The 72,089-nt window shown below is 35.4% G+C and overlaps 2 protein-coding genes across 4 annotated transcripts; one reads left to right on the forward strand and one right to left on the reverse strand.

Moving 5' to 3' along the window:
* The first annotated feature begins 7,309 nt into the window (after window positions 1-7,309).
* On the forward strand, window positions 7,310-11,506 carry LOC131159221 (protein SCARECROW). Its single transcript, XM_058113948.1, has 2 exons — window positions 7,310-10,020; window positions 10,740-11,506. The coding sequence occupies exons 1-2, from the start codon at window positions 8,213-8,215 to the stop codon at window positions 11,197-11,199; spliced, it is 2,268 nt and encodes a 755-aa protein (XP_057969931.1). The 5' UTR covers window positions 7,310-8,212; the 3' UTR covers window positions 11,200-11,506.
* Window positions 11,507-32,396: 20,890 nt separating this feature from the next.
* Window positions 32,397-54,509, reverse strand: LOC131159222 (probable galacturonosyltransferase 7). Of its 3 annotated transcripts, none has more exons than XM_058113949.1 (9): window positions 54,024-54,509; window positions 53,482-53,513; window positions 53,300-53,356; window positions 43,214-43,292; window positions 43,053-43,102; window positions 42,652-42,953; window positions 39,268-39,625; window positions 38,623-39,168; window positions 32,397-33,218 (listed from the first exon to the last, which is right to left on the reverse strand). In XM_058113949.1, exons 1-9 carry the CDS (start codon window positions 54,175-54,177, stop codon window positions 32,937-32,939), a joined length of 1,860 nt encoding a protein of 619 aa, XP_057969932.1. In that variant the 5' UTR covers window positions 54,178-54,509; the 3' UTR covers window positions 32,397-32,936. The 3 variants fall into 3 exon arrangements, with proteins under 3 accessions (XP_057969932.1, XP_057969933.1, XP_057969934.1); XM_058113950.1 differs by having other exon boundaries at window positions 32,397-33,215; window positions 54,024-54,484; XM_058113951.1 differs by lacking the exon at window positions 54,024-54,509 and having other exon boundaries at window positions 53,277-53,356; window positions 53,482-53,502.
* Between the last annotated feature and the right edge of the window lie 17,580 nt (window positions 54,510-72,089).

A 72,089-nucleotide genomic window follows, 5' to 3' on the forward strand; every position in this document is an offset into this window, starting at 1 on the left:
TAATGGAGTTGTCACTAACCTTTTTGTATAGTTAGAACACTTAATTACTACCCAATTAAGGTTAGAATTAATTTACGCTGTCAGAGTCAAACTCGAGAATACGGTTACGCAAGGGGAATGTATTAGTACCCCCTACACGTCCGTTCTTATGAACGGTACCAGATTTAAAAGAAAATTATCCCTTAAACCAAACTTAATAAGCCTTTAAGATTACTCCTTTTTATGAATTTATGAAATGCATAAAAACGAACAAAAATGCAAATAAATGAATCATACAAATATACAATATGTATATAGCCCCCTCAGAACCAGAGTATTCACATTAACTTTAAAGTGATTAGTTGGCCGAGGTAATTTTTACTATTTAGATTCCTCCCTTTGTGAATTTACAAAATGCAAACAAAGGAATAAATAGTACAATATACATATTCCCTCATGACTAAAGCATGGGAAGCTTTAAAAGCTCATACCCATTTGTAGCAATCATAGGGATCGAAAAATCGAAAAAATAGTTTACAAAAATACACTCCCAAGGTTTTGAAATCTTTATAGAATTTTCTAAATGAAAAGTAATATTGCGGGAGGTTTTTGGAATTTGTTCGAGATGGAAACAATTTTTTAGGCCTAAGAAAATATTTTTGCGATTTTTTTTCTAAGTGTTAATACATTTTTTGTGATTTTTGTGATTCTCTCAATATTTTTCCCGAACTTCAAAATAGTACAAATAAAATTAAGATAAAAACCATGGAAGTCAAAGTTTGAAAATATTTTTGGGATTTTCTAAAAATTTTGTGATTTTTCTGACATTTTTTGTGGACTTTTGTGAACTTTTCAAACATTGAAATGATACTAAATAAATAAAATGTCGACGAGACACGTCATCTCATTGATGAGTCCTGTAGAAAGTTCATCGACAAACCACAAACCCTCTCTAGGTATCTTCTCATTGACGAGACGTACCCTCGTCGACGAGCCCAAAGTGCCACGTTGTCGACGAAGTCTGCTGCCTCTTTTTTTTATTTACATTTCCCTCTCTCTTTATTATTTAAATACCATTATTTTTCGAATCATTACAGAGTTCTTATGGGAAGACTTCTAAAAAGAAATGTGCACCTTGTTGATATGAGTAGTAACATCTAATCCTTTTAAGTCTTTCTTCCTTGGGGTATCATATTCTCCCTCACTTACAGAACGCAACGTCCTTCTTCCGAACCCACATTTTCAAACCCAGGCAATGTAAATCTCATCACACTTTCGACTGGGTAATTGCTCTAATACCATTTTGTAACGCCCCAACCTAGGTCTATCAAGGAGCACTGCGTATCTCCTCCTCCACTTGGACCAAACAACAGAGGGCGGGCGGGCCTTATCAGACTAATGACTGGCCCCATAGACCAACTCAAATAACATTCTGCTTCGGTTAAGCTGTAGAGAATCTCCCTATGATCACCGTGGTAACTTTTGATGGTCGAACCAAGGAGAAACAGAGCCAGAAATCTAAAGAAGTCAGAGCAACCATTTATAAAGAGAGAAAAAGAAGGAAAAATTGATTCTCTCGTTCAAATCATGATTTTTGCGTATTTATAGGTGTCTTGACACGTGGCTTCGACCACAAGGCGAAGAAGTGAATTTAGCGACGAAGGCACGAATCTCGTCGATGAACCAATGGATCTAAAACATCCCCTATCGGTATCTCTTCGTCAACGAGTACTAAACTTCGTCCACGAATCCTCCAGCGAATTCGTTGACAAAACCAGGGTATTCATCGACGAACCATGTTTTGACCCCTTTTCAATTCTCCTTTTTCTCTATTATTTAATAATTATAATTTTTGGGTCGCTACATTACCCATCCCAATATTGCTCCAAGCCAAGCATATTTAACCGTGAAGTTCTTATGGGAAGACTCCTAAAAAGAAAGGTGCACCTTGTTGATATGAGTAGTAACATCTAATCCTTTTCAGTCTTTCTTCCACAAGGTATCACATTTTCCCTCACTTATAGAATGCAACGTCCTCATTGTGAACCCACATTTTCAAACCCAGGCAATGTGAATCTCATCACACTTCTTGCTGGGAAATTGCTCTAATACCATTTTGTAACGCCCCAACTTGGGTTTGTTAAGGAGCACTGTGTCTTTCCTCCTCCACTTGGACTAGACAACAGAGGGGGGGGGTGGGCTTTATCGAACTAATGACTGACCCCGCAGACCAATACGTGTCCTTTTCAGTGTGTTTTGTTTTCACTCACACACTTCTTGAGACAACTTCCCAGGAGGTCACCCATTTTAAGATTGCTCCAAGTCAAGCATGCTTAATCGTGAAGTCCTTATAGATAGACTCCCGAAAAGAAATGTGCCCCTTACTGATATGGGTAGTAACATCTAACCCTTTTAAGTCATTCTTCCATGGGGTATCACATCGGTGGAGTCTGAAAATACACCAGTTTGAGGGAGGCTATTACGAAATTTGTGCGCATCCTTAATTCTAGAAATAACAAATCCCAAATTGAATGAGATTCTCAAATTATTGGAACACCAAATCTCCAATTGAATAAGATCTTTAAATTATTGTAACAAGAAAATCCCAAATTAGATGGGATCTTTAAATTATTGTAACAAGAAAATCGCCTTAAATTCTCCACAATTTCCTGTAAATAGAATTTTAAAATTTTTTAGGAATTTTGATTGTAGATGTAAACATCACAGGATGTACAAATTGTATATATACCTTCATTTTCTTAATGAAAGATGTATAGTTTTCTTTCTTATAAGAAAAAAAAATTGTTATATTATTTTTCACTATGATTGCGAAGTCATAATAAGAAATAATAAAAAATTAACAAACATGTAAATATAACAATAACAATATATTTTCTATAAGTAGTAGAGAATAGTATGTCAACACACACACACACACACACACACATATATATATATATATATATATATATATATATATAAAAGTGTATAGTTAGAAGGTAATTATTATAATATCTCTATGTATAATTATATATGCTTGTAATAATATATACATGTAGTTGAAAATTATTATTGTAGTTAAGAATCGGCAGTTAATAACATTTAAGGGTCCACATAGACATTGAATCTTGTGTACATTCTTGAGAATCTTAAAATGCAAATCAAATAAAAATATTTCCTTAAGGAAGACATCTTTTAGAAATATTATTTCATGGCAATATCACTTATGTCACGAACCAAATTCTCTCTTAATAATTAAGAAGACAACTGCCCCCACGACATGGCACGGTAGAAATGCATCAGCAAGTAAGAGGGAGCATTAGGGGTGCAATTCCAGGTAGATACACTCACAGAGCCAACGGTACCCGTGGATGGTAAGAGTTTACTCTGTGAGCCAGTGGGGATTGTGGATGATGAGAGTTCACTTTGTGAGCCAGTGGGGACCGTGGATGATGAGAGTTCTTTGTGAGCCAGCGGGGACCGTGAATGGTAATGGAGATGTGTCTTGGGAGTCGGGTTGACCGAACGTTCAACTGATGCACAGAAACTGTATTCGCATCTGGACTTTACCCTAATTAGCAAGACCTGAGAGTGGAAGACACTGATTTGTAGGTTTGATGCCGCACCAGGGGGTCTGAAGAGCTCGTTGGTGGTTGAAGTTCCGATGTAAATAAAAAAAAAAATTAAGAATACAACAAGGTAAATGTGGGTACATCATTAAATGGTGTATTCTTTGCATGCCTGAGTTTTCAAGACATGGACCACTTAGTGTAGTTGACAACCCACTTGATGCAGCTAATGACCAACATTAATGTGGTGTTCGAGTTTTGGAAGCTCGAACAACTCTTGCGCTTATTGCCCCCATCGACTTGCTTTGTTTTTGGGATTCGCTCCTTGTTCATATCTTCAAGCTGCAAATTATCCTATATTTTAAAAATAATTTTAAAGATATCTATAACCCTATTTTAAAAAATCAATATTATATAATATAGACTCGTGACTATTGCAGGTCCAGTCCAGACGACAATAGAGTAGCGATGGATTTACAGATTTACTTATCTCTATCCTTCCCTTACCTAATGCCACATACACCCATGATTACACATCATTATCAAGTTAAAAATGAGTAAACGTCTTAAAAATTAAATATATAAAAGAGATCTTTAAAATTTTAGAACCCTAAAAAAAAAACCCAAAGAAGAAAAGAGAATTGCATGGTAAAAAATTTGAAAGACTAAAATTAGTTTGCCTCCTTTTTAAGAAACCTCTCGTTTGCCCTATAAAATTTTTGACCTTCGGCTTGGGCGGCAACCCGCCAAAGCATAGACCTAAGCTTTTAAAATGTAGGGTACGGTGTTAGGTGGGAAAGAGAAGGCTAGCACTGGAGAATGGTAAGAGTGGCCAAAAAGAAAGAGAAAAAAAAAAAAAGAGTTGCAGAAAAGGACCTAACAGTGGTAACGTGTGAACAGAGACAAAGCCCGTACGCCCTGGTTCATGAGCCTGCGTACCTCGGCCCCAAATAACACAGCGTGGAAAGGGATGGCAGCATGTCCGAGACAATACGAAAATTATTTGAATAAGATATATGAAGACTTAGTGATTTGGAATTTGAATTTAAATAAAAATTTAATATAATTTAATATTTATTTTTATTCAGATTTTATATAAATTTAAATTTAAAATCTTTGAAGGTACAGAATTAGAGATTTTGAATGATTATGAAAAAAATAATAGACTTTTTAGAATTTACGTCCATCTTTTTTTGAAAATATTTAGAAAATGAGTCTTATTTACATGGATTCTAGAAGCAGTTTCTATTTTGTATATTTTTTTTTTATGATTTTTTTGAGAGATTGCTTGAATCTTATATATAAAAAAAAGGTTCATCTCTAGAGTTTCGTTTGATGTATTTTGTTTTAATTTTGGTTATATTTATATTCTTATTTTTTTGTTAATTATGTTTAGTTTTATTGACTTAATTTGGTTGGTTGCTGGTATTGGTTTTTTGGGAAGGTTTTTCTATACTCTCCATTTTGTTTTATCTTGTAACCACGGTATTCCTCTATCAAAAGTGAATGTATATTAATAAATAAATGGAGGTTCTACATTTTTTTCTTAAAAAAAATAAAAGTAAATAAATATATATATAAAGGGACAAAATTGATGTCATGGTTCGAGTGTGGAAGCTCTTGACAGGTGAGCAAACATTCTCAATATCTTTAAGGGTAAATATTTAACGACACCCTTGTTGTGGCTGTTTCGCCTCTCAAGTTGTTACCAAGGCTTTGTCACAATGTCATATTTTGACTTTTGATTAGTTATCTTTTTCTGAGAAGTATGATGCAGTTTTGAGATTTATGCCATTTTTTGAGTTTTTGATTTGTTGAGATTCCTTTGTTCACATAATTTATGAGAGATAGTTGTGTTAGACCTATTAGTTGTGATGATATTTTATTTCTAGATGCCTTAATATTTGCAATTTAGTTTAGGTAAATTTAGCTAATTGAATTAATCGAAAATTCGATTCAGTCGAGTAATGGTCAATTAATAGGGTTAATTCTGTCGGTTCGGTTATGAAAATTCTTAATTGAAAAAATTCAGTTAATTTGATTAGTTGTCTGAATTGCCCAAACCGTTCGAATGCTTACCCCTATCTCAATTTTTTTTTTTTTTGTAAATATAAGATAAAATTTGTGTTTTTATAACAAATACCATATTTAAAACTCTTGAAATTAAAAAGAAAATCTATAAAAGTCGAGACCTTTTTGTAAAATCTTATGATGCATTAATATCTTTTATCTTAATTATAAATTTATTATTTACTAAGATTATTCAATTATTATAAGCTGGGACAGTATTTTCCCATTGGGAAGAAAAGGGGGAAAGGTGCCCCTCGTAAATGGGGACTGCATCTGCAATCCTAGAGATTTGAAAAGTAGGGGGGACCGAGTCAACGAAATTAGGGCGCGTTTGGCACTGTAATTAAAAAAAATATGTGTAACCAAATTAAGTAATTAATCACAGGTCAAAATTGATGGTCGGAAGTGGTCCTCCTAGGTCAACGACATAGATGCACCGGAATTGCGCCTTCTTTTATTCGCCACTTATTAAATATTTGTTTTCAACATTTTTCCATTTCCCATACTTTTTTCTTATTATATCATTTTGTTTTTTGTAATGATAAATTACAGTCTATGAATCAATCAATAGTTTGTTTTTTTATTCTTATAACGATGAATCACATTAGTAGTGATTTCTTTTTTCTTTTCACATTAATAAATATATTGGAAATATATTTTTTTATTTTTATCTTTTTTGTTTTCTAGTGTTGTTTAAATTTTTACAGTATAAAAATATTTTATTATGGATTTCGTAATATTTTATATTCTCTTTTTTTGATTAATACATTTTAAGAGTATATTGCATATATAGTACTTTTGGGTGATCACTATCTTGTGAAACATGCAACAATTATGATGAATAATATGAAAAAATACAGAGATAAAGAAAATAAGAAAAATACACAGATTTAATATGATTCGACAATATATCTACATTTACAGGAGCGAGCCAGATTGATTTTAAAGTTTAAAAATTATATATATATATATATATTATTTTGTTTGCTTGGATAGTTCAAGCTTCGACTAAATCAATTAGGGTTAGAAATGAGTCAAAATTGAGCTTAACTTTAGTCGAGGCGACAAGTAGGGTTATATAACCTTACTTGTCACGTCGACTAAAGCTCACCTAATATAAACAAATGAACAAAATTTGAGCATAATTTAATTTAATTTAAATTCATTCCAAATTAGTAAATAAGTTAAAGTACAGAAGTAATTAAATAATTGATAATTAATAAATATAATATGAGAAAAAAGAATAGATTTTAAAGTTTAAAAATTAAAAATTTAATAAAACTAATATCGAATTCGTTTATAAACTAATAACAAGTTGCGGGCTAATTCAAGCTTAATTTTGATTTCGGAGAATCATTACTGAGTAATAACTTACAAACAGTTTCACTTATTTGTGACCTAAAGCAATTAGTCCCTCAAACTTGAACTTTTGTCTTCACAATTTTTTTTTCTTTTGAATGAGCCTTGATTATCAGTGACACTCCAATTTGTTGTTTGTTTTTTTGGGAGAGGAAAAGGGTGCCATCATGAAATTGAAAATCTCAAAAATGTTCCCCACAAGTTGGATTTTGGGCGCTAAGTAACAAAAATCAGTGTCATTAAACTGACATGAACGCAGAGCCTTTTCCCTCCCCCTTTTCTCATCTACTCTGTAACCAATACCTAATACCCCATTTCATTTTACTGTAATAATTTTTAATCAATGCAATTAACAGGACTTAACAATGACCACTGCCCAATGCCCAGTTGGGTCTTTTCCATTCCAACTCCATCCATGAACACGTCAAATGCTCAACGACGAGGCACGGTCCAGAGGCCTACAGATGCCAAAGAGCTACCCCGAAAAAGGCAGCCCCCTCAACCGACCTCCACTCTACTCCACCGTGACTCTCTTTCCGCCGCCGCAGCCGCCGCCGTGTACCGCCTCTTCCGGCGTCTCACCTCCCCGGATTCCCCCCCCACCCACACTCCAACCATTTGTTCACTTGTGCTCAGCTCTTTCTTCCTCGTACGCATAATCCCAATTAGCCAACGTTAACAACAATCCATACATATTATTCCATTTTTGTTTTTGCCACTGGCATTTATTCCCTGCCACAAATTCTCCCCCAATAGAAGACACCCAACAAACCGCCACCGCCACCACCTCCTTCTCCGACGCCCCACCACCAGCCCCCATCTCCTTATGATTTTTTCCTCTGCTTGAGCTTCCTTCTGGGCTGTTACACAAGGAACAGAGCTGCGGAAACATCCAAAAGCCGAGCATATATATTATATTATATTATATTATATTATATGTTGATAGTATTTTAACCAAAAAGGCATAGGCGGTCGCGTCAGGTTGAGACTTGTGACTTTAGAGTTGGGAGAAAAAGGGAGATATAAATAAGAATCCCGAAGCCTTCTCTGTCTCAATCTTCATACCGTTATCTGCTTGGATGTCCATTCTCTCTCCGGTCCCCATTTCAAGATCTCCCATGCCCCCTACCCTGCTGTGATATATCCCCCATAGTCTCCCAATTCAATTGCTCTATGTCGAATCAGTACTGTTTCCGGAATACCCATATCCTTTTTCTTCAATCTGGTTGGCCGTCATGGCTGCTTCTGCTTTGCTCGGTGACAATGGCGCCGACGATGGCGATAAAAATAGCAGCGGCAGCCCTTTGAGCGCCTCCGATAAGACTAGCGGTGAATACCCACAGTTCGTATCCGACGGGAAGATGGTGAGGAAGAGGATGGCTTCTGAGATGGAGCAACTGCAAACCAGCGATTATAATAGGTTTCCTCGCCGGATTACGGACGCTTCACCAGCGGCGAATCATTTTTCCGGCGTCGATTGCCCGTCCCTGACCTTCGCGGCAGGCGGAGATGTTGCTTCACGAGACAACAACATCGGCAACCCTAACCACTCTAATTTGCTACCTTCTTCCACTAACTCCACCGTGACGTCAGGGGTTTGTGGGTTCTCCGGCCTGCCCTTGTTCCCGCCGGAGAGAAATCGAAACGCGACGGTCGCCGCAGGCGTTTTTGTCTCTTCTGCTGCGGCTACCGTTACCCCCATCGCAAGTGCTCCTTCTTCCATGGAGGACCCATCTGCGACGGCGTGGATTGACAGCGTCATAAGGGACCTAATCCACAGCTCCACCGCCGTCTCGGTTCCCCAAATCATTCAAAACGTGAGAGAGATCATCTACCCTTGTAACCCTCACCTGGCGTCGCTCCTTGAGTACCGGCTACGCTCGCTCACGGAGCCCATCCCAAATCAACCGGAAGCGAGGAGGAAGGAAGTGCACCCGGCGGATATTCCGAGGAATTATCCCCGGCAAGGACCGGTGCAAGAGTCCGCCGGACTTAAGCTCTATCTGGACTCCAGTGCTCTAGAGAACGACCCTTTTGCCCTTTCGAATTCCGTGGCTTCGCCGGCAATGAATCAGTATTCCAACTGGGGCGTAACGGTACCTACCACCACCGCCGTTGCCGCCACCATGGGCCGAGGCGGAGGAACCAACCAACAGTTTCAAGACCGTCAAGCCAGCGCTGCTTCTGTTAAGCCGGTACTCTCGTTGAAGCAAGTGCAACCGCCTCGGCCGCCTCCGCCCACGGAGGAACAACCGCAGGCGAGCTCTTCTCCTGCGGAAACAGAAGCAGCGACAGTGACCACCGCACCGCCGCCGCCGTCGACGGCGGTCCTAACCAGAGAGCAGAAAGAGGAAATGCGGCAGCAGCAGAGAGATGAAGAGGGTCTCCACCTACTGACCCTTCTGCTTCAGTGCGCGGAGGCGGTGTCGGCTGACAACTTCGAGGAAGCGAACCGGATGCTGCTGGAAATCTCGGAGCTATCGACGCCGTTTGGCACGTCGGCGCAGCGGGTGGCGGCGTACTTCTCGGAAGCGATGTCCGCGAGGCTCGTGAGCTCGTGCCTGGGGATCTATGCGTCGCCGCAGGCGGTTCCGCACAGCCAGAAGATCGTCGCCGCCTTCCAAGTTTTCAACGGCATAAGCCCCTTCGTCAAGTTCTCGCACTTCACGGCGAACCAGGCTATCCAAGAGGCCTTCGAGAGAGAGGCCCGAGTTCACATCATAGATCTGGACATCATGCAGGGGTTGCAGTGGCCGGGGCTGTTCCACGTTCTGGCGTCGCGGCCCGGGGGCCCGCCGTTCGTTAGGCTGACGGGGCTCGGAACCTCCATGGACGCTCTGGAGGCCACCGGAAAGCGGTTGTCGGATTTTGCAGAGAAATTAGGATTGCCGTTCGAGTTCTTTCCGGTGGCGGAGAAGGTGGGGAACCTGGACCCAGAAAGGCTGAATGTGAGCCAGAGGGAGGCCGTGGCAGTGCACTGGTTGCAGCATTCGCTCTACGACGTCACCGGCTCAGACAACAACACGCTTTGGCTCTTGCAGAGGTAAGCTCTAGTAATGGACCTGACGAGATCCAAATCTTTCTTTACAGTTTGATTCCAAAAAGCACTCACTATATTCGACTTTTTGTTCTAACCAAAATGATTTTGCTTTTGTTGTTTCTCAAAAACGTTTTGAAAAAAAAAAAATGAAAACCCAATTGAAGAATGAAGCGTAATTTTCATCTTTCTGATTTGTTTTTGAGGAGGTCGGGGAGTCACCATCATCATTTCAGAAGCTTTTCTTTTCCCCTCCACTTTATGTTGCTCTTTTTGTGCAATAGTGAAGGGAGGGGTGAGGGCTTCTGCTGATCATTCCTGTTTTCTAAACACTGACGTTCTGATCACCCAATTTCACCTTTTCCCATTCTAAAATCAGAAAGGCTGTTCTCACATATTCCTCAATTTTCAAGAAACCAAGAGGGTCTTCAAAAACAGATCGAAGAAGGGTCTTGCGTTTCATTCAAGAATAAAAAATGGGTCTCCATTAATTTCTGTTCCAAAAAATCAGAACTTCTTATTTTTAGTTAACTTCAAGTTATACTTTACTAAGGGGTCTTGCATTTCATTCAAGAATCAAAATGGGTCTCCATACATTTATGTTCAAAAATAAAAAATGGGTCTTCATGGGTACTTCTGATTTTCCCCTCAACTTCTACTTACTAACATGCACAAGCGTTGGTTTGGAACATGGGCTGTTCTTTTGGCCGGGGTGGCTTCTGCAGACTGGCTCCAAAGGTGGTGACTGTGGTGGAGCAGGACTTGAGCCACGCCGGGTCATTCCTGGGGAGGTTCGTGGAGGCCATACACTACTACTCGGCGCTGTTCGACTCGTTGGGGGCTAGCTATGGGGAGGAGAGCGAGGAACGGCACGTGGTGGAGCAGCAGCTGCTGTCGAGGGAGATCCGAAACGTGCTGGCGGTGGGTGGACCGTCTCGGAGCGGCCAGGTGAAGTTCCACAACTGGAGGGAGAAGCTGCAGGAGTCAGGCTTCCGGGGGATCTCTCTGGCTGGGAACGCCGCGTCGCTGGCCACGCTGCTTCTCGGGATGTTCCCGTCCGATGGGTACACCTTGGTGGAGGACAATGGCGCCCTCAAGCTGGGCTGGAAGGACCTCTGCTTGCTCACTGCTTCTGCCTGGAGGCCCTTTCATGCTACCACCACCCTTCACTATGCCGCCCGCTAGCTACTGTGCTTTAGCTGCCTCCAGCTAGTTTTTTACCCCAGTTCCCTCTTGGTTTCTAGCTAGGCGGATGCTTAATCGGAATATGCATATTGCATGCATGTGTTGTAGAGAATTGAAGCAGGCAGACTATTAACATTAATCTGATCTCCGTTGTATAATAATCTTCGAAACACCCATATATAAATAGTAGGCCGCAGCCTAGCCTAGCCTAGCCTAGCGTAGCCTAGCCTTTGACCAATTCTCAATTCAGTAGGCCAAATTGTTTTTGAATCATGGAACAAAATTCATTTTCTTTTTTCATCCAAAACTTGAATCGTCTTTGGTGCATTCTCACTCAAACTATGGTCTTGTATCTTGTGGGGGGAATTATTATTATTTTTAATCGAATTTGGTATACGAAATGAATTCATAAGTGACTTAATTGTTTCACTTAAATATTTAATACAAAAAATGCAAGAAAATAGGGAGAGAAATGAGGTTATACTTGGTTTGAGGAATACTTATTCTTAAGAATATGGTTTAATTAATGAACATAACAGGTCTCTCTTTTTAATTGAATGGGGAATGTGAAATGAATAAAATCTAAAATATAAATTAAGATAAGGTTAAGCAAAGATAGGCTACCATAAATTTAGCTTATTCTACTATTATTACCAATTATTATCTCTTGATCAGTCAAATCAAATCATCTTTTAAAAACATGTCGGTCGAAACATATCATTCTATAAAATCTATTTTTTTAAGACAATTAAAAATTTTAAAAAGTAAATATTAATAGTTTGTAGAATAAAATTTTTATTTATTAATTTTATATTTTTTAAAATTTTTTTCTTATATTTTTTGATATCTAAATATAAAAAAATTGAATTCTTTCTCATTTTCTTTTGGCTATGTTTCGGACCTTGAATTTAGATTTAAATGAATTTGGATAAATTTTAATATAACTTTATATAACATCTTATGCTGGTGTGAGCTATCATTATAAACAACTAAGAGAGATTTGAGGCATTTGAAATTTGTAACATCCCAAAATCAAGGGTGGTTAGCTTGAGTCTAGGAGATGAAAATTTGTATAGCAAAGTTAAGTTTTTTTTGTATATAAGAAAGGACAGATGGCTGAAAAAAAAAAAAAAAAGATGAAGAGGTTGAATACAAAAGACAAATTTTTTACATGGTATCAAAGCTAAACGAGTTCTGGCTTCCTGTATTGCATCCTAATCATACCTCTATTCATGGCGGACTCTGATGATCTGAACTCTTCTGGCGACACGTCCAATCTCTCTGATTCTATCCTTGAATTGACTACAAGGATGACCGAGGTTTTGAACAACACTCGGACCCCGACCATCACCACTGAAACATCCGCTGCTCCGATCGGCATTAAGTTGGATGGTTCCAACTATGCACTATGGTCCCAGGTTGTTGAGATGTATATCTCTGGCAAGGACAAACTGGGGTACATTAATGGCGACTTTCCCCAGCCGCTATCCACTAATCCCTCCTTTCGTAAGTGGCGCACCGATAACGCCATTGTTAAAGGTTGGTTAATTTCTTCCATGGATTCGTCCTTGATTGGCAATTTTATTTGGTTTTCTACGGCAAAGGCGGTTTGGGATTCCATTGCCACTACCTTCTTTGATGGTAATGATACATCACAAGTGTATGATCTTCGATGCCGTGTGACACGGCTAAAGCAAGCCACTGACTCGCTGGAAAAATATTATACTGAGTTGCAGGGTTTATGGCGTGAAATTGATTTTCGTCGGCTAAATCCTATGGAATGCTCTGTTGATATTCAGCATTATAATAGGATCATCCAGGAAGACCGTGTTTATGTGTTTTTGGAAGGTCTTGACGATCGGCTAGACAAAATACGGGCTGATGTTTTGTAGATGAAACCATTTCCTACTGTCGAACAAGCGTATGCGCGTGTTAGACGGGAGGCTATTCGACAGTAGGTTATGACTACCCATGACCCTGATGGGCTCCAGGGGACTGTCTTGGCCTCAAAATCACTTACCTTAAGCACATCTACCCCTGGTAAATCTTCCAAGCCCCGAAATTCCACTGATTCGAAAAAATGTTCTCATTGTGGAAACCAGAAGCACACACGTGAAACCTGTTTCAAATTGCATGGGTACCCTGATTGGTGGCATGAACTTCAAGCCCGTAAATGTCCTGTTGGAACCGGAACGAATGGAAATTTAGGCACAGCTGCTGCTGCAACATCCACGGACGCTTCTCCTAATTTGAACTCAGGTATCCCTAATCTTGCTCTTCCTACCTCCCACCGAGATGCAGACTGTAGTGCATGGCTTCTTGACTCGGGGGCCACTAACCATATGACTTTGGCTACCTCGGACTTCTCTCATAGCTCTCTTTCGCAACGCACCAGCATAGTCAATGCAAATGGTGTTATCTCACAAGTCACTGGCGCTGGTTCTGTGACTTTATCTCCATCCCTACATTTATCTAATACTTTACTTGTTCCGTCTTTATTCCATAAATTGTTGTCTGTGAGTCAGCTTACTGCAGACCTTGGGTGTGTTGTGCTTATTTATCCCAATTTTTGTCTTATTCAGGATATTCTCACCAAGGAGATAATTGGACGTGGTACTAAGAGGGAGGGATTATATTATGTGGAAGACATTAGTATCGGCCAGGCCAATCACATGAACCATCCGCATGCCGATAAAGAGACACTACTTTGGTTGTGGCATCGACGCTTGGGACACCCATCTTTTCCTTATTTGAAGCATGTTTTTCCTGATTTTTTTAAGCATTTACAGACTACTGATTTGAAATGTGACACTTGTATTTTGGCTAAAAGCCACCGCGCTACTTATCCTTTAAGTATGAATAAAAGTGACACTCAATTTACGTTAATTCACTCTGATGTATGGGATCCTCACCTGTTACTAATATGTCTGGCTTTCGTTGGTTTGTGATTTTTGTGGATGACTGTACTCGTATGACATGGCTTTATTTGATGAAACACAAAGATGAGGTTCTTAGTGTGTTTGAAACATTCCATGCTATGGTTGGTACTCAGTACGGTGCCACCATGAAGGTTCTCCGCTCTGATAATGGTGGTGAATATGTCAATAAGCACCTTAAAGCGTACTTTACTCAACATGGTTTAATTCATGAAACTTCATGCTCACAAACACCTCAACAGAACGGTGTTGCCGAGAGGAAAAGTAGACATGTTCTTGAGATTGCCCGTGCTTTGCTTCTCGGTGCTCATATGCCCAAACGTTTTTGGACCGATGCCGTCTCAACTGCTGTCCATCTTCTTAACAGAATGCCTTCCAAGGTTTTATCCTTTAAGACACCACTCCAATGTCTTTCTACTTATGTGTCACTACCTACTGCACTAATGCTTCCTCCTCGCGTCTTTGGGTGTCTTGTCTATCTGTATCTCCACAAGAATCAGCGCACTAAACTTGATCCATGTGCATGTCGGTGTTTGTTTTTGGGCTATGGCGTCCATCAAAAAGGGTACCGGTGCTATGATCCTACCACCCGTAGACTCTATGTGACTATGGATGTCCAATTCTTAGAGACTGATATGTTTTTTTTCCTCTTCGACACCTACTTCTAGTCTTCAGGGGGAGATACATAATGAAGAGTTGAATTGGTTCCAACATGAGGCGCCAAATGAGTTTGATTGATTGGCGCCAAATGAGGGGCCATGTGAACATGAGGGGCAGGATGGGTCGAATGATAACTTAGGCATTGTGAACTGTGAAGCTGAGATATATCCTACTGCAGAGCATGCAACACCTGAGACTGAACCTATATCCCCTCCCTCTGAAGTGCCAGCCAAATCATCTCCTGAGAATACTCCTGAGGTACGTAATGTTATTACACCCTTACATACAGATGATATAGATGCTTCTGTGGGTTATGTCTTACCTCACAGGTACAATCGTGGCAAGCCACCTAATAGATACTCTCCAGATATTGAGGAATGAAGGTCGAGATATCCTATTGCTAACTATGTATCCACCAAGGAACTCTCTGAACCTCTTAAGAAATTTGCACAAGAACTCTCCATATGTCAAATTCCTACTAGTGTTCATGAGGCATTGACAGATCCAAGATGGACCCAAGCTATTGAGGAAGAAATGGAGGCACTACTAAAAAAAGATACATGGACTCTTGTTCTATTACCTAAAGGAAAACGAACTGTGGGGTGCAAATGGGTGTTCTCCATTAAACACAAAGCAGATGGATCTATTGAACGGTACAAAGCACGACTGGTAGCGAAGGGATATACGCAGACATATGGTGTTGATTATCAGGAGACTTTCTCACCTGTAGCCAAGTTAAATACAGTCAGGGTATTATTGTCTCTTGCTGCAAATCTTGATTGGCCTTTGCATCAATTTGATGTAAAGAATGCTTTTCTCAACGGTGATCTCCAAAAAGAGGTTTATATGGATGTTCCTCCTGGTTATACAACATCTTCAAAGAATGGAGTGGTGTGCAAATTGCAGCGAGCGTTGTACGGACTGAAACAATCACCACGAGCATGGTTTGGAAGGTTTAGCTTGGCAATGAAGAAATATGGCTTCCAACAAAGTAACTCTGACCATACTTTGTTCTTAAAGCATCAGTTAGGTAAGGTAACTGCTTTGATAGTCTATGTAGATGACATTATTATTACAGGAGATGATGAAGATGAAATCTCTCTGCTTCAAAAGCAATTAGCAATTGAATTTGAGATGAAAATTTTGGGAGGACTCAAGTATTTCTTGGGAATTGAAGTTGTCAGGTCTAAGAAAGGCATATTTCTCTCCCAACGGAAATACATATTAGACTTGCTAACCGAAGTAGGGATGTTGGAGTGTAGGCCTGCAGACACCCCCATGGTTCAGAATTACAAGCTTGGAGAATACCCAGACCAAGTACCAACAGATAAGGGAAGATACTAAAGGTTAGTTGGTAAACTCATTTATCTCTCCCATACTCGCCCAGATATTGCCTATGCTGTAAGTGTCGTAAGTCAATTTATGCATAATCCAAGTAAGAGTCATATGGAAGCAGTAATTCGAATACTTCGATACTTGAAGTCATCCCCGGGCAAGGGACTTATGTTCTCAAAACATAATAGTCAGCCGATGGTTTATGGGTATACGGATGCGGATTGGGCAAGTAATATCACTGATAGAAAGTCCACATCAGGATATTTTACATTTGTTGGAGGAAATCTTGTAACCTGGAGAAGCAAGAAACAAAAAGGGGTAGCCTTGTCAAGTGCTGAAGCCGAGTTTAGGGGAATGGCTAAAGGTCTTTGTGAACTCCTTTGGCTAAGAAAGCTACTCAATGAAATTGGGTTTTGCACCCACTTCCGAGATGGATCTCTTGTGTGACAATAAATCTGCAATTGCCATTTCTCACAATCCTATTCAACATGATCGTACTAAACATGTAGAGGTAGATCGACACTTCATCAAAGAGAATCTTGAAGCAAAAACAATTAGGTTTTCGTTTGTGAAATCCGAAGATCAATTGGCAGACATCCTTACAAAAGCTGTATCTAGCAAGGACTTTTACAGCTCACTTGACAAGTTGGGTATGCGAGACCTCTATGCATCAACTTGAGGGGGAGTGTTGGTGTGAACTATCATTATAAACAACCAAGAGAGATTTGAGGCATTTGAAATTTGTAACATCCCATAAATCAATGGTAGTTAGCTTGAGTCTAGGAGATGAAAATTTGTATAGCAAAGTTTAGTTTTTTTGTATATAAGAAAGGACAGATGGCTAAAAAAAAAAAAAAGGATGAAGAGGTTGAATACAAAAGACAGATTTTGTACAATCCGAATCCAATATAAATTCAAATTTGAGACCTCCTCAAAAATAAGATTATTTTCACTAACATTTTTAACTTTTGAAAATGGAGATTAAAAGCTTTATGATTGATCAAAAGCTTGTCTACACTCATCCATGAAAGTTCAGCATGTCTTCAGGAATTTGAAGAGGATTTCATTCACTTCTCTAATCTATAAGTCTTCATTCCTTACGCTATGTTTGTAGACAAGAATTAAATGAAAAGGAATGTAATCAAATTCTTATGTTTAATTCGAGATATTAATGGTGAAACAATTACAATAATTGCAATATTAATAATATTTATTATTAAAAATAATAATAATAAAAATAATAACAACATTAATAAAAAATCAAAATAATGATAATTATTTTAAATATAATAAGTATTACAAAAATAAAAAAAAATAATACTATCTAATAATAATTACAAGCACAATAATATCAATCATCCTAAAATAATAATAATAATAATTATTTTAAGGATAAAAATTATTATAAATAAAATAAAAAGATTTAATAAAAATAAAAATAAAAATAATTACTATTATAAAAATAATAAATAATAATCAAACAAGAATGACAGGAATAATAATAATATTAATTATTATAATAATAAAAATAATAATTTCAATAGTAACAATATTTATTACTAGAAAATAATAATAAAAAGGAAAAAACAATAATAATTATTTTAAGGATACTAAATAATATAAAATAATTAAAAAAATAATAACTAACAATAATTACAATAAGGCCAAAAATAATAGTCATTATTATTTTAAGGATAATAATTATTACAAAACAATAAAAATAATAATAACACTAATAATTTTAATAAAATAAAAAAAATTTACAAATTTTAATGATTATGTATACTTATTAATAAAAATAGTCCAAAATAATTATATTTGCTTATTTGCATATAATAGGTGCTTCCTTTGAAAATTGGAGTTCACATTTGCTTAAGTATTAAAGAGAAATATAATAAACATGTGTTCTTTTCTTAAAAATAATTGAACTTATATTTCTTAAAATATTAATAAAAAAGACAATAAATGTATTTTTATATTTTATTGAAAGGCACCTTTTTATAACTCCCTAATTAATTGAGCGAGTTTGAGTTTATGTTTACCCACATTCGTGTATGAATGGATCAATCTGAACTCAATCTATTTAAGTTTCCCATATTAACCAGGCAAAGCCAATCCCTCACTTGATTTAGTCATCATGTTTGGGTTTGTCTAAACAATAAAGAGGCTTGCATGTTGCGGAAACCTTTAGGTTCTATATGGAATTTGGAAAACAATTGGGAATGAAAGGAAAATTTAAATGAATTCACCTTTTTATGTTTGGTCATTAAGGAAAGCAAGAAAAAAGTTTTAAAAAATATCAAATTAATAAATAAAAAATTAATTTTATACATCATTAACATTGACTTTTTCTTAAAATTTAATTATATTAGAATAAAATTTTATTTTTAATAGTATTTGAAATAAATATATGATGATGCCCATTTTGCCGGAACAATTTTCCACTAAGGAGCTTGAAGGGGGTCGAAACTCCAAATTGCCCTTTGGTCTTTCTTTTTTGACATTTTATCAAATTTGATTGCGCTAGGTGATCTGCAACGGTCTGAAATGATAAGATGTCTGATAGTGATTTTGACATCAGACACACAAGTTGAGACAAAATACTATTATTCCAGACTTTTTATTATTATTATTATTGATTTCTTGCCAAATCTAGCTGCATCGGGTGATTCGGAACAATCCAAAAAGGTAAGGTGGGATTTGATAATGATTTTGATTTTGTGCATGCAAATTGAAGCAAAATTTCTATCTTTTTCAGACCTTTTGCCCTCTTTTTACCAATTTTAATTGCACACAATGGTTCAAGGTAGATCCAAATTGTAAGAAAAAGGTCTAATAATGATTTTGACTTTAGACACGAATGTCGAGGCAATACCCTTGTCATTCCAAACTTTTTTGCTCTTTTTTGATCGATTCTGATCATACCAGATGATACGAAATAGTCCAATATGATAAAAAGAGGTTTGACAATGATTTTGACCTCGTCCCCTAGCCCAATGTTCATTTTTTAAAAGGGTTAGGACCCAATTTTAAAACCTAGGCCCAATTTTTTTTTTAAAGGGCCAAGGCCCAATTTTTCGTTTTTAAAACAAACGAGACGTAGGGTGTAACAACCTACCTATTTTACCATAATTTATTTTATTTAAATAATAATCCTGATAAAACATAATCAACCTGTGCCCCTGGGTACCAGAGATATACCTGAAATACAACAATAATACCTAAGCAGCGGGAAACGTAAAATCACATACATATCAAATCATCCATCCAACACAATACTAGAGTTTTACTATAACTGTCATATACATACACACATCCCAAAATATCCAAAAAGTGCCCTAGGGTCACCACCCGAAAATCCGCCAGACCCTAGCAAAATGACTTATCCTTCAAACAGGGTAGAACAATTGAACTCTAACGCTACAGAGCTCTATTCGGTTTTCTATCTAGGGCTCCTAAAATGTTTATATAGCTGAGGTGAGACACCTTTCAATAAGGGAAATAAACTGATATTAGTGTGTGGCAACATAAGTATTTTCGTGTTATACAGTACATAAATCATATTTGATAAAACTATCTGTATTATATCTTGGAAAACATGATTTATCATAACATGGTGTAACATACTGAATTTTTATACAAAAAAATCATCTCATATACAGTACATGAAATAACACCTTGGATGGATAGCTCGCTGATGTCATTTCTTACCCCCACATGATTAGGTTATGAGGCCTGAAGGTAGGACCTAGCAATGGCTGGCCGACCACGCTAGATCAACATAAGTCTGAAAGTACGATGGGTCTGCCTCTCCTGGTCCGGACACCAGAGGGACACCTGCACTACCATAAAACTACATCGACTGCCAATCTCTCATTGCCCCTTACGTCAAGTGGTAACACTAACACATACAAGGTAGTGATCATATAGCTACGTTATCGTGTTTCGTGAAAGCCTAAACCAAGTCATCTGGGTTCTGATAACATATAGTATATTTCCAAATAATGATACATGTCTATTTCATAATAATATCCGTTATATTAATATTTTCATAAAACTTTGCATAACATATCATATAAAATTTACAGCCCTTACGCCAGCATTTTGTATCTTATAAATCACGACCCTTGACCCTTACACCAGTATATCATATAAAACCTCGGCCCTTATGCCGACATATCATAACATACTAAATCATGAAATCTCTATACTGTTATAGAGTTTTTCCTGAAAATTGGTAATACATGAATATACTAGGAAAACATAATATTTCATCATCATAATTTCCATGGTCAATGTTACTCATGCCACACAAAAGGGATAATATTTAGAACATAAAATCTGTTCTAAAATCATATTTTTGATATTATACATAAAATCATATTTCTGACTAACAACATTATTTCTAACATAATTCTACAATATACATATTTACCTGAAATTAAATGTTGTAAAATAATAAATATATTTTCATAATAAAGTTGACTTAGTTTATCCCCTTACCTGACTTGTGAAAAAGCCTACAAATTACTCAAAAATCACATCCGTGTGGTCCCCAACTCAACACCCTAAAATTGATATTTTCCCAACAAAACTTCAGTATTGCCTTACTTAAGATTTTCTTCTCAGTCTAGAAATACCAAAAACCTAATAAAATTGAAATTAACTAACTTACCCAAATTTTGGGATGGTTCCCAAGTTAGCCTGACCCACAAATCACTCCAGCAGATGTGAAGAGAATCTTCCCAAGAGTGACGTGGCAGCTTTGGATCATCGAACCGGAGAAGAACCAGCCCAAAATCCTAGAGAGAAGGGGTAGAGGATGAAGTAGAGAGAGAAAAGAGGAGTTGCATGCGAAATTTCTTGTTGAAATTCGAATTTGAGCCATTTATACAACTGGCTTCGTCGATGAGACACGTCATTTCATCGACGAGGCCAAGAAGGGAGTTCGTCAACGAACTCATAACTTTTATCGACGAATTTCAGACCCTGAAATTACCCCTCTCGGTAATTTCTCGTCGACGAGACACGTGTCCCTGTCGACGATCCCAATAAGCAGTTTCGTCGACGAACTCTTTACTTTCGTCGACGAGATCCTACTGTGACCCCCTTTAAAATTTTCTTTTCTCCCTCTTTTATTATTTAAATACTATAATTTTTCGGGTTTCTACATAGGGCCTAATTTTCAAACCCTCACACCCAGGCACAATTTTTTTTAAAAACCCAAACAGAACCCACTTTTAGAAAAAAATAAATAAATAAAATAAGTTCAGGGTCTAAATAAAAAAATAAAAATAAAACTCAAACAATCCATATCTAAATATATAGCTTTAAGAGTTGGATATGATGTTTAGGGTTCTTAGAAGAGCCTCAATATTCAAAATTCAAAGCATGATGCAAATGAGTTCTTTTTTTATCTTTCCATAGGTATAGAGCTTAGCTCCTCTAAGTATGTGATGATTATGCAAGGATGAAAGTGTGATATTTCTATTTAAGTTTTCACTCATCCTTTCAAAAACTTTTTAACATTTTTATTATCCTAATCATCTTTGTACAAAGTTTTATTTTGGGAAAAATCTACCAAAATTTCGGCAGCATTCCGTCTGTAAATTGGACATTTTCTCATAAAACTTGTACCTGATAATGGGTTGTTTTCAATAGATAAATCATATAAAACAAGCAATAACCTAATATCTACAACTAGCATGCAAATTATATCACTACATCCACCATGCAAGAGGCTTTCAATATAAGCATACTTTCCAGTAGTTCAATCAACAACTCATAAAGAAATGAACTATCCAATAGATGATATGAATAATAACTAACAATGGATAGTTATGAGATTAGTGCAGAGTTGTTCTCACAAGGGCATACATACATATAATCATAAATAAAAATTAAGAGCATTTTAATGAATATAGATATGAAAGATGAATGCTCCCCCTCAATTATGCACTCGACTCATTTAATGTCTTTTTCTTATTTTTCAAATCATTTAGCCAAAAGATCTAAATTTTTAATTATATATGGTTGGCTTTGAGTTCTTAGGCTTAACGGACCAAAAAGTCACAATGAATATTTCTTTGAGAGTTCTAAGCCTATATTTGCCTCTTTTCTTATGATTTACAATACGTGAGAGGCCTAAGTTCAAATGGCTTTTCTTTCTTATCGTTCATGTATAGGTTTCTCAGTTATTGCATTTTCATATATGTTGAAACTAATAGCAATTATATTAGCCATTTAACTTAATTCACAAAGCTGAAACTCTAAAGGATTTGATTTAATGTTTAAGAGCTTATGAAAGAAATTTTGGATTAATACTCTTGAAAAATTAAAATTTATGTTATGTTCAAAGAGTATTCATTATGAATGGACATGAATTAAGATATTTGCATGGAAGAGGATATGTCCAAACAATTTAGATAAAGAGCAACTAGAAAAGTATGAATTTTGGAACACAGCTCTTTGGTAATTGGAAAGTATCCTTTAGGTATGATCATATAGAGGAGCAAGGATACGAACCAATGAGAGGATGGATCTTTACATAATGTGATCGTGGTATGGTAAAGATTTCCTGTGGAGGATATGGTGAACCACAATTAGAAGATTTTTATCTTTTTAAGCACAATAGGGAATATTTTGATTAATCAGTGAAACTAGAATCCCTTAGTGGTTGCCTCTAATTTTGATTATGGAAGGATGTCTTTAAGTAAGCACTAGTTAGAATAGGGACTAATGATCATCAGTTCTTAAGCCTAGAGTGATGACTAAACTAAGGTTAAGGCTTTTATATTCAAAAAATGAGTTTAGTTTTAATTGATATATATATCAAGATGGATTCCCTAAAACTTAAATATGTGCAATGGACAAGATATGCTTAACTTAAAATTTGTATATTCAAATATGAATTAAGCATTGAGAATAATATGCCAGACACAGTTGTCTTGTTCATTTGGAAGTGGATTTTATTTGAGTATGCTATAGCCGATGTTTTCATACTTTATGCAATTATTGTGATATAAATGAATTAAGCTCAAATTGGATCTCTTGCTTGAATTTGCATATTTGCTTGAATTTCCATTGATCTTAGTATTCAATATAGTGTATAGTGAATACATCAACTAAGAGTTTACATTTTAAGCACCAACCAATTCCCAAACCAACAGCCATCACCACCCCCTATAGCTAATCCTATGCACTAAGGAAAAATTTGATAATTATGTAAATTTCAATGTGAATATGATTTTCCTTTGGTCCTAAAGGGTTTACTTTCATGACAACCCACTTCATTTCTTTATCTATGCCTTTGACACCTCTAGATGTGTAGTTATATTGTTTGTGCCCTTTTCTTTCATCAGATAAGCACGTTTTGTATATATGTGAAGGGTTATGCTTATTTCTTCTGTCATTACTTTTTTTTTTTGGATTACGCACCGGGTATCCACGCGTCCGTTTTACGGTCCACGTGACTAATTCTGTGCCCCTTGAAGTTGACCCCACAACTTCAAAGGGAGGGTAAATTCAGGAGTCCAGGGGCGGAAACGAGTCCAAGAGGGTTTGAACACCTGACCTCGTGAAAGGCACTCCTGCAACCCGCTTTACCACCTGAACCACACCCTGGGGGTTTCTTCTATCATTACTTGATAAGGCATAAGGATGCTTATGGGATTTGAAGGATGAACCATTTTTGAAAATGTTTTTCTTTCTAACTCTTAAACGTTTATTTGAACTATACTTCCCATCTTTGGATTTGAAAATCATTCCATAATTATCTTCAATCTTTCTTTCTAAGCATATGATTTTCAAAATTATTCTCACCTTTTTCTTCTCTAGAGTGACATGAAATTCTTTTAATTCATTTAAATGCTTTGCCGCTATTTCATTTTCATTTTTCAAAAATGTTTTTTTCTTTGATATCTCAACTAGAATCCTATGCATTTTAATTAAATGAAGACTTTTTCAGTTTTCCACATGAAGGCGTCTCATCAAATGATTCATCAAAAGATTTATCAAATTGAATAACACATGAATCATTGCATGCAACATTTCCAGTATCATCACAAGATTCAACAAATGATTCAACACATGATACAATACAACATTCAACACAAGAATCATCAGTATAGATGGAGTTAGAATCATATACCTCCTCCTAATCATATGGAGTTACAGTACTTGGAGTAGTTGACTCCTCTTTACTTTTTCCATATATCCTGTCCAACTCTTTCCAAATTTCTTTTGTACTATGACATGTCATAACTTCATAAACAATGTTAGAATCTAAAGCATAGAACAAAGTATTCATGGCATCCAAATTTATTTGCAATAAATACATGTCATCATCATTCAACTCACTTTCTAATTTGGGAACTTCAACAAAATCAATGCTTTTCATAGGTACAACGTTTCCCTGAGCAATAACTTTCCAAAATCTCTAATTTAAAGCTTTTATAAAGACAGTCATTCTAAGTTTCCAATACGAGCCATCATGATCTTTTACTAAATGATGTTTAAGTCTAAGTTATGAGGCTCTGATACCAAATGTTAGCTTAGATGCAACCCCAAAAGGGGGGGGGGGTGAATTGGGTATTTAAAAAAAAATTCCCTAGGTCAATCGGTTTAACAGCAGTATTACTCAACTTAGGGTTAGTCTATGTGATCAATAAATAAGCATACACGTGCAATAAAAGTAAAGTGCGGAAAAGTAAATAATACACGTAATATGTTATTAAGGTTCGGCCAAATTGCCTATATCCCCGCCTTGGCTACACCAGCATAAGGATTCCACTACGGCTCACTTAAACAGGTGGAGCAGCACCTAATACAACACGCCTTACTAAGGTGGCACACCTAACTTTCCTAACCAGGTCTAAGCCAATTCGGGACTATTCCATAGGGCTAGTCTCCCTCTTCAAGCCTGCGCCTGGAATACAATCAATGGTATAAAAATTTTGTACACGAAAATGCACTTCTTCACAAGTAAATATGTAAACCAGTATAGCTCAAGCAATAATGCAAGCACTTATGATATGTAAATATGCTCAGTGCTCTCATGTGTGCTAAACACTCAAATAAGTATAGAATATCAGTCTAGATCTAGAATGTATATCAAAGTAAGATTTGAAACACAGTATGTGAATATCATAAAATCATATCAAGGTTTCAAATATGTTAGTTAATTGATTCAAACAAACTCAACAAGATATTCTCAATGTACTAAGCATAAGGTGTCATGCCCCGAACCCGGAAATGGGACCCGAGGGTGAAAATATAATCTAACCTGTCCCTATATCATACAAATCATCACAGATATAGTACAAAGGATGAGGGTCCGACCCCTTGGGGTTCCCAGGCACCCTAAACACATCCAATCATAATCATATACGCAGTGGAAAAAGTCATTCTATATCAACATATGCAGTACCATACCAGAGTCTATACAAGAGCAGAACATGGTTCTAACAAAACGTACAAACTGGGTGCCCAAATACAACTCAAAATGGCAACCCAACAAAACTATAGTCCCAACACTTACCCAAGCGCTAACACAGTACACTAGCCACTACACTCCCTACACCAGGACGCTAGTTCCGGTTACCCGAAGGATCTGTAAAAATGTACTTACAGTAGGGGTGAGACACCTCTTAGTAAGGAAGAACATAGGTTATATCGGTGTATGGCATTTGAGTGTTATTATGATACAACATACACACAGTTAAATGCATTCTAATACTAATTTATACAGTGCATACACGCACACATACGGCAGCCATTTATACGCAGCCCCATCATAATACATACACATGATCAGTAATCCTCAGTGTCGTCACACTCTTTGGCCCGAAGCCGGCCCGTGACATATGGCATTGGCCCGTAGCCAACCCGCGAACACGGCGCCACCGGCACATGGCTAGTCCCTGACTCCTATGGCATCGTACCGGCGCTAAACTGGTGGATCCACACCCTTCGGCCTGATCTGCCGGAATAGGCTCATGCCCTTGGATATAGAGCCGGACACTCTTGCCTACATGGCAGGCGATAACACGCCCTCGGATATAGAGCCAGACACTCTTAGTACCTGGAACAATTTCGGAACCGTGTTCCTACTAGCATTTCAACATATCACACACACATGCATGCTCATATAACCAAACAAACCACACTCATTGGGTAATCTAAATCATGGTTTTCCAAAAAAATACAGTTTAAACAAAGTCAAGGCACGACCATCCCAATATCACAGTATAAATCACACATATACTCGGTTTTCAACAAAACCTAGGATTCAGCCCGTCGCCCCCTTTGTCCTAAAACTGTAATAATGAAAAACTCATAGTTTTCCCTGTTAGATCCCCCCAAATGAGTAGCCAAAACACACACAAGACCGTGGACCACAGTTCCACCGAGTCCGATTTCAAAAATAACCAATATAAACATAGTTCCCCTTACCTTAACCCCGTAAGCAAATCCCGAACTCCAAGGTCCCTAAACAGCGAACCGAGTTCCAAAACCTACAAATCACAGTACAGAATATGTTCACAAGACAGTTACCTACAAATCTACCGGATCAGAATTGAAAACCGAGCCTTACCTCGATATTATGCTGAAACCCAAAAATCTCCGAAACGAGATTCCGATCCGTAGAAGTTGCAAAGAATCCTTCCATGATCCTCGTGGTAGCTTTCGTTTTCCGATTCCGTCAACGATCGGCGAAGAATTCTAAAGAGAAGGAGTAGGGAGAGGTTTAAAGAGAGAGAGAGAGAGAGAGAGAGAGAGATAAAAATCTAAGTTTGCTTAGTTTGGAAGAAATGAGAATTTCCTTTTATAGCCCTTTGACCCGGGAAATTTCTAATTTTGCCCCTCTCTTAATATTTAAACCCATTTTTCATATATCAGGTTCTTACACAAGGAGTGTTTAAATGAAAGTTTTGAAAATGATTTTGCACACAAAAATATAGGTTTAGGTGTCTTGCAATGACAATGCAAGAACCACAACCTTCTAAATCTTTCCACACAAGATTTATCAATTAAAATTGGTGGAAGAACTTAAAGCTATACTCTCAAAGTTAAAATCTATCAACAATCAAGCAGATGAGAGTATTTAAGCAAATAGAGAATGAAGCACAAGCACTTTAAATACACTCACAACTCTTGGATAATCAAGAAAAATGAAGCTTTTGAGTGTATGAGAGTAGTATAGGCTAAAATAAGATTTTGAAATTTTGAGAGAATTTGGCCTTAATGATTTTGCTAATTCTTGCTAATTATTACAAATGAACATGTATTTATAGGTAAGGAGGATTTTTTTGACCATTAGGGAATAAATGGGAATAATTAGAAAAGTTTAAAACGGGTTTACAAAAAATAACCCCATTTACCCTTTTAAAATAATTAATAAAAATGTCTTAACCCAAGAGGCTCGAGTGCTTGGCCTGAGGTTTAGGTGCCCGAATAGACTCAGTCACAAAACCATTATTTAATGGTTCGGGTGCCCGAATTGAGGACTGGTTGGCTGGACCAAAGTCAGTAGCTAAATGTCCAAGGTTCGAGTGCCTAGTTCCAAGTTCGATTAACTGAACTAGCCAATTTGGTCGCCTAAGCCCATTTTGAATGTGATCGTTCAAGCACCCAAGTAGTTGAAAAGGAACCTAACACCGGTTCGAGTGCCTGAGGGAGATACACTCAATATAGGTTCGGGTGCCCGAAACACGAAGTCAACATGTTGACTTGTTCGGTCGCCCGAGCCATTTTACACTGTTTGGGTTCGGTCGCCCGAACCCTCTCAACCTTTTCAATTTAAGGTCTATTTTAGCCAAAGTTAATTCTCTTGATATAAAGAGTGATGTTGGGGACTTTGTGTACTAAAAGTAGGAACCTAAGGTCCAACTAAGATCTGTATGAGCATACCTACCTACCATGCATGATGCAAATTATTACAAGTCGTAGGGTGTACAGTCCATAATAAATACATCACAGAATGAAGAAAATGAAAGATAAATACAAATATAATACAGAAAACTTTATTCTTTGGCACGAACACCGCACGCCATCATGGTATGTCTTTCAATTTAAATACACATGCATAGTGAACCTACATGCAAGCCTTAGTACAACTATCAGTACCAAGAGTATTTGTCATGATCAAAACTGGGCGTGACCTATGAGGTCAACAAGTCACACGTTGATTTAATATATTGTTTCTTCCCTTATTGAGATGTGTCTCACCTGAATACAAATTTATCTTTTTCAGGACCTCCACGTGATCGAACTTAGAGAGCTCGGGGTTATTATAGCATTTTTGGATATAGAAAGAAAAAGGGTATAAACTTTGATGATACTTTTGGAATGTATAAGTTTTATGTTTTATTTTTTATATTTTAAGTCTTCTGAGTTGTGAATACTAGAAGTTGTAGATTATGTTTTTGGAGATATGTATATATATATATATATATGGATACAGGTGGATGAATGGTTTATTTTGAAATATAGATAGCTGTAGAAAACTCTGGCATTATATTTTTGGAGGATTATATTTATATTTTCCACTGCGTAAATGATAATAGAATAATAGGTATAGGAAAATGGATTAAATGGCACCCGGGTCCCACTAGGCGGGTTTGGGGCACCACAAAGCACGATTTATTCAAGTATAACGCACCGGATCGGGTCTTTGGGTTTGGAGTGTTACACTTAATTTATTAGATAAGCTTACTCAATGTTTGGTATGCTAGAATGAATGCGTGTAATAAAATGAAAATTTTATATAATTAAAAAGACCAATTCCATTTCATTATATTCTATCTTGCGTACTAAAGGAACCTTTACACCCTTTTTTAGAGCAAATCGTTTTCCATTCTTAAATCATGATATTTTATATTCAGAATATTTATTTTTTCAAATAAAATATTTTTTTTGAAAGGGCATTTATCTTCTTCCAACCAATTAAATGAGACCCTAGATTTTGATAGAAATTGATGAAAGGTTTTCATACCTTTATAGTTGCATGTGTTGCAGTATATCATTTCTTGTAAAATTTTATACATATATGTGTTTCTGTCATTTTTGTGCACCTCCTAAGACATGATAGTTGTCTCTTTGATTATGAAGATCACCTATACACATGCTAAATAAAGGTGAATTACTTATCTTGACGTTGTTGTAAGAACTATAATGACAAGTCACCTAAGTGACACATAAGATGAGTGTCATTTGAACATACCACAGTCGTCCATGTGAGGCAAACCATTTACTACCAAACCATCTAGGGGATTCCAAGAAGATTGTCTATTTCAAAACTCATTAACTCACCATGCAAGACCACCAATTAATTGTCAATCTAGGTGACAAAGGTCACCTAGTCATCTGACAAAAGTCGTCCAATTATCAATGGTAGGGCAAACAATGATGGTCATGAGACAACTATAATATTTGGACCATTAATAATAAGAAAACTGTCCATATTTATGACTGGACATTTATATGCTTTAAAATTATGACTCATAACTATTACTATGTTTTAAGTATAATTTAGTTGTAACTCCAAGGGGAGAGTATAAATATATGATTTTTTTCAATTGTAATGTAACAAACAACCACATTCAACTCAATTCTCGCAATACAAACAACTATCAATTTGGCATTCACACCACTTTATCCTTTATTTCAATGTTTTATTGTTTCTGCTTCCCTAACTTTATCCCTTTCTCTTTCCCTCTCCTTATCTCTTATAATGTAGTTTTGGTACCTCCCTTATTTTCTTTTCTCTTTCTACGATTTCTACGTCTTTTAGGATGCCTATCTTTACACCTTTGATGGGGGTTGGCGAAACAAGTCAATTTTTAATCAATTCACCATCTACTCATCTCAACCATATCATAACTTCAAAAGGTGTTTGATTTTTATCAAATATCTTTTTTGTCACACCTGAACAGGATACTTGTTTAAAAGAGTTCTTTAGAAAAATAGTCATAATTTCCCAATCTCAGTATTCGCACAGAGGCTTACAGGATGATTATTAAATGAAGTACATGATGAGCATCGCCTAAGCTAACCTTGTTTGGCATAAGGTAGATTATTTTGAGGTAAGGTGAATTATTTGCTGAAAAGTCACCGACATCCCTAAGATAAGATGGAGAAACATTTAAGGTGAATAATGGAAGGTCACCCAGCCTAAGAGGTCACTTAATCACCAAGTGAGGTGAATGAATTATTACCAAGTCGCCTTAGGGGTGAAAAGGGGAGGACGCCTAGGTGAAGTGAGCCACTCGTTGCTCAACCATCTGAAAAAATCATAAGTGGCCACCTAAACAAGAAAATTGTCCCAGTCACGTGTAATGGTTATTGTAAAGAGATCTCTCAATCAATTCAACACACATAATGTAATAGTTATGTACTAGAATAGCCTCAGCATCTTTTATCTCTTCGTCTCCTCCTGCCCTTAATTCATCCCCTCTTATTTGTCTTTTCTCCCCTCTTCTATTATAAATCTTTTCACCTTCCTATCATTCTCCCTTTACGATTTTTATTATCATCTTTGTCCTTATGCTTGTGACCGAAATTGATATAATGACTTCATTCACGATTCATTCATAATCTCTCCATCTCAATCCTTTCCACAATTCTAGAAAGTGAATTGTCCAAGTTTCTAATTGCCCAAGCAGAAGATCAAAGAAGCATCCCCAACAAGCTTTCCAACCCACACAAGAAAGCATTTTACAAGAAGAAAATTAAGTAGTGGTACGATCTATCATGCAAATCTCCAGCCTAATCATTTACAGCCTCTGACTAATCTGGCACGCCAAGAGGGGCAAGAAATTCATGATAAGACATTGTAGAATTGGAAAAAATGAATCAGTGTACCTCAAGAAACTATCTCGGTGATGTAGTTGACTGCGACTAGTTTTACGGTATGTTAAATTTTCTTACAACGGGTGCCAATACGTGTTCCAGACCTTTGGTTTGAATTTGTATATAATTTATTCAAGATTTTAGATTTGGGTTTGGATTAAATTTGCATAATATGTAATAAAAAATTATATTAAAATTTGTATAAATCTATCCAAATTCAAATATGAGGATAAAAAATCATACTCCCAGACACTACTTTATAGTGTCAAATTGTTTTGAATTTTTTTATAAATTTAAATACAAAGACTTGAAATTTATAATCTCAAACATTATCCTTAGGCGATGTTTGATTTACAGCATCTTTCAAGATTTTCAAAAATGTGATGCTCATGACATTTTATTCTCACGTTTTTTTTTTTTGTTTTCATAAGAATCACATTCTCGTGGAAATCCTACTTTGCGAATCAAATTGTCCTCATTATTTTTGCTTTCAGACAACAATGCACCTATAATATAATATAATCACTCTATTATTATATTTTAAATAATAAATATTAAAATTTAAATTAATATAAATATTAATTATTTTTTGAATAAGAAAAAATAAATATATACAAAATGTTAATTAAAGATATAAATTATTTTTAAAATGTACATTAATAGTGTTAATATTTATGTTAATTAATCTTTTAACTGACATTTGTAATTTAATGATAAAACTAATATTCTTATTATCTAATAAAAATTTAATATAATAATTAGTATTTAAGCAAATATATTGCCTTCTTATATTGATTAATTAATTAGTAAGTGTTAAATTTTTTTAATTTATAATTGTAGAAATTTTAGAATATAATTTTTATTTATTATGTATTTTTAATAGGATTTTGAATTAAAATATATATATATATATATATATATAATCTCTTCCTCTATTATTTACACGTGTCAAGAATATAATTGTAAAGAAAATATATAAATAACCCCTTTTTAAAACATCTTAAAAATAAATGCTTATTGCAAAAAACACTTGCACTTAGTGTCAATTAGTAATATTTTACACTTGAGTACTATGTCAAAAAGTACTCTTCTAAATTATTTTTAAAAGACGTATATCTTCTGAAAACACACTCAGTATGCGGTTACAAATCACCCCTTAGAATACCAAATCTTAAATAAACTCAATAACCTCAGTCCATTAAAACTGAGTTTTGTAATAGCTGAAAAATAACCCCTTCCTCTCACTCATAGTTTACCCAGAGAAAAAAATAAGATAAAAATTTGAACAGCTGAATTTTACCCCATACAAATTTGGTGCACTCCCAATACTCCGACTCATCTTCTTTTTTGCAGCAGTTAAAAAATAGAACTACAACTAAACAATTCAAAATTAAATTGTTAAAAGAGTCCACAACGTATAAATCGAATGGATTAAAAACCATAAAGAATATTAACGTTAAGGGCGTCAAAGCATCTGGCATATTCTCAATCCAATGATCATTTATATCACAATTAGCTTTTGAATGAACAACTCCCGTGTACAGAAATATTCGTCAAAGGAGGTTCCCCCCATGTTACTCTTCACCGCCAGAGTACACAACCAAGCCCCTCTTCTCTTTCAGCTGCATTTTCCCATCAGATTTTGGCATTTCAAGCCTTTTTAAGACTGCCAAATGCGGCATTTGTGAGACTCTTTTGCTTTCGGCTTGGTCGGGAAGTAGATAAAATTCTCTTTCTTTTTTTTTATTTACCCAAAAAAAAAATAGAAATACCTGCATGGAATTCAACACAGCAATCACATCCTTGTAATCATCATTGCCCCTCCCAGCCTTTGCTCAGGCGATTTCTTCCCAACCACAAAAAATGGTACTGGTCATCCGGACGTCAATGGTTCTAGAAACCCTAGATCGCTAGATTTTTTCCATACATTCCAGCAGCACCCGGATCATCACCTACTTACGAATTGACGTTGCACTCACTCATGAACTGATCCTCTTGTTTCAGGAACTGCTTCCAGTACGCTTTGTATTTTGGAATTCCCAGCTCAAGCCAGGGTTTCATTTTCCCATTATAATGTAACACTGCAGCTTTCTTAATGGTTTTTATATCAAGCCCATAGTCATGACCCAGCCCCGACAGAACCCATGTACCATCAAGAGCATAAACTAGGCCTTGAAACGTCAGCAAGCTAGCAGGCAAGGAAGCAGGTCCAGGCAATCCATCCCCCATGCTCAGCTGCTGTTGTGTAGGAATATAAAGGCAAAAATTAGAACTTTTAACAGTACAACGGATGTTTGCCATTGTTCTTACACAATCAAAATACCAAGCTAATGAACAACAGATAATTGAGAAACATGATTTGAGACAGGATAAGCAAGGCTCGTCCCATTAAAAAGCAGTTTTCCCTTCAAGGGGTAGGAGGCCAAATGGGACAACAGAAAGGAGGAAATAAATAAAAAAATAAAAAATATGGCCACCATTTCAAAACCCACTTACACCTAGCTTTCCCATATGGGCGGGACAAACAACCCAACCAACCCAAAACCACCAAACTAGACCTGGGTGATAATCTGATTCCATAGCATGATAAGTAAAATTTTGAACATAAAAGGATTGTGTTTGCAAACTTAACAAGAAATGGAAAGTAGTATTAAGAAAGAAACATTTCTTGGATCCAAATCAATGATTAAAACTTTTAGTCCCTATATACGTCATCAAAAACTGTAGCTATTAAAGAATGTTCATAAATAGATTGCATTCTATCAATTGGTTGTGAAAAAAATATAAACTTTGGCTTTAAAATGCAGTGTTAACACCTTCTATTTCATACTGAGCAAGTACCATAAGAAACTTGTCATTCCCATGAATATCAATCCATTGTCAATGAAAACATTAATGGTATATCTTCACACATTATTTGAGTGAAAATTCGTCGATTCATCCACATAGAATTAAACATATACGACAATCAACTTTGAATTGTACAAATATATCAGCCCCAACTTGTGATTATTCTCATCCACATAAGTTGTCGATTGATTATTGATTGTTAAGCAGATTGCATAAACAAATTCTTATCCATCATCCCACCATGACCTTGGTCCCTTCATGATTATCATAGACTAGCTTAAGAGTCAAAATTTAACCATCTAGCTAATAGAATGATAACATCATCACAAGTCATGTAATAAAATTATTAATGATAAATTACTTTAATTTACGAAATTAGAGAATGCAGCATGTCGTATTTATCAACTTAGAGAAAGCGTATGATAGGATACCTAGGGAAGTTCTATGGTATACTAATATCATTAATGATATGCATGAGGGAGTAGTGACTAGTGTTAGAAGTATAGGTAGAGAGACTAAAGAATTTCCCATCACAATAGATGTACATCAAGGGTCTGCTTTGAGACCTTATCGTTTTGCTTTGGTGATGGATGAACTTATTAGGAGTATCTAAAATGAGGTTCCATAGCGTATGTCGTTTGCAGATGATATTCTCTTAATTGATAAAACTAGGGGTGGAGTAGAATCTAAGTTAAAATTATGAAGAGAAGCTTTAGAATCTAGAAGCTTTAAGATAAGTAGAAATAAGACAAAATACATAAAATGTAATTTCAATAGTAGTAGGAGGAATATTGGAGATAAAGTTAAACTTGATGATGAAGAAATCAATAGCACTACTAGATTTCAATACCTTAGATCTATTATGCAAGCTAAAGAAGAAATTGAAGAAGATGTAATACATAGAGTTAAAACAAGTTAGGAAATATGGAGAAGTGCTTCGAGTATACTTAAAATCGTAAAATACTCTTATAACTAAAAGGAAAGTTTCATAGGACAATGTAAGACCAGCTATGCTATATAGATTAGAATGTTGGGCAACTAAGAAACAACGTATCCAAAAAGTAAAAGCCACCGAGATGAGAATATTTAGATGGATGAGTGGTACAACATTAAAGGATAAATTAAGAAATGAACATATTCGTGGTAAGTTCGGCATAACTTTGGTAGAAGATAAGATAAAGCAGGGACAAATCAGATGGTTTGGACATTTGCAATGTAGGTCACACAGTGCGCCAGTGAGAAAGAGTGAATTACTTACTGTAAGGGACAATAAAAGGGATAGGGGTAGACCTAAAATAACTTAGAATAAGATAATAAGAATTTAATAGCCATAAATTTGTCAAAGGAAATTATCCATAATTGCATAAATTGGCAAAAAATGATTCATATAGCCGACCCCACCTAGTGGGACTAAAGGTTTGGTGGTGTTGTAGAAAATGAAGCATGCAATACAAAAAAGTGGAAATCAGCACCCAAATTTTCTAACACTATAACTAAGTTCAATAATTGCAGCAATTTTATGCTACTAAAATTTATTAGTTAATGACTATATCATGTTATCAAAATTTTTAACTAGAATATCACAATCAAAATAGAACCCCATACAGAAAAACATCATTCTAGAGAGAGATGGACTGAGAAAGAAAATAAAGCATTTTATATACAAAAGTATGAATGTGTTAAGCATGTAAAACATTGTGCTTAACAAGAATAGTTACTTTTATAAGTTTGTTGATGTAAAAATATCCTAATATGTGCCTGCTCCAAGTACAATATTGTATTTAACAAAAATACTCTTTACTTTAAATTTGAAAACCCACAAAAAAAAAAACTATATGGGGCCACACGAAGTACGATATTTATTTTAAGTTAGCTTACACAAAAATACACTTATACTGGCCTTCACTAAGTACAATATTATAAATTTATAAAAATAAAAAAAAAAATAACTGCTTTCTAAATTTGTTTTAAAATCTTCTTATATGAGCCAATAGTCCTATACCCTAGTTCCTAAGCAATGATGATATTATCTACCCATCTCTCATAATGAATAAATTTGTATTCTACATGAAATGACATCTTCCTAAAACTAGACTAGTAGACTGCCAAAATAAAATACTACATTTTCACCCATAAAATTCAATCAGGTGGCCTACGGAAAAAAAGAATAAAAAGATTTACTACTACAAATCCCACAATTCAAAGCTACCAGCTCCTACCCAGAAAAAATGAAAAATGAAAATAAAAACATTTTCATGCACAATTTTGAACAAATGATGTGAAGGGGAAAAAAGAATTTAAGTATACATCCATCCAAAGAATTCAGCAATTTTAGCAAAAGCATACCAGTACAAAAGGGTTAACGCTGCTCTCGTAAGAAATCCAAATTCCATATAAAAGGATTGAGATTTCATCCTACTCACATCTAAATGAATTATTAAATTTCATTTGATCTACACCCAACTTATAAAATAATTAAACAATTCAATTTAAACAAACTTGTATAATCCTATGCCAAGCATTTTGCAGAGTTTTCAGCGTTTACCTAAACAAAACATGTACTTTTAACACGATTTGCCTTATTTAGCATTAACTTGTATATATGTCACGTGTACTGCAGTGCACATGATTACATGTGAATAAGCTTGTAAAATATTTTTATAATTCTTAATAAAGTCTATACACTATACCTTTTTTAAAAAATAATAATATATTGTCATAATTAAATTTCCAAATATTAAATTAAGAATATTTAAAGTTATTTTAAAAAACTCATATTTTGTTTAAAACTGTTAAACACAAACATAGACATGAGATATTATGATACCATGTATGATACAGGGAGACAACAAATCCTAAAGTATAGAACATGATACAATTGAAATGCTCCAACTAAAATTATGAGAAATATTAAATTTTAATATTTATATAGAATTATATATAGAAATCAAATAAATACATGTGTGTATTTACATAAATTTTTCATTCTTTTTTGGTTTTGTGAAGAATCTTAATAAATGGCTTCTTTATTGAAAATATCAATGAGTTTATAACAATTTCTAAATTGTGATTTGATACCTAAAACCTATGTAATAGTTAATTTTGTTCACTTAGATCATTTTTAATTTCAATTAAATTCATTACATAAGAAGTACTTCTAGGTTTATAATTTTATTTCTAAAATTCATCCATTAAAATTTTAAGTAATTATTATCTAAACAATGTTAAGATAGCAGAGGAATTCACCTATTTTATTGTGGAATGTACCTTTTATTTTTATAATACCATTGCTTTTATTTTAGTTTTCAATCAAATAGATTTTTTTACATTCAAATCTAAACCTATATGGGTCAAATTTACTTTCTTCTACAAATAGTTTTAAAAGATGGATGTTTTGTCCAAAAATAATTTACAATATTCGTGCTATTTTTTTATATTAAGTATAGAGTTTTCAACTAATGCCTTTTTATTGAATTATTATATTTGACAAACATTTTATTTTTTTTCGTTTTTTTGGCACAAGAATACCTTTATATAGGCCCACTGTAAATACATATAATTTTGCATAGACTTTTTAAGTCTACTCACAGAAAAATACCCCATAGAGGTCTTCCTCAATTCAATATTATATTCAATAAAAAAATTCTTTAATTTCTAAAATAGTTTATGTAAGGGCCTTTCTATTATCCTACCCTAAGCAATGACAATACCATCTTCCAATCTTTCATTACGAAATAAATTTGCATTCTATGTGAAAAGATATCTTCCTAAAACTAGACTATTAAAACTGGAAAGCTATTATACTTTTACCTACGAATTTTTAATCAGATGACATAAGGACAAAATGCACCATAATTCAAAGCCATGAGTTAGAATAGACAAACTTGGGAGTAAAAAACCATTTTCACCACAATTTAATCAAATGAAATTAAGGCAAAAAGTATAAGTATATATCCATCAAAAGAATTCAGCACCCCTGTCAAAAGATATATTGATACAAATGGGTTAATATTGTTCACATAAGAAATCTAAATTCCATATAACAGGGTTGGAATTTGAACTTCTTATAAAATAATAAAATAATTTAATTAAAAACAAAATTTTATAGTTCTGGGCCAATCCTTCTGCTACAGTTTCAGATTTGGTGCTTACCTAAAAATATCATGTGCTTCCAAGTTATAACTTGAACTTGCCTCATTTGCACATGCATCTTGACTAGCATTTATAATTGCGCTTATAGTTTTGTTGTATATTTCTTATGCATGTTTCTACCTGAAAATATAAGTTTAAAACTAGAATTTTCAATAGGCATGTCTTTTAACATGGTTTGGAGTAGGGTTCTCTTTCTTGTAGGAGTACCTTGTCCTCCAATTTTTGTACTCTCTCTCTCTCCATAATTGTCTTCATTTTCTCAAATTTTTTCTTGTCATTTCTCCATCGGCTAGAAATTCCTTTTTCTCTCCTAGCTTGTCCAACAAGACACTGCAAATGTTACCCTAGTTTTTATCCATTATCAAGAAATGTGAAAAATGCAATGGACAATAATATATCTGACTATAACCCAGGCATATACATTGAAGCCTTGTGCACTAGGTATTTTTTCTCTCCTTTCAGCCCAAGCATTAAATCTTAAAATTGGAATAGTAGCAGCTCAATATTGGATTCAGCCTCAAGCTGAAACAGGTGTTGGGTTCAGCTAGATTGACATTGAACTCAATCCAAGCCACTTTGAATTTTAACCCCATCAAAGGCATGCATGAAAGGAAATTAGGTAAAAGAAATATTCACTTACCTCTTGTACATATTTCCAGTAGGCATTAGTAACATTATGCTCCCTCCAACTGACCAGGTCAATTATATTCAATCCAGATATCCAAGCACAGGAACTTCCATCAAAGCCATTCTGACCCGTATAACTATTCAGCTGACCTAGCCTCACTCCACAAAAATTCACAGCACCATTTACCTTCCCATCCATGTCAAGATCCCACAGGGCTGACAAATCTTGTTGCACAACGATATCATCATCCATAACCACAACTTTCTTCAAATTCTGGAATATCTCAGGAAGAAGATAATGTGAATGGGAAAAAACAGATAAGTACTCTGTTCTAGATCCGCTTTTGGGCAAATAATAGACACTCTGTAAGGAAACACGGAACTCCGCAGGCAACGACAGCTGCAACAAAGTTGCTTTGTCATGGTAGTTCAGATTAAGATCTTCAATGTTCAGCACCTGAACTGTCACTTCCTTGTAAGTATTTATTAAGAACCAAAGTTTCATGGCAAAGTAATTGTTTCGATCTGTCACAACATGAAATACCAGATTCCCACTTTCCTGAACAATGCAGGAAAACCTATCAGTGCCATCACCAAAATCAATGTGAAAATTTAAATCAAAACTGTTAATGCACATAAATGAAGGCAGTATACGCACTTTTGCATGCATTACAGTTGAATTGATCACTACTGACGACGCAAGCACATTACTTGAGAAAATAGCATAGTGTTGCAACATTGGATCTGAATATTTCTCAGCTCGCAAGGGTTTCATATCGATCAAAGGAGATTTGAAGTATTCAACTGTTAATCTCATAGACAGGCAGTGAAGACTTTTTGGCATAGTCTGGACGGCAAGTTGGAAAAGGTATGCACTCTGCTTCATGTGGAAGTCAGCCTCATCCTCAGTCATATCATATATTTGTCTTAATTTCTTGTCAACATTATTACAATCCATAACAAAGGATTTAGCTCTGGCTATTGCAGCTTCCATCCGATTCGATTTCTTATCAATCCTAAAGGAACAGAAAATATTTTTTAGTGCTTCTGGGCACTCACAAAAGAATCTAACAATATGAATCCATGGCATGTGAAAACTAAGTGATGCATAGAAAAAGCTTTGCTAACTCAACAGAAGTAGCATGAACCATGCAGCATAAAGGCCACCACAAGAAATGGCCCAAACTTAATGAGTGGTGGTCATGTCAACTCACACCAAAACATTGAATTTAGCTTTGGATATCATATCAAATATTAGTCATAATTTCTTGTCAACATTATTACAATCTACATTCCACATGAACTGATTTAACTCTAGCTATTGAAGCTTCCATCCTGAGTGATTTCTTTTCAATCCTAGAAGAACAGACAGCCAGTGAAAACTATGTGAGGCAAAATAACAGCTTTGATCAGTCAACAGTAATAGCATGAAACTTGCAGCACAAGACCACTGCAACAAATGACCCAAACCTTGTGTATATTGTTGATATGTAAACGCACACCAAGGTAATTGAATTTAACTTTTTGTTGTGGAAGTTCCAGTGGCCCCAGGAAATGATTGTCTCAACAAAAGTCAATACCAATTTTTATTTCAAAAAAGAAAAGAAAAGAAAGACACCATAAGCAAAACAGGGAAATTATAAAAAGCAAAGATCTCACATGATTTAGAATCAAAATATTGTATATAAGATGCATATATTACAAGCACATACTTACACGTGACAATATAGTTCTCTTTTATAATAGAGAAGAAAATACAACAAATATTTTAAGAAAACTTCCTTAGAAATAAAACAAAAAAATAAAAATAGAGGAAAACATCAAAACAGTATTGCCAACCAATCAAGCTGAAGATCAAAAAGGACAACCATTTAAAACAACTAGGCCAAGGAAGCCCAAAACAATGCAATAGTGCGAATCCTAACCCAGAACACAGAGATGAAAACTGATACAAATCAAATAATAAGAAACATTTGTCAAAAATATTTGTGAACAATGTGGAAATAGCATCTAAAAATGACGATCAAACTTTTGATTGATCCAGTTATCCAGTACTTGGCGTCCTAGGGATGAAGGCATGGCATCTTGAATACCATTGAATTTTATTCAAAGAAAGCCTAGTACAAGCTAGCATTTGGCCCATAAACTCAAAATGGCAAAACATTTCAGAGTTTCACTTTTATCATATTTGTTCACACCTAGAAAAGAGCACAATATACACTAAAAGCCAATCTATAATAAACTACAAGGGGTGAAATTAAAATTTTGAAAATTTTAAATATTAGTGTCACTTAAATTTGCCAAGGATAGGATGGAAAAGCAGGAAAATTCCTATAAAAGTGGAAGTTTTGACATTTTTTTCTTTTTTTATAGCTGATAAACCTATATATTGTATCTCTGGATCAGCATTAAATCATCAGAGTTTGCGGAAAGGATGTGGGGAACAGCAAAAGTAAAAAGAGATGTCTATATATCAGTATAGCTTTTGTAGGTATCTTATGCTATCAAATATAATTTGTTAAATTAAACCAAAAAACCAACTTAATCAATTAAACTGGCCTATAATTATGAGCTTCAAGATACCAATAAATTTAAATAACAAATAATACCTAGTTAACTTGTCCAGAATATATCAAGCTTCTGTAAAATTTTAGAAAAATTGACCACTGTTATTTTCTGAATGAAATTCTTCAAAGTATTTAAATCATCCAATGTCTGTCTAAAATTACTGGAAATTCAAAATATCCATTGAGATTTTGTAAAAGCATTACTCCCCGTGGGCTTTTGGTAACAAATTATAAGTTATCATACTCTGCATTTCATGAAAATTCAATAATCCCAATGAAATTTAATGCAGCAAGCATGCAAAAGCAGAGATTGAGGGAGAAGAGGTGCATCTTTGTGCCTAAATATTGGACACTCACTAGGTGTAGCACCCATTGCCAGTATTGAAATGTGAGAAATATGTGCCTACGACCATTGACCATGCAACATGTACAGGCGCAGCAATTCAACTGAACAGATGTTTTCATCTACTATAAATAAGAGAAAACTAAAAGGACATGAAAAAGGCAAAAAAACTTAATTAGGGTTTTAATTCTCAGTCAGGCAAGCTATCTGTAACGTTACAAGATGGAGCCATTAAATAGGCTTCTCTTCCAAAAACTAAATAAGGAAACAGTATCAAATCCCTAAAAACTAAAACTTACAGATTAAACTCCAACAAACAAAATCACAAATTAAGCCTACACCTGAGGTAAATGCAAAAATCCTGCTTTGTATGATCCCCATCAGATCATCTCTCCAAATTGTACCATCATGCATCAAAATCCTTTGCCAAGGACAATGTCTATGGGGCCAAGGTTAAAACTTGAAAGGGAGGAAAACTTAAAGACCAGGCCATGTTATAGCAGAATAGCATTTATTATTTACAGGTAAACCACAAATAATTCAAATAATAATAAGTTGACTAGAGCAGCTGTAAACACATGGATTTGAGCTCCATTGTCCCACCAATTCCAGGCAGAAAGGGTACCATATTTTTTTATGAAGCAGACCAGCACATATACAGGCTGCACAGATTGAAATACATAAAATACAGCCCATGGACAAGAAGCCTAGAAGAGAGGGAAGGGAAAAAAAAAAAAAAGATAAGGAAAAAGGGAGAGTGATAAAGAAATACAATGAGTAAAGAAGAACAAAGACTCATGTCGAAGAAAGAGTGCAACTCAGAAGTTATTTGTCAAGCATGTGCATTGTGTAAGGGGAATCACACAAAAACCAGTTGACAAGACTCAGGGTAAAAAAAACAATTTAAACATAACAAGCACATCTATGTATGACATGTGAAAAAGAAAGCAAAGTTATAATAGAACTCCAATTTATCATCAACATGTTTCCGAAAAATGAAATATTTACATTATGCCAGAGTAGCAGAAACGGCAATTATTTGCAGCTGCATTTCATAGAAGCAAAAATTACAATTCTAGATCTTGAAACATGAATAAAAACTAAGAATATAGCAAAAGTAATTATCACTTACTCTTTTGGAAGATCGCCATCTGTAATAGATACACTGAGAACACGCTCAAGATCTTGAATATTCATCTTCAATTCATGTGAAAATTTACCATGTTTTGGAAGTTTTGCTATAGTGGGAAAGTATGCACGGGCCACAAAAAGCTGGTCCTTCAATTTCTTAACCATACGATCCTTCATTTCTTCCCTATTTTCCTGACGCCAAAGGCAGTAACTCCCATATTTCAGCTCACAAGATTTTCCACTTTCATCATCAACAGCTTTCCTACGTCCAGTGACTTTCCCTACACTATCAACCCTTGGGCTCTGTCACAAATTTTAACGTTAATCATAGAAGCCATATGAGAACCAAAAATTCAGCAGCATAGTAATAGGACTTTTCTGAAATATCATTAAAAAACGTACATTTTTATTGGAAGGTGCTTTCGGCACAACATAAGGCGGCATAGGGGAACCTATAAATATTCATAAAGAAAAAAATTCAATCAATTAATATCACTTGGGAAAAGAAGGAAGAGTTTGCCACAGTTCACAAAAGTTTTAAAGTAAAAATAGTTAAGCCGGACCTTTTTGATTAGTGACTTGAATGGCGCCCCTACCAGTGGTTTCATTTTCAACTTCCTTGACAAAGTTTTGAATAACATCCTGAAACAAAGTATTTTTGGGGGGAGGGGGGGGGGGGGGGGATATTAAAAATAAGCAGAGGTAACAAATGAGTGACATGAATGGCAACCTTCCTACTAAAAGGTGTGTTGAGATACTTATAGAGATATGAAGATATTCATGATTTTGCTTGAGATCACCCCCTTTCATCAAATTCAAAGAAGCTTTGCAACATCGTTTTTTGTGCAAAATACTCGTCATAATATATTGTTAAAATTTTTCTCATCTCCTTTAGACAAGTATAAAAAATTATTCTCATACTCTCAACTAGACATCTTTGATATCTCCCACCAACTATTAATTTCTTATTCAAGTGTTACCCAAAAATGTTTTCACATTCAACAACCCTAGACATGCACCTAGTAAACCAAGCTCAAGCAATCAAAATTTGGTTTCTAGAAGTAATAATATTTTTTAAAAGTTACTAAACCAATCTAAAATTGAAAAATGTGCATGGGAATGCTAATCAATATAAAAAGAATAACTTCACTAGTGTTGCACTTAGTCAATTATATCTTTATAAACACAATTGGTCCCAAGCTCAGCTAAAGGAAGAGTGTTATCTTAGGTAGCTGATAGCCAGCATAAACCTCAAAAATCTCTATGATATAAATCATTAACACCTACCCAAATTGGATGTGTACTAGGAAAATCTTGGGCTTATAAGGATGGTTCAGGCTCCAACTATGCAAGGCAACTTTTATAGGACAAAACCACGAAGTCAATGGGCCAAATCGGACAATACCTCATGGGAGATATGGAAAGACCGTTACATTTGGTATCAGAGCCACCTTAGGGGTGCGGTCATATGGATGGATCCTACATAGAGATGTAGGCCCTACAAAGAGATGTGGGCTAATATAGATTGGGCAGGAGATCATATCACGATCCACATCGAGCATGTAGTAGGGAGATCTTAGGCTTATAAGTGAGTTCAAGACCTTCAGACTCCAACTATGCGAGGCACCTTTTATAGAAGTGGACAAAAGCAAACAATGCCTCAGCAGAGTTGGGCCAAGACCATCACATTGCATCCAATCTCTAGCGCCCTCATTAGAGTGATCAACACCTGTGTATAGGACCCACCCTCATTATAGTACCCTTAATATGACTCTAATACCAAATGCAATGGTCTCAACCCAACTCTAATAATGTATTGTCTGTTTTGGCTCACTAGCCTTATAGTTTTGTCCTATAACGATTTCTTGCCAAGGCATCCCCCCACAAGTAATAGGTTACACTTTCATGCCCAAATCGCAACTCAAGTTCAGTAAAATATGCTAGCGTTCCCACACCATTCTAAATCTTACTAAGTATAAAAGCTAGTTGAGGAAACTAGGGTTAGGTTAGCAAGCAAAATTGGAACATAGGGAAGATAGAGGTAAAAGCATGGAGATAGTTGACACGGCGATTAGAAGAGCAAATTAATAAAATTTTCCTTTTAAGAAACTAAGAATGGGAAAAAAAATATAAAGAAATTGACAAGTTAGAGTTTAAACTTCGTTACACAAGAAAAGAAACACATAATAATGCAATCGGCACCATTTTAGAAAATAAACTAAAAGGTAGAGTTGTATATGTTAAAAGAATTAGAGAATAGAATAATAAAAATTAAGATGGTCTTAGAACAAGATACTATTAGCGCTTATGCTCCTAGTGAAGGCTTAGCATAAAACCTAAAAAGGCAATTTTGGGAAATATGAATAATATGATTGATATCATACAAAGGACAAGGGGGTAAAAAGACTTTCATACTTTTCTAGATAAAAAAAGAAGATGTATTGGATAGAGGAAAGAGCCATAACAGCCTAGATGAGGATAGGAAGTCCCAAAAAAAAAAAAAAACAAACAAACAAAATAAAGTGAAGAAAAGAACCAAAAATGAAAAATGAAATAGAAAACTAACAAGATTTAACCAAGAAAACCCCATTTCAAACCCTTTCCATAGTAGTTCAATGGTTACATTGGAAAGGATAATAAAGGTGGTTGTAATATTTTTATGCCCAAACCAGACAACAAACCAAAGGCTATCTAGTACCTAGTGCAATCAGAATGGCTATTAGTCAGACTATTTTTATCATTTTTTTAACCAAAATTCAAGTTAATCATTGAAGAAATAAACCAAATGTTTTTAGATCCTGCCATGCATGTAGTAGTAAGTTTTAGGTTAATGGTTTGAATCCTCAAAGGCAAAGTTTTGTATGAAAATTTATTTTTTGGAATTGTTCAGAGGGTATCTTGGTGAATCTAATAATAACGGATGCAAGTGTCTGCCACATCAATGGAAAATCTAATCTCCACCTTCACAAAATTGTAATACTCACAATTGCTCCTCTCCTTCATTTTGGTGATTTTCCTATATGAAGCAAATCCACAAGTGAATATGCCTCTATTATTCTGATTTTATTATTTGAATCATGGATTTTCCTGATAATAAATATTAGTTTCCTAAGCAAAAAAATTTGAAGGATGGATCCTCCAGAGAATTTGAAGCATATAGATTTGCAATCTCGAAGGTTCTTCTTAGCAAGCCTAAGCAATAGATCCTCAAATTTTCCTGAAAAAGAGAAGCACTGATTTTTCCATTGATTGGAAGAATAGAGGATTTCAACCCCAACAAAAATAAATAAATAAATAAAACAAATAGAGGATGGTTTTCAGTATAGATAGGAAGAAAGCTCCAAGTCTGGATGGTTTTAACTTAGCCATTTTTCAAAATTGTTAGGATGTGGTTGGGATAGATTTATTAAAAGAGTTTCAGGTGTGTTATGCTAACAGGGTGATCCCCAAGAGTATGAATTCGACTATTATCACCTTCATTCACAAGAAAGATGATTCTGTTAGAGTTAATGATTTCAGGCCTATTAGCTTGACAATGAGTACTTATAAGATCATGGCTAAGGTTTTCTGATTGGATTAAGGTGGTGATAGGGACTACTGCCTATAGCTTGTAGGCAGCCTTTGTGGGAGGTATGCATACTTTGGATGCTGTACTTGTATCTAATGAGGTTGTGGAGGACGTTAGGAGGTGCAAGAACCAGGGTTTAATTTTTAAGCTAAATTTTTGGAAAGGCCTATGATAGGGTTAGTTGACAGTATTTAGATGGATTTTTAGGCAGAGTCTTTAGATAGAAAGGGTTTTGGTGGTATATGGAGGGGCTGAATTGGGGCTTGTCTTTCTTCTACTTCTTTTTCTGTAACTAGTAATGTTCAACCTAAGACTTTGTTTTCAGCCTCTAAGTGAGTGAGGCAAGGGGATCCTTTATCTCCTCTTCTTCTAAGTTGCTAACGTATTGAGCAGCATGGTTGAGAGGGCCATTGATGGGGGCCTTGTATAGGCATTTGTCAGATGATAGGAACACTTTTTGTTATATGCTCACTCTTCTGCATGTCTTTGAATTAGCTTCGAGGTTAACATTAATTTAGAAAAGTGTAGGCTTGCTGCTTTTAATTTGACTCTTGAGGTGACTTCCGCTGGGCTGCGCTTGCGGGGTGCAGGAGTTGGCAGTGACCTTATCTTACTCAGAAGTCACTTTCAGTAGTAATCCTCTACCAGGTTTTGGGATCCAGAGATCCCCCAAAGGTGTCTAAACATTTAGATGGGTGGAAGGAAGCATTCTTCTCCTTAGGGGTGGCATTACTTTAATTCAGACAAGTCTTTCTCAAATATATTTGTAGTTTCTTTCCTTTTTTGTAGATTCCAGTGGAAAGGGCTCATAAGCTTGAGTGAATTATGCAGGATTTTCTTTGGCCGATGGTCAAAGAGGGATCATCTTGTGAGTTGGGAGATGGTTGGTAGATCCAAGGGGAAGGGAGGCCCGGGTCTAGGAAATTTGGTGTCTAAAAACATTGCTTCAGTGGGCAAATGGCTATGGCAGTTTCCCTTGGAAACTGAATCTCTTAGGCATAGGCTATTGAAAGTAAATTCAGTTCGCAAGAGAATGGATAGGATGCTAATATTATCTCTACCATTAGAAAGGGAATTTCCCCTTTCCAGGTTTGGTTTTTAGCAATGTTTTAAAAGACATTTGTGAGGCACACCTTGAGGCATTTTGAGCATAAAACGCCCAAAGGCGTAACTTGAAAGGCATAAATCCTCCTCAAGGGAGAGGGTGTACACCTCAGGAAAAAAGTCACCTTTTACGCCTCATATGGAAAGGCGTACGCATTTCGGGAACAGCCTGATTTAAATCATAATTAAAAAAAAAAAAAAAACAAAACAAAACAAATAACAGCCTGATAGGGCTTTGACGAGTGTCAAAACCCCCCTCTCTCGACAAAGCTTCTTTCTTCCAAGCTTCCATATCTCTCCGACAACTACTTCCGACGTATCATCTCTCTCCAATGACCCCTTCGGAGCTCTCGTCATTTTCCATGCTTGCATCTGGCTTCGAAGACTCCTCCAACTTCTCGTCTCTCTCCGACGAGTCGACGACCCCTTCCAACCTCTGATTTGCCTCCAACGACCTCTTCTAACATCTCATCTCTCTCCGATGACCCTTTCGGACCTCTCATCTCTCTCCAACGACCCTCTACAGCCTCTCGTCTCTCTCTACGACCCCCTACAACCTCTCTGCTTTGAGATCTCTTCTCAGTCTGAGGTCTCAGCTCGAACTAATTCGAGTAATCAACCGTCGCTCTCTCTAATGTTGTTCGTAGCAGACTCCCAGTGTTATTCCAGTGTTCATTTAGATTTAGATTCTAAGAATCTTTGATGATGAGACATTGTCATGCTTTAATTTGGCTCTCTTCTTTTTGTAATGTTATGGCTCATGCTCATTTTTTAACATGTACTGTTTGAATTTGTTAGCTAAAATTGGCCTATATGATATTTAAAAATTATGTTTTTTTCTCCATTATTCTAATTTTTTTCTCATTTTTTTACTATATATAAATTGATTTTATTTATTAATTATTTAAAAAAATACAATCCCAAAATGCTTACGCCTCACCTTACGCTTTCACCTCTTAAAACATTGGTTTTTAGTATCCCAAAATGCCCCTACAACTACCCATAAAAATTCCAAAAAAGGCCCTATAATTAACTCTATATATTTCAAAAATGCCCCTATAACTACCCATGAATATTTCAAAAATACTCCATAACCATCCATAACTACCCTAAAATAATATTTTTCTTTAAATATGTTTATTAATTATTTTTTGAAAGATTATTTATTTGTTAATTTATTTAATTACAATTATTGCTCAAAAGCCAAGGAGCACAGGCATCATGCATGCCCACAGCTAGTATATAGAGTATCTAATGTAAACCCATGGAAATTCATCTTACTGGTAAAACTTCTTTGTTCTTCCCCAGCATTAAATATATTGTGGAAATGGGTGTAGAGTTTAGTTTGGGAAGGACATTTGTCTTGCGAATATTTGCTTTTCTATTGCTTTTCCTTCCATTTTTCAATTTTTTTCCAAACCTGATGCACTTATTTCTTCTTTTCTTGTTATGGATAGCTAGGAAGTTTCTTGGTATTATCAGTTTTGCCATAATCTCATTGATAGAAAGGTGGAGGAACTTTATTCACTCTTGGGGTTGTTCGATTTTTTGTTATTCTCATCAAGGGGGTGTTAGGATCTAGAATTCGCATAATTCTGGTAGTTTCACTTGTAAATTGTTCTTTATTCATCTAAACAAGTCTTCTCATTCCTTTTTTCTTGGCAATAGATTGTGGAGAGTTAATATTCCTTCAAATGTAAAGGCTATTCAGTAGAGAACTTTGAGCTTTATATACACAATTAGAGTCAATGATGTTTAGTATGCATCAAAGATGATGAAAAATTGAAAAAATGCAATATCAAATGAACAAATTCTCAATCATTAAATACAAAGTTAAGTTGCAGCAGTATACAAGCAAGAAAGTAAATGAGTCACATGGTAAATTGTAAAGCAATGTAATTCATTATCTAAACTTCCATAGGCAATGTGTGTTTAGCAAGGGAAGCATGTAGGCTAAACACGTTTATAATAGCCACTAAGTTTTACAATGACCAATGAACACTTACCCTCCCCTTAAGAGCTTTCTGTACTATTGTAGCTCTAGCACTAGGAAACATAAAACCGACTAAGGAATCATACTCTCATTATACAATGAGCCATTTTCTTAATCAAATTGAACAAAACCTACATTACTATTTACATGATGATTACCCATCTCATGTAAACAAAGATGATGAAAATTTGTAATATCAAATGACATCCCTAAGTGTCACTGTCGAACACTTCACTCCTTGTGAAGGGTTCAGTGGCATTAGTTGTAGCACCCTTGCTTAATTAGTCAGCCGAAAGTATACCATGGTTTCTCCACATGAACAAATTCTCAGCCTTACAAAGTTAAGTTACAGCAATAAACAAGCATGAAAGTAAACAAGAGTCACATAGTAAACGGTAAAGCAACATTATTCATTTCTCCATAGTCAACATGTGCTTAGCAAAGGAAGCAAGTAGGCTAAACATGTTTACAATAACTAGTGAGCTTTACAATGACTGATGAATGCTCACCTTCCCCTAAAGAACTTTCTATGCTACTCTAACTCTGGCACAAAAAAACATAAAACTGACCAAAGAGTCGAACTTTTACTGTAGACTAAAGCATTTTCTTACTCAAAGAACAAAACCTACATTACTATTTACATGATGGTTATCGAAACCTACATTACTATTTACATGATGGTTATCCATCCCATGTATGCAAGCAAGACCTTTAGTTACAAGCAAATATAATGCCCTGAACAAGTTTGGCTCGTGATACTAAGTTTTGAAATGCTCAAGAGATTATAGAGGAATACGGTTAACTAGTTTATTTAACAAAATTATATAAGTACTTCTTATCCAATATATATATATATATATATATATAAGTACCAAAACATCTCCAATGACTATAGAAAAAGAATTTTAATACCTACAACTCCTATGCACAAAACTAAAGGATATATTTGAATTGTATTAACTATCATGTAATTAAAGTTATGAATCATATAATGAAACTTTTTGGAAACAGTAATTGAACAAAATTAAGGTTACAAAAACGGGCCTAGGGGAATCAATTTGATTTTATGCTCAAAGGACTGCAGAGGTTGTTGTTGGGAAAAAAAGAACAAATTCCCGAAACCTGTGGGAAACAAAATAGAGGAAAAATAACGCCAAAGAAAATTCAATCACACGCACAAGACAATATTTACGTGGTTCGGCAATTTTGCCTACGTCCACAGAGTTACAGGGATTTCAATATTATCAGGAAGAAAACACAGAAAGTGCGGCAATACAATGCTCTCCCTCTCGCTCTCTCGCAGGTACAACCACGCCAACCCTAATAACCTGAAAGCAATCCTTTTTATATGTTGAGCCTAGGGTTCCGTTCCGAATAGGCTCCAAAATTTTCCCGGGGGCAACGCCACAAGTACGGCTTGTGCTTATGGCCCAAGCCTTCGCTCCATGGACTAAACCTTAGGATAGAAATCTCTAATTAAATAGAGGTCGGGTTGTCATCCAAATTAAAACACAACTAGGCTCCACAAAAGCCCAACAGTTGTGTCTATTAAGAAGATTATGGAAAAGTTTAGGAAAAATAAGAGAGATTTGCACATGGCTTTTATTTGACCAATGAAATGTAATTTTAGTCATTCTACAAGGAATAAAGAAACATTAAACTTAATGGTTAAGAAATTCCCATTATGAGTAGATTACAATTTATAGGATAGATTGTGCAAACAAAATGAGAAAATTCAAGAAAATGTAATATAAAGCATTTAGGCGGCTATGGTAAAATGGAAAAGTGCCTCAAGAATTTTGTGTGATTGTAGAACGCTTCAAAATTAAAAGAAAAGTTATATATGGCGGTTGTCAAACAAGCTATGCTATATGGATCTGAATGTCGTTGGTACGAAACAACATACCCAAAAAGTAAAGCTTGACGTGAGACGGATGAGTAATATAATCCTAAAAAGAATGAAAACATTTGTGGTAAGCCAAGCATAGAACCTCTAAAATATAAGATGTGGAAAGGCTGCTAAGGTCATTTGCACACTTGCAGTGTAGTCCAATTAACATTCTATCTGGTGATTTAGTTGTTGTTAGAGGCAGGGCAAGGGGATGAGGTGGAGGTAGAATTAGAACAATTGGGATAGAAACAGTAAGGATTAGATAGCACTATAACTTATGCTTGGATCATGCAGAATGACAAAAGAAGATTCATGAGCAGACTCGCTAATGGGACTGTGGTACTTAAGGCTTGGTTGTTATTGTTGGTTAATATACAACAACAACAACAATAATAATAATAATAATAATAATAATAATAATAATAATAATAATAAATGGAAAATAATTCAAGAGGCATCAAATTTTTAATGCGGTAAAAACTACTTAGAGAATAAATGGGAGAATATCCCACTATCCGAGTTCAAAGGGAAAGAAGTCTAAGCATTAACATGTTTAGGGGAGGGGGGGAATTTTTGTAATTTTTCTAAATTATTTTCCCTTTTTTCCTTCTCCAATCCCTCTCAGCAACAAAAGAGCCAAAAAAACATTCTAGTTATTTTTCCAAACTAAAGAAGCCACAACCTGTAAGAAAGCCCCTGAACAAAAATACTTTGGAGCGAATCCAAACTTCCCTTGAAAGCTATACATGGGTATCAGGTGGAGCAACAGGTCTAAGGTCACCCTTTTCAACAAGCACTCCTTCACTTCATCAGTTCATCCAACCTGTCCTTAACATCTACTTGTGTGCGTAACATTTTTTCTTCACCTTCCCCTACACAATAAATACGTTCATTTGGTATCTCTCAGTCATAAATCTTAGTTACTCTTCATCCTATACCCAAGTCAGCTTACAGTCCATATAATCTAATTAGTATCAATCCTTACCTGGTCTAGTTTCCCAAGTAAAAAATAAATCATCAAAAAAATGGCATGCACCTTAAGACATCTTCCAAGGCTATTCATTTCATCCACAATCCACATTACAGGCAAGGAACATAATGTTTGCTTCACACTCATGTAAACATATTGCTATCAAAAATTCACCAACCTCTTCTAGGTGGACAATGCAGATAGCAACAATGCCATCTTAAATGTACTTATCACAACGATAATCTGTTAGAATACTCTTTTTGAAAAAAATCTATCCATGATATTTCTCCTAACCAATATCATATGCTTCCCTCAATTTCAAAAAAGACAAAATAAAATCTTCTTTGTTCTATATGAAGCTTTCCAGCAATTGTCTATGTTAGATGATAACTTCCAAAAACAATCAAGCTCAGGTAATCTCCCAACCCTTAAGTGGAAAAGAAAAGCTACCTGGCATAATCCAAATCAATGCTGAATAGTCTTATTTCACGTAAGAAAAACTCGCAGAGAATGACCCATTCAGCAATAAAACAGGAAAACCCATAGAGGGATAGGAATCTCTTTAAAGCAAGCATTCCAATTTATTCAAGAAAGGATTTCGCATAGACATACGCTAAACCATGCAAGAGATGAATACATGCATGCATTCCATGTTTTTTATGTTCATGACTTTCATAAATGTCCATGGAACAACTCCATCTCCAACTACACAAAGTTCAGCTATAAATAAGCCTGCACATTTGTATACCAGTTATCATCATTTTGGCTCTCAATTACAGTAACGATTAACCTCCACAAATCAAGTTTACATCTATTATGACCAGAGTACAACCAAAGGTAATATCTACACCCTTACAATGAAGTTGGGAAAAAAATGATCAGTTAAAAATATAGAGAGAGACAAGCAAAAACTATGCCTGTAAACATCAGCAGCAAGTCAATCTCTTCATCCATGAAATTTCAAATTACTATAAATAATCAGATCATTCCCTCAAAAGTTGTTATCCACAATCAGATAAATATATTCACCACTTTCTGTAAATAGTATTTTCAAACTAATTCTATGATCATTTAGCTAGTACAAGAAGTTGAGTATTAACCATCAGAGCAATATGCAATGAACCTTTGAGAGAGTTGGCCCCAATCTTTTCATAAGCTCATCTACATGCCTTAATTGACCCTGCAAAAAAAAAAGGCAAAGAACAATATATGACTAGTCTACAAAAAAGATTTAAAATAATAATAAAATTAAATTTTAAAAAAAAGAAATCTTTCACAGTACTCATGAAAATATAAATGCCTTACAGAAACTGCAGGTTGTTGATCATACAGGTATCCTGCAGAATAAACAAAATAAACAGGGTCAAAGATTTGTAAAATCTAGACAGATAATAAAGGGGGAACCAGAAAATAATATAGTCACGGGATACGAAAATGATGTAGGTAAATTGCACTAAACTGATTAAAAAACGGGGAAAAAAACCCCCCTCTTAAAAAAATAATTAAATGGTGCAATCAAGTTGACGAGGACACAGGTCCAAAATGCAGAAACAGTCAAGCGCACACTTGAGATAAAGATAAATTGAAAGTAAACAGTGTCAAGTTCCTGACCGAATGGCAACCACAATAATCGCCAGCATTGCTCTAAATCTCGATTCGAAAGAACACCCAAAACAATTCGAAAGAAAACGCGGGAATTGGACGCGGAATGTCAAGGGACACACATTGCGAAATGGAGGCAGGACGGGCCCCCAGTTGCAACGAAACAATGGCATACACACCGTGATCCAGTAGATCTGGGAGAGCAGCAGTTCGATTCAGTGCAGAACAAGGGAGAAGACAATTACCTGCGGACGGAAAACCGTTGTGGAGGCCAAGCAAGAAGACGAGCGGAACGAGCATGGAGAGGAAAACGAGGCATAAGACCGCAATTGCGAGCCCTCTCCATCGCCGTTTCGCAGGAAGAGAGTAAGAACCCCCACCGCCTATCCCGCCCTTCATCGGCTCCGCGCCCCTCTCCCTCTGCTTCCTTCTCCGCCCTTTTCCTTCCCTCCACTTCCGTTTTCTCTTTTCTATTCCTTTCCACGAAAATTCTCAAGCCGGATTTTCCAAACAACCGATTTCTACCTGCAATGCGGGATTCTGAAACTCACAAACAAAGAAAACATCCTTTCCCTCATCTTCCTTCGATCTGCGCGCTTTCTCAGTCTGAAAGGAACACACTGTTACCAGCAGCGTTGTGATTGTTCCAGGGGAACGCGTTCGAGCGACTCGCGCATTCGCTGAGTGGGATCCAAACTGGCTAATAAGCGAGATCTAACCAAAGCGCAGTGGGACAGAAAATACAAATATAAATATAAATAATTAATGATTTATTATTGTTATACCATAAATTTTGTACTTATCTTTAATTTATGAAATAAATAAATACTAATTCTTGAACTTATTAATATTCGAGACTCTACAGTAATTTTTTTTCCAATTTTAGTGCTGATTTCTTGAATTTTCCTTTCTCGTCACTTTGTTAACTAGGTGTTATTTAAGTGTTATCGGGAAAGAATTAACTTTACCAAACAATATAGATGATTTTAATATTAAAAGATTATTTTATGATAAATTACATAATTTACTTACTTTATCGATGGTTTTTGACATGTACGACTAATTAAAGCAAACAAAAAAAGAGGCAAAAAGTACAATGAGAAAGAGAATGTTGTCGATAGAAACGGTGGAAAAGTAAAAAATATATAAACAGGAAAAAAAATATTAATTGGGAGAACTAAAACGTGTTGATCTACATATTATTTTGTTTTTAATATTTATATTTTATTTTTATTACTTAAGTTCTTTAGATTTATACATAATCGTAGGTTGGTTAAAAACACGTTGACAAATATATTTTGTACCATTCTTACAAAGCAGTTCCTCATAGGTTTTGGAGCCAATCAATCATAAGATATTATACTAATTTTGGACCACTAAAGTAACGGGAAGCCCACATCATTAAGATCCACCCACTAAATCATACATCCCGCTTCTATCGGTCCCAAGTATTAACGTGACATCTTACAATTAGCAAACTATAAATCCTATATAGAAAAATTATCTCTTATAGATGTGTTTGTTACCTAGGCTAGGTTAAGATAGATTAAGCCCACGTCATTAGCTCATATTTGGTGCAGCACAACACTACAATTGGGCTAGTTAAGAATGGGCACTTAACTATTTTATGTGGGATAGGCCAAAGAAAAACTAAATAGATACATAATATGCTTCCCGCCCCAACCCCCACTTTTCCTCCTCAATTGTCTTTCTTCAATTGTCTTCTCTAACAACCCTCTCCCTTGATCGTCTTATTTGACTAAAACCTCCCCTCCCCCAATTGTTTTCTCCAATACAAACCCATCCCTCGATCATCTTTTTTGGCAAAAATCTTTGTGTCTTAATCATCTTCTCTAGTAGTGAGGAAGCTAGTGAGTTTCTTTTACCTTCAATTTTTAACTTTGTTTTTTAAAATGTGGATGGGAATTATAGATATGTGGCTTTAATTCTTTGTTTTGTGACTCTCTTCCTCAATGTCAATTCCAATTTTAGTTCCAGTCCAAATTCATTAAGTAATCAAGATTGAAGAAGATGAGAATAAAAAGGCTGGGAATAAAAGGGAACCTTTTTACAAGTGATAACTGCTTGTTGAAGGAGTTGATCAGAACTGTGTATTTTGCAGAACTGATATTGAGACTATTGATCATATTTTTTTTAGATATAAATTTTCAAAAATTATGTGGGATCTTGTCCGACATTGGATGGGGTTCACTAGAATTATGTCATCCCTGAAAGCTACTCTGAAATGGTTGCATAAGGAGGCAAAAGGCACAGTAATTAAATCTATTGGAAAGAAGTTTTGTTTGGCTGTTACTATGTACTTTCTCTAGCATTTTAGGAACAAAAGGAAGTTTGAAAGCAAATTAATTGAACCAAAGGGGTTGTTTAAGATGATTTAAAGTCATACTTATAGAGTTATTTATAATAAATTTGGATTGTACTCCTTTGATTGAGTTTTAAATTGCTTGTTTTTACTTTCGATTGTTCTGTTTCATTTGGCCTCTTGGCCCCTGGATATGCCTAGGTTGATCTGTATCTAGCCATTGTTTATTTTTAATTTGATATCTAATTGGGAACTTAGCTTCCCCTTGCCTGGATATGCCTAGTGTATATTGTACATATCCATTTTGATTAATACTATTTACCATTAACTAATAAAAAAAACAATAATGATTTTTGCTTGTAGTTATACTCTTAGCCACTGACAGCTTCCATTCTTCCAATCCCACAAGCCCCTAAATCTCCCATCCATCACCCCCACTAGAAAAATTGATGCTACCAACAAGACATCATCTTTTATAAGATGCACTATCCTTTATCACCATCAAATAACCCCTCGAGTCATTAATCCCATCCTTTATATGGGTGTTGAGGAGGAAGGAAAAATATTATGATTAAATAAGAGACCAGATAATAATCATAGTTAGCCCAATCCAATCCATTTCAATCTTCTAAACCCTAGTCACCGAACCAAACACACCCATACAAGTTTTTCTCCCATATTTATCATTTTAAAAAATAGAAAAAAAAAAAAACCATGCGGCAAAGTCTTTTCTAAAATTTAAAATAAACGTCATAATTAATAGTTTACAGCCGAAGAAGATCTAATTTAATAGTTTAACTTGATTGAATGCTATAACCTCGAAAGAATTCCAAGTTGTGAACAAGTTTATAAATAATAGTTTATGGGAACATTATTTGAATAAAATGTGTCAATATCAAATTTTTGAATAAATGGACCAATTAGATATGAAGGTGTTTGATGGTTGTTCATTTTGTAAAATTCATTTAACTAAGTTAGACATAAGAACATGTTTGATATAGTTAGACAAAAAATTCAAAAGTCTCTCTTTCAGTTTTTATCCATCATAATATGAAAAATAAAAATGACAAAAAGTCTTATGCTCAAATGGAATTTTATCTCATATGGCAATAAAAAGTATTATTTACATTAACTTTAAAGCTTTCATGTATGCTATTATTTTCTAATTCAATTAAATAATATTGCTATAAAAATTGAGAAAGTTAAAAATTGAATATAATTTATATATTAAATTAAAATAATCTAGTATTCATATTTAATGATTGTTTCAAGTTAAATTAAAAATCAATTCATAATCAATTTTGAAATTAACGTTATGTACTTAAAACTTAATTTTATCAAAGGTCCTATAAGAAGGTGTTTGGTTCATAATATCTTTCATAATTCTTGAAAATGTGATGTTTGCTCACATTTGTTTGAATGTGGAAAATTGACGTGGCAAGAATGTCTATTCACATGTTAGTTTCACTTATGTCAAGTGCATAATGGTCATTTTCTTAAATACCTGAAAAGATTTGTTGACCTTATTGGTCACGCCCGGTTTTGATTATGACAAATACTCATTGTATCTAATGAGTGGTTGAGCTTTTGTGCAGGAATCAAGAATGATAAAATCAAGATGTGCACAAAGCTAGAAAGGCTTGAAGACAATTTCATAAACTCTTAATTATAATACTTTCCAGTGAAATTGTCTGTAATAGTAATTAGGGTTTTTCGGTTTGTAATAAGCTCACACACATCACATGAATGATTTACTTTGTAAGCTCAAACCGAACCATAGAAAGACCTTAGAGTGTACCTTTGGGCGACCGAAGGTCGACCGACACCGGACTTTTTCGGTGTCTTCAAAATTGGACCCCAAGTGGCCTTAGGACACACACATATGCACATATGTTTATTAGGCACTTAAAATTGATTGAGTTGGGTCAATTCGGGACCGAAATGCACACTTGGTGCACTTTCGGTCGACCGGCCAACTCAGTTCAATTTGGCCCGGTCGACCGAAACTGGTCCGGGTCAACTGTTTGACCCAGGCCCGGTCGACCGAGCACTTATAGGTCATTTGACCTCGGTCGACCGAACCTCCTTGGGGTCAACAGTTTGACCTCCCGGTCGACCGACCATTTTTGTTCGTCAACAACTTGGTCAACCGAAGGGTCTCGGGAAAATTCCCAGCGGTCCGGTCGACCGAGCCATGTAGTTCAAAAAGTGTCCGGTCGACCGAACCTCGGAATATTGAAAAATCGCCCTGCCCGGTCGACCGACCCCTTAGTTCAAAATTCCCCCGGTCGACCGAGCCACTTGAGTCCCGGTCGACCGAACCACTTTTGGTCGACCGGACCTCTCGGGTTGTTCCCATTTTTACCGTGGTTAATATTTTTCTAAACAGGGTTAAAATGCATTAAACTCCATTAAACTTTTCTAATAATACCCTATAGGTCCCCAACAGTCATATTTCCTCCCTTGCCTATATATATGCCTTCATTTGCAAAGATTAAGATGGATTAGCCACTTTGATCAGGGAAAATTCTTTGAAAATCCAAAACCCTATAATAATCATTCTTAAGCCTCCTACACTCATACTTACCTTCTCATACAAATTAAACCCTTTGTAAGTTGATTGAGTGCTAGTCTAAGTAGGTTTGCTCTCCCATTCATATTTGATTGTTTTATTATCCTTGAGAGCTAAACCTTGAGTATTCTTAGGGGACTTTATTAATAAGTCTATCCTAAGAAAACTTTGATAGATCTTCTAAGATTTGCACCTCCATTGCAACATCTTAAGAAGATAGTATTTGTATTTTGATTGCAAAACATTTTCAAATATCTACTGTGTTATTAATCTTGAAAATATTTGATGAGATATTTGATAGTGTGATAAAATCTTTGTTGCAATACTCGTTAACTCATATATCTTTTGCTGAATACAAAGATTGAATATCCTTTTGCAAACCAAACTTATACGTTGCTAGATCTTCATGTACATATGTGTATTGAGAAAACTTGTTGATTGAAATATATGAAGTCTGGATGATATCTTTGTTTGAGCACTTAGATTAAATATCTTGTGATACAAAGATCATTTAGGTTTGCACTCTCACGCACTCATTACAACGATAGTAAATCTATTTGAGAGTTGACATCTTAGACCACACTGAGCTTACAAATTATTTCATATTTATGGTGTATATTATTGCGCGAATTTGGGTACATATCTGCTTTACTTGAAAGCATAATCACTGTACCATCTCATTGTAATACACTTTGGTTGTATTTCCAGGCACGGGCCTGAAGAGGGAGACTAGCCCTGGAATAGTCCCGGATTGGCTTAGACCCGGTTAGGAAAGCTAGGTGCGTCGTCCTGTTAAGGCGTGTAAGTTGAGGTCAGCCCCGCTAATTGACCTAGTTAAGGTTGAGGTCAACCCTGTGTTAATTTGACCTGGTTGTAAACGGTGACGCTCCACCCTTAAGTGAGCTCTTAGTGGAATCCTCTAGCTTGCGAGCTCGAGGCGGGGACGTAGGCACGGTTGGCCGAACCCCGATAACATATCGTGTGTTCATTTATATTTCCGCACTTTATATTAGCCGCACATGTATGTTATGGGTGAATGATGCGTATGACTTAAATTTCACATTATACTTATCTACGCATTTGGAAATTGAATAGGCAGACCCTAGGTTGTGTATATACTGCTGTTTATCCAGCATAACCTAAGTGATAAATTTTAAAATTCCAATTCACCCCCCCTCTTGGGAATACACCAATTCTAACAATTGGTATCAGAGCCTCGTTGCACTTGACCTAAACGTTTTTGTAAAAGATCGCAATGGCTCACATTGGTGTATCCCCATTTGTTGAGGGACAGTCACTTTCCAGCCCTCCAGTATTTTGTGGTATCAACTATACCATGTGGAAAGTTAAAATGACCATTTTCTTGAAATCTATTGACTGGAGGGTCTGGCTTGTAACTGCCAAAGGAAGATGTGCACAAATACATGAAAATGATTTTAATATGATTATTTCTAATGCCATGAACATGTTGCATCTTGCTTTAGATTCTGATATCTTTGTTGAGTTTGTGGCATATCAAAGTGCACAGGAAATCTGGGATAAACTGGAAAAGAAATACGGAAAATCCCAGGAATTAGAAATGGTAACTCCTCTAGATGCTCCAAGTTTAAATGATCAAGAGGAGGTAATTCATGAGCTAGGTATCAAAGATGAGGTATATGACTCTTACTCTAGCCCTCCTGATGATTTATGTAATGAATGCTGTATTGGGTCATATACTGAATCATCTGTTGATAATGCTGTAAATGGTTCATGCGATGTTTACTATGAAAAATTCTGCGATGAATCATATGTTTGTCTGTGTGACATATCAAATGCTGGACCATCTGTTGAATATCATGATAAGTTTGATAATGATGTTTGTGATGATTCATATATTGAATGTTGTAGTTTATTAAGGAATGAATCATCGGTTGTACTTCATGATAGCCTTATTGAGCATGCATGCAATGATTCGCATGAAAATGATTGTGATAACCCTTGTGGTGAATCATGTGCTGATTTGAATAGTAAAAGCATGCTATCATATGAAGAACTAGAAAAGACTTTGTTGAAAATCCATAAGTTTCTAGTTATAATCTCTAAGCATGAAATACGCCTAAAGAATGAGAACAAAGGAATAGCAAAACAATTAAAGGGGCTGAAAAATTTAAATGCGATTCTTGAAAAGAAAAAGGTTAAGAAAATATTGAATATTGCATGCTTGGATGAAGAAAGAAATGATTATTCGAAAATTGCTCTTGAGATTAAAAATGATACGAATAATCATAATCAACCCTTCGGATCTAAAGAGAAAACTTTTTTTAAAAAGGGTTCGGGTTGCTCACATAAAACCAATGATCCAGTCTCACTAAAGAAATATAAATTAAATAAGCACAATCCTTCACGTATATTCTATACTTGCTTATTTTGCAAATTTGTGTGGCATATGTGGTTTAATTGCCTACTAAGAAGCGAGAAAGGACTAGAAAAGGAAATGAGGTGGATAATCAGTGAAGCAAACCTTGTAGGACTTAAAGAAAAGCAAACTCAAACTGAAAATGCATTCTTGCTATCCTTTCTTTATTCCTAGAATTAGGAGTTGAGACGATTGTAGTGTCAGGAAGTGAATGTTGTTTAAAACGAAACTCTTAGTACGCAGACTCACTAAACTATCTTGTTATACTAAGAACCTTTATCCACTTCCAAATGGACATGGCATGTATGCCCAGTATTTAGGTCTAATTGCTTAACCCATGCTATCACATCTGTAGGACACTATCCAATCACCACAGAGCTTAAGTTTAGAAAGGCCACACATTCCTTAGTGCCTGGTGCCTGAAATAGATTGATAAGTCAATTCTCGGTACGCACCTCACTTGAGCAATATTTCTTCACCAAGAACCCCTAAGAATCATGGTAATACTGTTACACATCAAATATGGACCTTAGGGAGAACTCTGGATCAAAAATCAGGAAAAACTGGGAAAATTTACTATGCTCGGTCGACCGAGCACTGCAGTTATAAAATGCCCCGGTCGACCAGCCCATGTTGACTTTGACCTTTCACGGTCGACCGAACCCTCATGAACAAAATGTCTCGGTCGACCGAAAGTTTCGGTTTTCTCCTGGTCGACCGAAACATGGCACAATACACCCTTACGGTCGACCGGCCATCCCAGTTCATTTTCGCCTCGGTCGACCGAAAGGTGTCGGTACCTGGGGAATTTCAAGCGTCGGTCGACCGTATCTACTCCTGGTCGACCGAGCTGCGATATAAATGTTGAATCTCTTCATTTTCAGCTCATTTGCGCGAGAAATCTTGAGAGATCCTTCCCCATTTCCTAACAAACCCAGTTTCCAAACCTCATAGTTGCACTACCATGGCACACATTGAAGCTCACGATCTTGCACATGCCGAGGATGAGTATTTTCTCTCTGACAGATGCAAGATGCGGTACATACGGGAGTTCCGTCCCAAGGAGGTTATACTTGGTAAGATACTCGACTTAGTCTTTATGGGTCAATACTTTCAAAATATATTAGACTTGTTCGAGTATCAGGGGTGGAGATCATTTATCTCCTACCAACCTGGGGGACATTACCCAACATTCGTTAGGATGTTTTATGCCAACCTTGGCAATGATGAGAATGGGTACTTCTCCCGTGTGTTGAGGACAGATGTGCGGTTTAACGCACAATATATCTCTGAAGTCCTTGACATTGGCCGTGGCGATTTTCAGTGCCCCGAGGTGGGTAACACCTGGATCCTTGATCAGGGATTTACTGTAGCCACATTCGCAAATTTGACCATGTCTGACCCTGGCACTGCTAGCCAGATCCATCCTCCCCAGTACAGACAGTTCAGCCTAGAGGCTAAGATCGTGCACCATTTGATCACATACAATATCCTGCCCAAGGCGGGATCTAGAGTGCACGTCTCCTTTTTGGATTGCTTTGTCATGTGGTGCCTCTTTGCTCAGAAGAAATTGGACCTGCCAAGTTTGATTATCCGATGGATGATGGCCAAGACGATTGGCCACCGAGTGATCATGCCATATGGAGGTATCCTGAACAAATTGTTCAGAAGCATTGGAGTCACGAGGACGAATGTAGCTTCACTGAAGAGGAGACGACCGGCGGACACCTTCTCTGGAGTGACCCTTAGACTAATGGGGTATGAGCTCGTAGGGAACGTTTGGGCGTCCTCTAGACTAGCACATATTGGGGCCCCACAGGAGCCACCACAGCCATCGATGACAGATCTCATGACTGCGATCTCTGGCTTGTCAGACATGTTTATACAGTTTAGAGGATCGGTCCAGTCTGACTTACAGGATCTTGCATCATCATCCACTGCACTTAGGCAGGAGCTCCAGCAGCACTCCATCTCCACTGATAGCCGCCTTACAGACTTGGAGCGGACTATGACAGCCGGCTTCAGTGAGCTGAGTGATCGCATTCAGGAGATGCAGGATGAGAGAGATCGGATGACGATGGATTTTGACTTTGATGCCGCCGATGGTGGTGATGGAGGAGAGGATGGAGGAGAAGATGGAGGAGATGATGGAGGGGAGATCTAGACTCCAGAGTTGTCCACAGATCAGATAGCGTGGCCTTGATTCTTTTTGTTGTCTTGTTATATCATCTGATCTGTATTAAATAAAACAGCTCTTTCGCTTTATCTTGTACTCTTATGATATTATTGACATACTATCTTGGTTATTTATGATATATACATATATGCGTCTGAAGTATCTTGACTTGCATGCTCTTATGATATTCTCGTGTGCCTTACGTTTATAATACTGGTTGTTTGAGAACGTTTTTGTGCAGGTAAAATCTGGGAAATGTTCTGTTTACAGCCGGCATGCTGCCGAATTTTCTGTGGTTATTTGCCCAAATGATTGAAACATTACTTGTGTGTGCCAAATGTATATATACATGTGAAGTATTTGTTTCATAGTTTGCATACATTTAGGGGGAGCATCTAAAAACAAATATCCATCCTGTCTTGCTCACAAAATATACTAGGATTGGGTATACTTTAAATCAAGTGTGGCTTGTGCTTAAATGGAATGTCTTAAATTGAAATACGTTCATGTTGTCGCTGCTACTTGATTTGCCATATGATCATGCATGTAAATCCAAAAATTTTGGATCACTATGGTTATGATTTTTCTGGATATAAATGAGTATGCGCATAATTGACAAACCAGAAAAAGTTCTCTTCTTTTCAAGCAACTTCCCCCAACTCCTTTTGCACATATTTAAGGGGAATATATATATATATATATATATATATATATGCATATCTATATCTAGTTATAAAAGCAGAAACAGAACTCATATTGGATATATTATATGTCTTGCTAGTGTGCTTACTTGTCTACATGACTTGTTCTTTCCATGCATTAAAATTTTATGTCATATCCTAAGGGTGGTGCGTTATATAACTGGCTCATTGATAATATGTGAAAATGCATGCGAATTAGTTAGACTACATTTATGCTCAAACCTTCTTTTTAGTATCATATGCCGTGTGATCCTAACTCAAATCTTCCACGGGTTTTATGATATGTTTCATTGTTAAAGGGTTTTGTATATTTCTAGTTTAATCTTGTTTGCTATGTCATCTACATCTTAGAATCACCAGTTATATTGATTGTGCGCACACGTTATACCTTTATTGCACAACCCGTCCAATTCATGCTTAATATTTCACTTGCTAAAATTGGACCATGCTGAACTGTTTGAGTAGTTGTGGATAAATTGTTAGGAAATATAAACTCAAACAGGTTACATTTATACAGGTTTACTTTTGGAAAGTCCAATTTACGAACGGCACTCTGCCGAAATTTTTCTAACATCTTTCCAAAATTCATCATGTATAAGTACACTCATCACTTATTGCCTAGTTTTTTTTTTTAAATTCAAATGACCTTTTTTGCTGTTGCCAAAAGGGGGAGATGAAAAAGGGCAAAAATAATGGGTTAATGGGTTAATGGTTTTATTTAAATACATTAGATGCATATTGTGAGGGGGAGCCTTATTAGGCCTAACCCTATATTTTCGCTTGTCGTATTTGTCATCATCAAAAAGGGGGAGATTGTTGACCTTATTGGTCACGCCCGGTTTTGATTATGACAAATACTCATTGTATCTAATGAGTGGTTGAGCTTTTGTGCAGGAATCAAGAATGATAAAATCAAGATGTGCACAAAGCTAGAAAGGCTTGAAGACAATTTCATAAACTCTTAATTATAATACTTTCCAGTGAAATTGTCTGTAATAGTAATTAGGGTTTTTCGGTTTGTAATAAGCTCACACACATCACATGAATGATTTACTTTGTAAGCTCAAACCGAACCATAGAAAGACCTTAGAGTGTACCTTTGGGCGACCGAAGGTCGACCGACACCGGACTTTTTCGGTGTCTTCAAAATTGGACCCCAAGTGGCCTTAGGACACACACATATGCACATATGTTTATTAGGCACTTAAAATTGATTGAGTTGGGTCAATTCGGGACCGAAATGCACACTTGGTGCACTTTCGGTCGATCGGCCAACTCAGTTCAATTTGGCCCGGTCGACCGAAACTGGTCCGGGTCAACTGTTTGACCCAGGCCCGGTCGACCGAGCACTTATAGGTCATTTGACCTCGGTCGACCGAACCTCCTTGGGGTCAACAGTTTGACCTCCCGGTCGACCGACCATTTTTGTTCGTCAACAACTTGGTCGACCGAAGGGTCTCGGGAAAATTCCCAGCGGTCCGGTCGACCGAGCCATGTAGTTCAAAAAGTGTCCGGTCGACCGAACCTCGGAATATTGAAAAATCGCCCTGCCCGGTCGACCGACCCCTTAGTTCAAAATTCCCCCGGTCGACCGAGCCACTTGAATCCCGGTCGACCGAACCACTTTTGGTCGACCGGACCTCTCGGGTTGTTCCCATTTTTACCGTGGTTAATATTTTTCTAAACAGGGTTAAAATGCATTAAACTCCATTAAACTTTTCTAATAATACCCTATAGGTCCCCAACGGTCATATTTCCTCCTTTGCCTATATATATGCCTTCATTTGCAAAGATTAAGATGGATTAGCCACTTTGATCAGGGAAAATTCTTTGAAAATCCAAAACCCTATAATACTCATTCTTAAGCCTCCTACACTCATACTTACCTTCTCATACAAATTAAACCCTTTGTAAGTTGATTGAGTGCTAGTCTAAGTAGGTTTGCTCTCCCATTCATATTTGATTGTTTTATTATCCTTGAGAGCTAAACCTTGAGTATTCTTAGGGGACTTTATTAATAAGTCTATCCTAAGAAAACTTTGATAGATCTTCTAAGATTTGCACCTCCATTGCAACATCTTAAGAAGATAGTATTTGTATTTTGATTGCAAAACATTTTCAAATATCTACTGTGTTATTAATCTTGAAAATATTTGATGAGATATTTGATAGTGTGATAAAATCTTTGTTGCAATACTCGTTAACTCATATATCTTTTGCTGAATACAAAGATTGAATATCCTTTTGCAAACCAAACTTATACGTTGCTAGATCTTCATGTACATATGTGTATTGAGAAAACTTGTTGATTGAAATATATGAAGTCTGGATGATATCTTTGTTTGAGCACTTAGATTAAATATCTTGTGATACAAAGATCATTTAGGTTTGCACTCTCACGCACTCATTACAACGATAGTAAATCTATTTGAGAGTTGACATCTTAGACCACACTGAGCTTACAAATTATTTCATATTTGTGGTGTATATTATTGCGCGAATTTGGGTACATATCTGCTTTACTTGAAAGCATAATCACTGTACCATCTCATTGTAATACACTTTGGTTGTATTTCCAGGCACGGGCCTGAAGAGGGAGACTAGCCCTGGAATAGTCCCGGATTGGCTTAGACCCGGTTAGGAAAGCTAGGTGCGTCGTCCTGTTAAGGCGTGTAAGTTGAGGTCAGCCCCGCTAATTGACCTGGTTAAGGTTGAGGTCAGCCCTGTGTTAATTTGACCTGGTTGTAAAAGGTGACGCTCCACCCTTAAGTGAGCTCTTAGTGGAATCCTCTAGCTTGCGAGCTCGAGGCGGGGACGTAGGCACGGTTGGCCGAACCCCGATAACATATCGTGTGTTCATTTATATTTCCGCACTTTATATTAGCCGCACATGTATGTTATGGGTGAATGATGCGTATGACTTAAATTTCACATTATACTTATCTACGCATTTGGAAATTGAATAGGCAGACCCTAGGTTGTGTATATACTGCTGTTTATCCAGCATAACCTAAGTGATAAATTTTAAAATTCCAATTCACCCCCCCTCTTGGGAATACACCAATTCTAACAAGATTCTCATGTGGAGCCAAATATTGACATGAGAATTTTGTGTATATGCTTGAAAAATCTTATAATGTAAATCAAATAAAAATATTCTTATCAAACAGACATCTATATTTATATTTTCAAGAATGGGATTTCTGTAAGCATCATTTCATGGGAATATTTTTTATGTCACGAACCAAATGCCCTCTAAATGTATTCTTATAAAGGATATTTATAGTTTAATCACAAATCTTTTGTCCTGAAGGCCTCTCTTTTAAAAGATGAGGTGGAAAAAAGTTTGTAAAAGGAAATGGGTTGCTTCGATAAGATAAGCCTTATATTGTGTAATCAATCTAAGAAAGGGGTTCAAAATATATTTAGTTAATGTTTGGGAGAATGAAAATTGAGTCATGGGTCTTAATTTATATGAATTTAAAATAAATAAATTTAATATTATTTTATTTTATGTTTGATCTAAATTCAAATTAAAACTTCGAATTTCATGCTTCTAAATGTATAAACATTTTTTTTGAAGGATAAAGTTTATAGAAATCTTGATGACAAATCCTCCATTTTTTGTTCAGTTTATCATTTGGGTTTACTATCGTACTAAATTATATATAGAAATATACATATACATCACACGATCATTATATGTAGAAAAATATATATACATCACACAATCACACATATTCTTGTCAAATATATTTATATAAGGAATTGATCCCCATCATCTTCACTAAGACCAAATAACTTAAAGCTTTTTTAATAAATTGTCATTTTTCATGTTTATCAAGTTTACGCAAAGATTTTTTAGTAAATGCTAGTAGAACTAACTATTGGAATTGGGCTCAAATATTTATACAAATAACCTCGCAAATATGGATTTTGTAACAGAGAAGTGATTAATCCTATGAATGTTAAATGATTAATCCTATGAATGCTAATAATCATGTGGATGAGTAATGATCCCACTGAATTGAATTGGATCTATGAATCTAAGAAATAGTAAGAATTATTGATCTCTCTCAATTTGAAAATCCCTTTTCACGTGCACGTGGGTAACTATTGATCGGACTGGAAGGGACACTAGCTTCATTCCTATCCCAATAATGAGTAATGACATGTTTTTGTTTAAGGGAGAGTAGTTGAAACTTATAAGTAAAGGGAAGATTATCGAAAAATTTCACTTGTGGGTTTTTCACATAAGAAAATTCAGTGACGGATAAGTGACTTATATTCATGATCGTGTTTAGGGTTAGTTTCATCCCTTGTGACTTTTAAAAAAAATCTTTTAAAGGCGCTAATAAAAAGGAGTTGTTTGATATTATTTTAAAAATGTTCAACCCCATGTGAAAAAATGGTTATAGGAAAGAAAAAAACAAACTTTTTAGTATTTGGTAAAAAAAGTTATAAGTAGCCTAAAAGTTTTTAAAATGATTAAAATAGATATGTATTTTCAAGAAATATAATTAAGTTATTGATAGTTCTGTAATATTTGAAAAAAAACTATGAAAATAGTGAAATCGAATAATTTATTTAAAAATTTATTTTTTAAAAATTAAAAGAAAATTAAAAGTTAACTTTTAAAATTTTAAAAATTGTTTACTAAAAATGTTTGACCTAACTTTTATTTTTAAAAATTAAAAATTGAGATAAAAAAGCATAAACAAATTAAATTCACCTTCAACATTCAATAATTTAAGCTTTTGGTTAAACTCATACTCATCCATACATATCCAACTCTTGAAAACCCAGTGAAACTAACAATAATAGAATTTAGAGTACTTTAACTGCCCCCAAAATATCAGAGGGAACATGTTTGAGGGTTCTATATGAATATTTGCTAATATAAAGATTTGATTCATTTGCTCATAAAAGCACTTCCTCATATTTTGTACCATTCTTACAAAGCAGTTCCTCGTAGGTTTTGGAGCCAATCAATCATAAGATATTATACTAATTTTGGACCACTAAAGTAACGGGAAGCCCACATCATTAAGATCCACCCCCACTAAATCATACATCCCGCTTCTATCGGTCCCAAGTATTAACGTGACATCTTACAATTAGCAAACTATAAATCCTATATAGAAAAATTATCTCTTATAGATGTGTTTGTTACCTAGGCTAGGTTAAGATAGATTAAGCCCACGTCATTAGCTCATATTTGGTGCAGCACAACACTACAATTGGGCTAGTTAAGAATGGGCACTTAACTATTTTATGTGGGATAGGCCAAAAAAAAACTAAATAGATACACAATATGCTTCCCGCCCCAACCCCCACTTTTCCTCCTCAATTGTCTTTCTTCAATTGTCTTCTCTAACAACCCTCTCCCTTGATTGTCTTATTTGACTAAAACCTCCCCTCCCCCAATTGTTTTCTCCAATAAAAACCCATCCCTCGATCATCTTTTTTGGCAAAAATCTTTGTGTCTTAATCGTCTTCTCTAGTAGTGAGGAAGCTAGTGAGTTTCTTTTACCTTCAATTTTAAACTTTGTTTTTTAAAATGTGGATGGGAATTATAGATATGTGGCTTTAATTTTTGTTTTGTGACTCTCTTCCTCAATCTCAATCCCAATTTTAGTTCCAGTCCAAATTCATTAAGTAATCAAGATTGAAGAAGATGAGAATAAAAGGACTGGGAATAAAAGGGAAACTTTTTACAAGTGATAACTACTTGTTGAAGGAGTTAATCATAACTGTGTATTTTACAGAACTGATATTGAGACTATTGATTATATTTTTTTTAGATATAAATTCTCAAAAATTATGTGGGATCTTGTCCGACATTGGATGGGGTTCACTAGAATTATATCATCCCTGAAAGCTGCTCTGAAATGGTTGCATAAGGAGGCAAAGGGCACAGTAATTAAATCTATTGGAAAGAAGTTTTGTTTGGCTGTTACTATGTACTTTCTCTAGCATTTTAGGAACAAAAGGAAGTTTGAAAGCAAATTAATTGAACCAAAGGGGTTGTTTAAGATGATTTAGAGTCATACTTATAGAGTTATTTATAATAAATTTGGATTGTACTCCTTTGATTGAGTTTTAAATTGCTTGTTTTTACTTTCGATTGTTCTGTTTCATTTGGCCTCTTGGCCCCTGGATATGCCTAGGTTGATCTGTATCTAACCATTGTCTATTTTTAATTTGATATCTAATTGGGAACTTGGCTTCCCCTTGCCTAGATATGCCTAGTGTATATTGTACATATCCATTTTGATTAATACTATTTACCATTAACTAATAAAAAAAACAATAATGATTTTTGCTAGTAGTTATACTCTTAGCCACTGACAGCTTCCATTCTTCCAATCCCACAAGCCCCTAAATCTCCCATCCATCACCCCCACTAGAAAAATTGATGCTACCAACAAGACATCATCTTTTTATCACCATCAAATAACCCCTCGAGTCATTAATCCCATCCTTTATATGGGTGTTGAGGAGGAAGGAAAAATATTACGATTAAATAAGAGACCAGATAATAATCATAGTTAGCCCAATCCAATCCATTTCAATCTTCTAAACCCTAGTCACCGAACCAAACACACCCATACAAGTTTTTCTCCCATATTTATCATTTTAAAAAATAGAAAAAAAAAAAAACCATGCGGCAAAGTCTTTTCTAAAATTTAAAATAAACGTTATAATTAATAGTTTACAGCTGAAGAAGATCTAATTTAATAGTTTAACTTGATTGAATGCTATAACCTCGAAAGAATTCCAAGTTGTGAACAAGTTTATAAATAATAGTTTATGGGAACATTATTTGAATAAAATATGTCAATATCAAATTTTTGAATAAATGGACCAATTAGATATGAGAGTGTTTGATGGTTGTTCATTTTGTAAAATTCATTTAACTAAGTTAGACATAAGAACATGTTTGATATAGTTAGACAAAAAATTCAAAAGTCTCTCTTTCAGTTTTTATCCATCATAATATGAAAAATAAAAATGACAAAAAGTCTTATGCTCAAATGGAATTTTATCTCATATGGCAATAAAAAGTATTATTTACATTAACTTTAAAGCTTTGATGTATGCTATTATTTGCTAATTCAATTAAATAATATTGCTATAAAAATTGAGAAAGTTAAAAATTGAATATAATTTATATATTAAATTAAAATAATCTAGTATTCATATTTAATGATTGTTTCAAGTTAAATTAAAAATCAATTCATAATCAATTTTGAAATTAACGTTATGTACTTAAAACTTAATTTTATCAAAGGTCCTATAAGAAGGTGTTTGGTTCATAATATCTTTCATAATTCTTGAAAATGTGATGTTCGCTCACATTTGTTTGAATGTGGAAAATTGACGTGGCAAGAATGTCTATTCACATGTTAGTTTCACTTATGTCAAGTGCATAATGGTCATTTTCTTAAATACCTGAAAAGATTCTCATGTGGAGCCAAATATTGACATGAGAATTTTGTGTATATTCTTGAAAAATCTTATAATGTAAATCAAATAAAAATATTCTTATCAAACAGACATCTATATTTATATTTTCAAGAATGGGATTTCTGTAAGCATCATTTCATGGGAATATTTTTTATGTCACGAACCAAATGCCCTCTAAATGTATTCTTATAAAGGATATTTATAGTTTAATCACAAATCTTTTGTCCTGAAGGCCTCTCTTTTAAAAGATGAGGTGGAAAAAAGTTTGTAAAAGGAAATGGGCTGCTTCGATAAGATAAGCCTTATATTGTGTAATCAATCTAAAAAAGGGGTTCAAAATATATTTAGTTAATGTTTGGGAGAATGAATATTGAGTCATGGGTCTTAATTTATATGAATTTAAAATAAATAAATTTAATATTATTTTATTTTATGTTTGATATAAATTCAAATTAAAACTTCGAATTTCATGCTTCTAAATGTATAAACATTTTTTTTGAAGGATAAAGTTTATAGAAATCTTGATGACAAATCCTCCATTTTTTGTTCAGTTTATCATTTGGGTTTACTATCGTACTAAATTATATATAGAAATATACATATACATCACACGATCATTATATGTAGAAAAATATATATACATCACACAATCACACATATTCTTGTCAAAT

The sequence above is a fragment of the Malania oleifera genome, chromosome 7 (assembly GCF_029873635.1).
Source record: "Malania oleifera isolate guangnan ecotype guangnan chromosome 7, ASM2987363v1, whole genome shotgun sequence".
Taxonomy (NCBI): Eukaryota; Viridiplantae; Streptophyta; class Magnoliopsida; order Santalales; family Ximeniaceae; genus Malania; species Malania oleifera.

Bases quoted from the DNA above. Each gene is read 5' to 3' on its own strand.
- LOC131159221 (XM_058113948.1), top strand. From the start codon at position 8,213: ATGGCTGCTTCTGCTTTGCTCGGTGACAATGGCGCCGACGATGGCGAT. The intron at 10,021-10,739 runs GTAAGCTCTAGT...TGGCTTCTGCAG, and splicing joins ACGCTTTGGCTCTTGCAGAG to ACTGGCTCCAAAGGTGGTGA.
- LOC131159222 (XM_058113949.1), bottom strand. From the start codon at position 54,177: ATGAAGGGCGGGATAGGCGGTGGGGGTTCTTACTCTCTTCCTGCGAAA. The intron at 39,169-39,267 runs GTGCGTATACTG...TGCATTGTTCAG, and splicing joins CAACTGTAATGCATGCAAAA to GAAAGTGGGAATCTGGTATT. The intron at 33,219-38,622 runs GTAAGTGAATAT...CCTACACAACAG, and splicing joins ACTGGAAATATGTACAAGAG to CAGCTGAGCATGGGGGATGG.